Here is a 71,668-nt window from a genome sequence, read left to right on the forward strand (position 1 = left end):
AAGGGACCCACAAGAAGCCATTGTCAGAGAATACATCCAGTGGCAGTCATGATGGCAGTTATGAAAACCAGGAATCCTCAAAGAGATACAGCAGTTGTTCCATGCTGGATTCCTACTAACTATTTGTGGGTCCAGTGCAACTGAACAAGAATTGAGAAACATTTTCAAGCAATAGGGTAATCCCAATAATTTTGTGTGCTTGACAGTGATAAACAGGTCACGTCAAAAATCAATATTAGAGAAAGTTCCAACAAAAATTTAAGACAAGTAGCTGGACATTAAAAAAGAAGCCAAGTGAAGATATGCATATGCATTCTGGTTATGGATTTCATTGAGATAGGTTTTTAGGTTCTGGCAAAGAGGAGACTGGTCATGTTTAGCCCCAAAGAATTCCAAATGTTATCCTTAAATTGTAATAATATTTGCAAAGCCGGAGTACATACATATTGATAAAAAGTTAATGTACGTACCATCACACACACACACACACACACACACACACACACACACACACACACACACACACACACACACACACACACACACACACACACACACACACACACACACACACACACACACACACACACACACACACACACACACACACACACACACACACACACACACACACACACCGGTGTACAAATACACATATTGTATTTCAGTTCAGTGCCTAATAAGTTTTGTCATTATATTCTAACCTGAAATAAAATTTAAGCACTGACACACTTTAATTACGCATGTCCATCAAAAATATTGTTGGTAAAATATCAGGAAGCTGGGGGGAGTTGGTTAGAACTGAGGTTTAGTGATACATCCAACCAAATGGTTGAGATCATCAGGTAACTAGAACAATTGTAACACACACTGAAAACAAGCTCATCCTTTACATGTAATTGTATTTTGATACTGTTATATATGGGATAAGTTGACCTCTTTCAGTTTCACATTCTTTAGAATATACAACGCAGCGACATCAGCTCATAGTGACTACTTGATTTCGCAGCAGTGTTGAGCAACTCTACTTACTTCTTCAGCCATCTTAAGCTATTCTTAACTCTAGCCACCTTAGCTACAGACAAGAGCAATTAAGAACACCACAAGCAGAATGGGATACACATTTAAATGATTAACCGCAACTCAATGCTATGACAATGTTGTAACTGCTACACAATGGTATGACTTGAAACAATAGACAGCAATTAATTAATACAAGTGAGTAATTTTCATCTGTTTCACTACACAACATGTTCGCACTTTGCACATAAAAGGTTTAAGTGTTCTAAATTAATGTAGAATGCGAAAAATCTAGTGAAACTCAAAATATTCTCAGATCACATTGCGAGTACCAAACACAAAGCAGACAACACGACTTCTCTTTATTGCATTCCAACTTGTAGTCGGAACAAAGCCACAAAAGTTCTCATGATAAAAGGCAACAAGGAGACTTAATACGGAAGACCTGTCAGATTTATTAGATTAAAACTCCACAAGTAAACATACCAACATATCAAGGTAATTGGATTACTATTGAAGTATTGATATTATGTGGTTATTGTAGCCACTGAGCAGTTTAATCACAAGTACACACTTTATTACTACTTCATTGGATAACTTGATAGGCTTAAAATATTATTATTACAAGGAAGATTGACTAACTAAGTAAACAACTAGTTAACTACTAACATTTTTCGTATGAGAAACTGTTTGCTTGAGGGGGAGAGCATATGTGGAAAACTAATCGTCCATGGTTAATGGATTCATTGAAAAGTAAGGTCTAGATACTATAGCTGGTATAATATACGTATACTAGCTTGCATGGATGTCTAGACTTGCTGCATAGTGTTCACCTCTATACATACACTGGACAAACATTATAATATATTTCCTGGAGTTTTGCGTATAATGAATTACAAAATTCAACTGTTGTGAACTGCATGGTGAAATGCGATACTCTGTATTTAGTGGCATGTATATGGATGCATAAGAAACTGGAATGTAATTTTAAATAAAGGAAAGTGCTGTGTACCAGTCAGGAAATATTTGTGATAATATATTTCTACGTACATCATTTCTGAAGATTTCTTTCAAGTTTTATTCATACAATATTTTTGTGCAGTATAATAACACCACCATCATATGATGTCCACTGATTTAATGCCCACATCACTGTCGTATTGTGTATAGTATGGCACAGAACTCAGATAGCACATGCTATCCAAGTTCCATTCTACCACCAAATCCCACTGAAACCCAGCGGTGTGGTTGGCTGCAGATGATTGACATTAGTGGGAAAACAAACCCCAAGCACACGCACTAGACTTGTGGGAATTATGCTCTAATTGCAATTATCTCCTGTTATACATCCGTTATTCTCGTGAGAATGCCATCTGCCATCAAATCTCCCAAAATTATGCTAGCATAATTCCCTTATCACCAGCACACACACACACACACACACACACACACACACACACACACACACACACACACACACACACACACACACACACACACACACTGATATTGTGTGATCCATTATATGTAACTGTATATATTATGGCCATAAAAGGAATTAAGAAACATGTGGAGGGTACTAACACAGAGAGTCAGAGACGATGTACATGGCATGACAAGTGAAGTTAATCTCATTGGTGACTGAACAGGAACCACTTGTTGCACTAATGTACATGGAGTAGTAGGGTAATGTCTGAGGGGGTTTACATTGGGCTTGGGCTTGTTAGAATTTAACCACTTTTTTTCAGATATTCAAGGGATCCAGTACCTATATCAAGCCTGTCAATTCTTAAATAAAAGAAATAGTTTGTGATCACAATAATTACTCAGAATTTTTAGTCTATATGTAGCTATTACGTATTAATATTTCAGCTCATTGTGAATTGGTCAAGAGTGCATCAAATCATGTATATGTGCCCCAAGTTTGTGGTGGTTGGGGAATCCGGCTTTATGAAATTCATTCAGAACATCAGTCAAAAGTTAAAATAACCAACCACATTTTAGGTGATTTAGCTTACACAAAACTGTCTAATGTATAACTGACCACATTGTAAATTTATGATAACATTCTTTTGATGAAGAACAGTTAACAATAATCCACCATGCACACTATCCTCACCAGACAAGTAACTATGGTAAGTCACAAAAATAACAACATCATTAATGTCTTAGTTTTAAAATGATTTTAATGTACATATATTAATGTGTCAACACCTGGAGATTAAACATTTCACATCATGATGAAGTTTAAAGTTTCTCTAATACGTGTCATATATACACAACATGATCAGTGGGGAAACATTAAGAATATAATTATTTTGTATTTAACTGTATGATACAGTGTAAACCTTGTTTAATAGAATGATGATAATGTATGTAATGTGTATGTTATAGTGTGGCATTCTTGGTTAGTTAGTTTGGAAATAAGCAATACCAATAATATGAAGATACATCAGTAATGGTTTATGCTACAAGGATGGCCTCCATCCTAAGTTGAATACATTACACACATTGTTGTGAATGAGAACAGCTTTGTGGTAGAGACTAGTTTATCAAACAAATGAAGTATTGTATTTCAGGACTGATATTGTCCTCAGATGTGAGGTGTATTGTGATGGCTGCTCAGAATTCACAATCACTTATGTCACTGACAGCTCAAATAACAGGAAGTAACAATGTCATCTTCAGCTGCATGCACTTGCAAGAATTCAACAGTATGGTATAAAAAGGCTCACTGTGGCCACACAGAGTATCACAGTGACTCATTTGTGCTGCTGAAATAGTGGAGAGAAGATGCTGAAGCTTCTATTGATGATCTTAACTAGTTCACTGCTAACACAAGCAGTACCAGTTCCAGCTACTACTAACTGCAGTGGTAAGAACGAGGTAGATAAATATCTGTAGATAATATTAATGTATTGTTTGCTATTGTAGATTATTCTCACAAACTGGTTGATATTGTCAGTCACATTGGGAAGAATGGTGAAATCAACTTAGACAAGAGCAGTAAAGTAAAGTTTCCTGCTAAAGAATTATTTCCATGTGGACTACCCAACGAATTCACCATGTGCATCAGCTACAGTTCTAGTGGGAAGAATAGAAAGGACAGATGCTTGTTCTACCTTGATAACCCAGCCACAGACAGTGAAGCAACTTTGGCTGTTTGCTTTGAGCCAGATGACAATAAACTGAGGGTGGAGTACCAGTCTGAAACTTTTCAGTTTAATGCTCCAGAGGAAATCTTTGATTTGTTTGAGACTCACAAGATTGTCATCTCAGTCACCCTCAACTCTGTTACTGTCACCATCGACTGTGCTACTACACAAACTCTACCACTATCTCGTACCAACACATTTTCTCCTGTCAGCAACGAAGGATCATATCACTTGGGAGGAGTCACATCTCCAGTATTTGTGGTAAGAATAAGAATTGTATAGCAGCTGTGACCATAGTACTATACTATAAGCAAAAGAGTGTGTTCTCCACGTTACAGTATGATTTGTGTCCTATAGGGAATCATCGACCAATTGGAGATTTCTCCAAGTAGTGAATACCAGAATTGTTGTGAAGAAGAAAATCCAGAGAGTGCTAGGCCTGAATGTGGCAACTCCACAGATGGACTGTTGTGGTACAATCATACTAGCAACATCTTGTACAAGTGTGAGGAGAATGAGTGGACCAGAATAGGAGGTGTCTACCAGGTTTTGTCTGATGACAGTCAATGTAAGATAATTGTGAAATACTTACACTAGTGCATTACATTCTTTTCTAAATACGCAGGTTCTAAGAAGCTGAACTATTTGGAGCTCTCACAAGACCTTGAATCATTTATCAAATCTTCACATGTTAAACAATTTGTCATTGAGGGAGTTGGCTCTTTCTTAGCAGTGGCAACTTACCAGAATAATGGCAGTGCACCCACAAACTCACTCCTCTACATATTCGTTAATGGCAAGTGGGTGTTCTACCAGTACTTTGAGACACACAATGCTGAAGCAGTTGAGTTCCTAATAGCCACACCATCTAATACTCCACTATTAGTTGTAGCTAACAAGGCTGGGACCACATCACCAGTGTACAAATGGGATTTTACCTCTAAACAGTTCACTTTACACCAGAAGATTTCTACACTGAAGGCGAGAGATGTTGAATCATTTGAGATCTCAGGAGTATCATACTTGGCAGTGGCCAATCATGCTAAAACTGTTGGTCTAGGCTTAGATTACAACATTAACAGTGTCATTTACAAATGGGATGGTAGCAACTTTGTGGAGTACCAGCAGATCCCTACTAAAGGAGCAATTGATTTTGAACATTTCAAGATCCAGCAATATGACCTGTTAGCTGTGGCTAATGTACTTGATGGACTAACAACCAGGGTGGACTCTACTATCTACTTCTTTGATTCTAACACTAAACTGTTCCGTACCTTGCAGAGTATTCCAACAATTGGAGCAACTGATTGGGAGCATTTTGAGGTCAACGGAGATCATTATTTGGTTGTTGCTAACACCATAGCATACACAAGGAAAACAACGGCCCCAACACAGTTATCAAGGATATTTAATCCTACAACTAGTAATGTACCAGTTCATTCCACCATCTATAAGCTGGATACTGCACAAGTACAGTTTAAACTATACCAAGAGATTGAAACATTCAAGGCCAGTGACTGGGAGGCATTCAAAGTTGGCTGTAGTCATTATCTCATAGTTTCCAACTCTGGCCCAGATAACAATGATGAAATCACATCAGTGGTTTATCAATATCAGGGATTAGAACAGTTTGTACCAGTACACTCCATCAAACTACATGGATCAGCCTCCTGGGAACTATACAGCGATGGTGATGAACAATTCTTAGCTTGTGCTAGTAACTTGTCAGGAGAAACAAAAGTGATTAAACTAATCTCATAAATACGTTGATAACTAGTATTAAGTAATTGCTTATACGTAAGTAATGTACGCATGTAATAGTCCATTATAGCAGTCATCTAATGTACTGTACAATTGAATGTCTTCCATTTTACATGAATTTAGTTTGATAATCATAATATTATTATTACAGAAACATTCTCGTGCACTACAACGGTAAAACATTGCTCAGTTTCCACAATATAGATATATTTATGTATTGCCAACTATATATTATCTGATAGATAACAAGATCAGTGGAACTCATGCACCCATACAAGTTTTTCATGGTGACTGTCAAAGTATAATTTACTAGCTAGTAGCTATATACATGTTGTAATAGCTAATGTTATTGGGTTACATGTCTCTTGCTCAATACTGTAGAGAGAACTACCATTATTAAATGAGACAGTTGTATAGTCCTTAGTCTCATGTGACCACAGTCAGAGGAGATCATGTGAGCATGTACACAATTAAAATAAAACATGCATCACAAGAATTACTACTTTGTATGAGAATAAATTCTTCAGGTAGTCATGATCAGGTAGCGATGTACCATCAAGGCACTTTTTGGTTGGCTTAGCTACAGAATAATCAGACCACCATTGGCATATCTGCAATGAGGGGTTCAGTAGTTGCAAAACATTTTTCAATTAGTCAGTATATAGAACCGTATATACTGTATGGATGTATATTTGACAGGCTGGCTATACATGCTAGTCTGCTAAAATTTCCAGCTGGCCAAAATGGTTTGTTTCAGGGTATTGAATCAGTGTGGCTAACAAGAGCAATATCAAGAGAGGTGTTCTTTCAACAAATGACTTCAGCCATGATTACTTACTAATTAATGCTTAGTAGCTAATATTAGTTTCTGATACTTCCATGGAAGCAAATGTCACGGATTGAACTTTGACTGTTAATTCCTCAGTATGCTGAAATACATGCAGAACACCTTGAATCTTATTGCATTTTCTAGTAATAATATTGGTATTAATACAGTATATAAGATGAACGTCTTAAATTAATTCCAGCTATAATGACTAGACTCTAAATCTATTGATTTTAGTAATTCATCAAAATTTCATGTTGTACATTTCATGCAGACAAAGTATTCATCAAATTAGAGTGTAGAAAGTGATTGCCAAGCACAACCATATTACTCCAGGTTACCCAGCTGTACATGGGAACCAGTTGGTGTTAACAATGCCAACTGTCCATGTCTCCTATAACAAGTTCAGGTGGAAAGTTAAATACCCACACCTTTACTTTTGAGGAATGGCGGGGTACAGTCCAGCCTCTAAGAGGATTTGCCTGCACGACTAGTAGGAATTACCTTTACTTGCGTATGAAATGTAAAAATGAATTTGTGTAAGAAACGTGATTAGCAAACTATGTATGAGACAGTTAAAAGATGCTTCTGTGAATTTTAAATTTCTCATTGTGTAGTTGAACTGTGAAATTTGATGTGTGGAGTTTAATGAACTTCGCTTGTCTAAGTACAGTATGTGTATCATTGTTGTTGCTTGAAAAGGTTGTATCATCATAAATGTCACATAAGCGCATATATATAGAAGTAGCTAGTAATTCACGTCTTTCGTTAATATTTAAAACTCCATTATATTTTATCAGGCTGATCATAAATCTGTCAACCCTTAGAAATACACGTAATGTTATGTAATTTGTGTTTTGGCACTGTAACTAGAATTCAGTTATCCTAATGTCATAAAGTTTACAAAAGTTAATGGTCTACTAACAAGATGGACCACTACAATAGTATATTCAATGGGCATTATGGGCTAGTACGTGGAAGGTTGAATAATTGCTGTAAACAACAGGTGTTTGCTATGAAGTGGGTATGGTGAAGGCTCTTTAATCATATTCCTTGTGCTATAGTTTATTGTGTAAGCCAGCTTTTAAAAAGTACTTAATATAACAACTTTAAACAGGCTGTAGGACCAGGTGTCCTACGGAACTTCATCGCTTGTGCTGTAAAGCATTAATAAATAATAAATAAAAGCCATGTAAGTTTAAATAGCAAATTCATTGATGTTTATTTGTATTTAAAATATAGTTTGTTAATTTCCCCTATGTTTGTCATAGCACGTAAATTGCTAGGTGTAATTTTATTAATTCTTACCTAGAGATTTACATAAATATGTGAAACTAGCTTTTCATAAACATTTGGCATTAAATGTGTAGCCATGGAGATGATCGTTTGTAAGTTACAACGTTTTGTTGACAGCCATGTGGATAATGCCAAAATTCCAGCAGAGATCACGGTTTAAAGCACCTTTTACAAAGGACCAATTCTTTCAGATATCCTAATTATAGTGACATCACTGTTTGCTTTAAATCAACATAACATTTCATTCACTATCTGGATAGTAAATTTGTAAAATTTGTAACAAATGTCCTATGAATGGTGTTGGTGGTTTCATTCCTAGAACATTCTTGTCAACTATGAGGTAGCTGCTTGTAAAAGGTTATGACATGGCTGGAGTAAGCTAACACAATGTTGTTGTATTCCTTGTAAGGTAATAAATTGCCTAAGTGGTTATTAGTAAGGATAATCTTTTTAGTGGTTGTTTTCATATAATTGACTGTTAGCTTTGACGCACAGGGATACATTTTTCAATGGGATAGGAGATGTATGTTTTAGAATTATGCTATTCTCAGATATTTCGTGGTTTCTACAAGGGGCTGTATGCCTGAAAGAATTCTTTATTATACCACCATAGTTTTTCTTTTGCAAGAATTCTTTTACAGAACTGACATTGGACAGCCTTTCCTAGTCCAAAATCATGTATCGACAGAAAGCCGCTTACTTAATGGGCTACTTGAAATAAACAATCACTGTCACTTGTTTTAAGTATGGTGGTTGGCTTTCCAAAGTTTCATGCACATTGTGTGACAGCCATTTTTATGTACGACATGGACTTTGCATGACAAGATTGGGCATTAAATCAATCACTATATTTTGAATGAATAGTACTGAATAGACATCAATGGGGATGTCCCTATAGTCTGACATCAATGACTTTTGAAATTTTTAAATTCCTCTCATAAAATTAATGAAATTGTGAGTGTTGGTCTCAAATTGAAAAGGTATAGTGGAAACATATCCTTAATTCACATGCTGTACAGCCAGCTAGGTTGCTATTTGTTGTCTGTATCAGTTATAGAGAATTTACGTTACGTAGAGTACCATTATACTACTAGTAATGTATGTGATAATTTCTTGTGAAATTTGTATCATTCAAGTAACTGGTATTCATTCTCTCTGAGCTGTACAATGAAACCTGTATAATAAGATCACCTGTTTAAACTAGCCATTGGGAAATCCCCATCCCCAATTGTCTCATACACTTACTGTCTAATATAGTCATCTGCTTAGTAAGGTCACTGCGTGATAATAAGATCACCTTTCTATTTGGAAATCCCCAAATGTGTCATTTGTGTACATGTTTACCTGCCTAATGTAGTAGATATTGTCAGAATTCTCAGAAATGAATTAGCCCACAGACAAAATTATGTGTAGGCTTACTCAGTATATCCACTCAACCAATCAATCCAATGAAAATATACTAGTCACCATGATCCATGTAATTAGTATGTATAGCAGGTTAGTGTCAAATGTGATTTGGTAATCCAATCATAAAATTCTTTTCAATCAGTGCCTAACCAGTTGTATATTTTACATATCTTAGATCAGCTAATGTCCTGTGATATAAACCTAGTTGCAATGATTTGTGAAAATGCTGCATTGGCAGATTATTTCTTAACTACCTCATTCTGGTCCCCTTTGCGGTCAGTTAATTAACCATACCTGACCTAATTAGGCACGTCACTTTGTACACAATAACGGACACTGCATGATGAGGATTTCAAGTAGATTAGTTTGATGACTCAACTGCAACATTAATAATTAGAAAACAAGCTGTAGGACAAGGTGTCCTACAACCTGGTCCTACAGGCTTTCAGCACTTGTGCTGTAAAGCCTTAACAAAAATAAATAAATAAATTTTATGACATCTAGGTAAGGTTTCACTGTACTGCATTTCTATTGTGCTCACTACAAATGATACATGTACATACACTGGGGTGTGTATACATATGTGTGTGCCCATACAACAGTGCATGGGCTGTGCTTATGTACTGGGTTTGGATGAGCTAATATTCAGATACATGATTACAGTTGGAGGATGGATTATGCACAATTAATTACAGTGTCACACAAAATTTATATGTACTGTTACCCAGAGCTTAAAAAGGTTTCTGAAATATGTAAATTCAGTTGGGACCATGGACTGATGAGTTCAAGAGTCTAAATGTTTGTAAACTCTTACTGTGCAGTGTACATATGCTAATACAATTGAGACCATGGACAGGTGTCCTGATATAGTGAGGTGTCCAGTCTAAGTAATATACTTTGTTTCACCAATTGTTTTGTGGTATTGTTGGTTGCTGCAACTTGGAGCTTAAGTTCCATAGTGTGCAAGGGAAACTTTGACAAATTTGGCAATTTGCTACAAATTTGCCACAGTTTAACCTGCCAATTACTCATAGCATCTGAGATTAGCTAAACATTCACATCAAAGTTTACTTCGCCAAATGCAATTTAGCTGGCTATTTGCCAAAGTTTCCCACTATACGGTATGTATTGTGGTCTAATGATTCCCTGGACAGCCGGTAAACTATTGAGAATGTAGTAGAGAGCACTACTAAATCATACTTCAATATCAATGGCTCCACTAGAGCCCACACATTGCCAGAGTTACTATACAGGCAGCATGTGATTATCATGGTATGTATTGCCTCAGAGATATATAGGGATCTGATCTGTGGGATTTACATTTCTGGCTAGATTTTGTTTTGCTGGAGTTATAATTGCACAATAAGACCATTGACAGGTGTCCTAAATATATATGATTTTTATATGCAGCCGTAAGTGGTTCACAGACACACAAAAAGCATAGCCTCCACCAGCCATGTAAAGCATAGCTATTGCTGCCTAGCAAACCATGCTTATGCACCACTCAGGTAATTGAGTCTTGTGCAGGAAAATCCTCCTGGGACAGGGCTAGTAACTCACAGGAGCACTGTTCAGGTATCATGGAGAACACAATTTAGATCTCTAAAATCAGCTAATATTGTGTATATTCCAAAGTTGAGGTCATCAACAGTAATCCATTAGGTATTTGGAAGATCTTATGTTATCCATTGAGTATGTTCCTACCCATAAATGCTACTGTTGTCATTAAATATCATGTTTCATTTGAGGGGGAAATCAGAGGTCAAAATGTAACCAAAGCATTCTTTTCTCAACCACATTAGAACTTGTAAGGTTTTGGTAGCTGAATCCTTCTTGGAAGAGAACTGTTGACAGGTATAACTCATGTAATGTTTGTTAGCTATATCAGCTGTTTAAACAGGCTTGACCAAATCTGTTAGCCTAAAACTATAATATCAACAGATTGTGTATCTAATGAGTTACTCGGCAAACATCTATGTATCACTGTAACAACCAGACTTTGATAAATACTTTTTTCATTGGCTTGTAGCTTTACAACCTTATTTCACTGTGGTTAAAATGGCATTGATTGCTGAGCTGTAAGTAAAAATGATAGCAAATAAAGTTACAACATTATGTTCACAGCTTTGCATGAATACTATGATGTATTTAATGGTTAATTATCTACACAAATACTAACTCTCTCAGGTATGGTAATTATAAGGAAGTACAGAAGGTTAAACAAACTTTGCTTTAGGGGAAGAATTATTACCTTGGTTATTCAGTACTAAACAAACTCTTGTAGCTGTTACAGTATACTCATTTTTCTTTTTGTGTCAGATATTCATAGCAATGAGGTCCTGAAATGTATCACTCACCAATCCAGTAATGCTCTATGTTTTTATACTTCTGAAACTCTTTGAACTGCTATATATGGTTATAGAATTGTCACAAGGGAAATGTAGCAGTATCGCAGGCTCATCCTATTGTGCTATTAGCATCTGTGTAGAAATAAAAATTATCTACGCCACAGTTTAAACTGGGGCTGACATACGGCACTACTTCTGGGGTATCAGTGATACCTGTTCTCAAAACAATGGACATGCACAACTAACCTGTAATATTAGGACACTTTGATAATCAGGACACTATTTAGTTGGTAGCAAGGTGTCCACATTAAGTAGGTTTCACAGTATCTTTTAGTGTGTAATACTAGACGGTGACAGTTAACTAGTTTTTCACCTTGTAAACATGATCGGTACTAATTCACCCTCTTAAGTTATGATTTGATAATAGATTGAATGGCATTTTCCCTGTAGCAACAACGAAGGTAGCATATAAATAAATGTCTGAGTTTGTATTTTGATGTTTTCATAATCTTCACACAAAGTCTTTTGTACATTTTCTTACAACCATCAATGTGTCCATGGCGTATTTTGTATTTATCAGATTAGTGAAATATTTCATGACAAATACATATCCGCTAGGAATTACAAACTAATACAGTGGAATGGAGCAACATTATTAGTTTAGTATTTATGCCAACTAGTTTTGTAAAATGTAACAAGTATATATTTTTGAGGTGCAATTGTTCTTTGTTTGTTTTTCAAAGAAAACATTGCCTAGGTTACCAGTTTGAAGTAAACATCTGAAACCACTACCATACATGATACATATGCATTTTGGATTTTGCTGAGATGGGTCTTCAGGTTCTGGACAAAGAGTTGGTGGGTCACGTTTGGCCCCAACAATTCCAAGGGAACTTTTTTTTGTAAATTTTTTTTGCAAAGAAATAAACTGCTATGAGTGAATGTACCATCACACACCAGTGTACACATACACACATTGCATTGTATTCCAGTTCAGTGTCTAATAAAATTTTTCCTTCATGCTAAAAATAAAATTTTAATACACAGTTTAAAATAAATCAATAAACTCTTTAAAGTTATAAAACTATTTTTACTCTGACAATACTTTCAAGTATTACTTTACAATCATCATCCAGTGGGTTACCAGTCAGTATAATAGTTTGTAAGGCGGGGCCTTGAGACAGTTTACTTGTGTCCAAGTTGGTTACAAGGTTGTGTCCGAAATCTAGCGTTTCCATCAAAGGCATTGTTAGTAACACATCTGGTAACTGGGTGAACTGGTTTGAGCCAAGGTTTAGAGATACACAGTTGACCAACTGATTCAGACTGTCGGGTAACAAAGTCAACTTGTTATGGGATAAATCTAATGCTAAAAATGTAACAGAACAAGTTAACAACACACACTGAAAACAACCTCATCCTTTACATGTGATTGTAGAAAACTTGGTGCTCAATTTGTTAGGGAGTTTCTTGATACTGTTGTGGGATAAGTTGACCTCTTTTAGTTCAACATTCTTTAGGATAAAGAAGATAGCTTCTGGGATTGACATCAGCTCACAGTGACTCAGATCAAGTATCAGTGACTGTTTGGCTTCCTCACAACGTTGAGCAACTCTGCTTACTTCTTCAGCCATCTTAACTCTAGCAACAACAATTAGCAGCCTTAGTTACAGACATGAGCAATTAAGAAGATGCACACGCAGAATGGGATGTGTACATTTAAACTATTAACCACAACTTAAATACTATGACAATGTAGTAACCGCTACACGGTGCTATGACTACACAGCACTAATACAATAGACAGCAATTAAATAATCTTTATCCATTCCACCACATACCATGACCACATCTTGCACATACAAGGTTTAAGTGTTCTAAAGTGGCAATCACTTCTAATATTGAATTGTTTTGTGGAATAAGATATTGTGAAAAAGCCAGTAAAATACAAAACATCCTCAGGTAACATCGTGACCATGGTTAACAGTACAATGTAATACAGAAACAGACAACACGACTACTCTTAATCACATTCCAACTTGTAAGCGGAACAAACAAAGTCACAGAAATTCTAATGATCAAAGGCAACAAAGACACTTAATTCCGGAGACCTGTCAAACTTACTAGATGAGAACTCCACAAATAAACATACCAACATATCAAGGTAATCGGATTACTATTGATATTATGCAGTCATTGCAGCCACTGAGCAGTTTAATCACAAGTGTACACTTTATTACTACTTGATTGGATACCTTGATAGGCTTAAAATATTATTATTACGAGGATGATCGACTTCGTAAACAACTACCAACATATTTCATATGGGAACTATTTGCTTGAGGGGGAGAGCGTATGGATTCATCGAAAAGCATTTGTGGTCGTAATGCTCTTAGTTGGTATGCTTGGATGTCTACACAGATTTTCTGAAATATGTATTAGATAATCTTTGTGGTCACTTCTATATAAAATCACTATCAGTTTCATGTTCACATCACTGTCTCATTGTTTAGGGACATGGTTAGTACCACACGCATTATTGGTGTGCCAGTTAATTCTTCATATATAGCTAGCTCTGCGCTTGAGATAGTCTAGAGTTACCAATAATTTTTTAAAAGTAAGATTAACTATTGCACTGCTCCATTCCATCACAGAATCCAGATGTCCAGTATGGTCTAGTATAGATAAGTGATATTTGCAGAAAAAATAAATCCTCCTCCTTATCCACACAATATACCATATAGCCATATGTGGTCATACAAGCAGACAAGAAGCATGTGGAGAGTCAGAGGCGATGGACATGACTTGACAGAGGTGACCTCACCATCAACACAACTAGTTTACATATGTAGGAAGAGGTGAGCCAGAACAGGGATCACTTGTTACAATGATGTTCTAGTAGTAAGGTAATGTCTGAGGGGGTTAGTTTAATATGTATGGCTTGGGGCTTAGACTTGTTAGAATTTTGTTAACTGCTTTTAATTTGTGAAGGGTCCAGGATTTACAGTAAAAACTACAAGGAAAATTTACTACAGTATAACTACAGATTGTGATTACGCAATATATCACTATGGGTAATTCTTATGGTGGACGGAGAATGTTGACGAAATTCATCAAAGTGAAACTAGCCAACTGCATGGTAGACAAAAGCTTACACAAAACTCTTTAATATATAATTGACCACATTGTGAATATGTTATACTGACATTCTTGTGATGAAAGTGGTTAACAATAACCCACAACACTATATCCTCTTGGCATATGCCAGACAAGGAACTATGGTTAGCTCACTAAAATAACAACATTATTATCTAATATCTTAGCTGTAAAATGATTTTAATGTAGTCTGATGTGTCTGTACAGCACCTGGAGATTAAACATTTCACAAGAATTTTAAACTAAAAATCCCTCTCTGTCTACAGCATGATCAAAGCCAGGGTAGAACACTACGGATATGATTATAATTAAATACAGTGTGTGTGTGTGTGTGTGTGTGTGTGTGTGTGTGTGTGTGTGTGTGTGTGTGTGTGTGTGTGTGTGTGTGTACGTGTGTGTGAGTGTGTATGTTTGGTAGAGCATGTCAATATATACTCTGTACGGTATGTAACGTATATGGTATGGCACCGTTGGTTTGCAAAACATTCACAATACCATTAAAAAGATACATCAGTAATGGTTCATGTTTAACAAGGATGGCCTCCATACTAAGTTGAATACATTACACACATTGTTATGAATCACAAAAGTTTTGCGGTAGGGACTAGTTTATCAAACAAATGAAGCATAGTATTTCAGGCCTAGCTGCTAATACATGTGGAATATGATGGAGAACTCAGCTATTACAATCACTTATGTCACTGACACCTCACAACAGGAAGTAATGACTGCACTTGTAAGAATTCATCAGAAAGCTATAAAAAGGCAAACCGTGGCAGCCAAGTCTATTACTCATCTGTTTACTGAGCAGCAAAGAAACAGTGGAGAGAATTTCAAAGATGTTGAAGTTTCTGTTGATGATCTTAGCTAGTTCACTGCTAACACAAGCAGTACCAGTTCCAGCTACTACTAACTGCAGTGGTAAGAGTGAGGTAGTGAAATAGCTGTAGATGTTATTAATGTGTTGTTTGCTATTGTAGACTACTCTCACAAACTGGTTGATATTGTCAGTCACATTGGGGAGAATGGGGAAATCAACTTGGAGAGGCACAGCAATGTCAAGTTTCCTGCTAAAGAATTATTCCCATGTGGACTACCCAACGAATTTACCATAGCCATCAGTTACAATTCTACTGGGAAGAAGAGAAAGGACAGATGCTTGTTCTACCTTGATAACCCAGCCACAGACAGCCAAGCAGCTTTGGCTGTTTGCTTTGAGCCAGATGACAATAAACTAAGGGTGGAGTACCAGTCTCAAACTTTTCAGTTTGATGCTCCAGAGGAAATCTTTGATTCGATCAAGACTCACAAGATTGTCATCACAGCCACCCTCAACTCTGTTACTGTCACTATCGACTGTGCTACTACACAAACTCTACCACTAACTCGAACCAATACATCTCCTATCGGCAAAGAAGGCACATTTCACTTGGGAGGAATCACATCTCCAGTATTTGTGGTAAGACGAATAATAACTGTGTAGTAGTAGCTACAACTGTATAGATGCATGGAATCTAGAGCTAACTTAATCAGTAAAAAAATGTTCTCCATATTACAACTGAACTCTGCAATCTTCCAGGGTACCATTGATCAGTTGGAGATTACTCCCAGTAGTGACAACAGTTATTGTGGAGAAGTGAAGCCTCACTGTGACAACGCCACTGAGGGACTGTTGTGGTACAATCATACTAGCAACATCTTGTACAAGTGTGAGGAGAATGAGTGGACCAGAATAGGAGATGTGTTTCCAACTACTGAAGATAATCAATGTAAGATAATTGTGAAATAGTTTATAGGATGGTACATTACATCCTTTCCTTCACAGGTGCTAAGAAGCTGAACTATTTGGAGCTCTCACAAGACCTCGAATCATTTATCAAATCTTCCCATATTAAACAATTTGTCATTGAAGGAGTTGGCTCTTTCTTAGCACTAGCGATTTACCAGGATGATGGCAGTACACCCACAAACTCACTCCTCTACATAAAAGACAATGGCAAGTGGGTGTTCTACCAGTACTTTGAGACACACAATGCCCAAGCAATTGAATTCCTAATAGCCACACCATCTAATACTCCACTATTAGTTGTAGCTAACAAGGCTGGGACCACATCACCAGTGTACAAATGGGATTTTACTTCTAAACAGTTCACATTACACCAGAAGATTTCTACACAAAAGGCGAGAGATGTTGAATCCTTTGAGATCTCAGGAGTATCATACTTGGCAGTGGCCAATCATGCTAAAACCGTCAGTCTAAAGTTAGATTACAACATCAACAGTGTTATCTACAAATGGGATGGTAGCAACTTTGTGGAGTACCAGCAGATCCCTACTAAAGGAGCAATTGATTTTGAACATTTCAAGATCCAGCAATATGACCTGTTAGCTGTGGCTAATGTATTTGATGGACTAACAACCAGGGTGGACTCTACTATCTACTTCTTTGATTCTAACACTGAACTATTCCGTTCTTTGCAGAGTATTCCAACAATTGGAGCAACAGATTGGGAGTATTTTGAGGTCAACGGAGATCACTATTTGGTAGTGGCTAACACCATAGCATACACAAAGCAAACAACGGCCCCAACACAGTTGTCAGGGATATTAAACCCTACTAGCAACGCACCAGTTCATTCCACAATTTACAAGCTGGATACTGCACAAGTACAGTTTAAACCATACCAAGAGATCGAAACATTTAAAGCCAGTGACTGGGAGACATTCAAAGTTGGCTGTAATCATTATCTCATAGTTTCCAACTCTGGTCCAGACGACAATGACAAAATCACATCAGTGGTGTATCAATATCAGGGATTAGAACAGTTTGTCCCAGTACACTCCATTAAATTACATGGAGCAGCCTCCTGGGAACTATACAGCGATGGTGATGAACAATTCTTAGCTTGCGCTAGCAACTTGTCAGGAGAAACAAAAGTCATTAAACTAATGTCATAAATACGTTGATAATGTCTTTTTTTTTAATTCAGCAAATTAATTAACTAATGTACACTTATTTAGCAATACATCTAAATAAGTATCTATTATAGCAGTCATCTAATGAACTGTACAATTGAATGTCTTTTTACATGAAATCAATTTGATTACTAAAATAAGAAATAAGAAATTATAGTACTATTTACTATAACATGTACACATGCTGAGCCGTCACAAAACATTTAATCACTTAAGGATAGAATTATATAATTTTTGAAATTGGTTCATTCTTGACCCACTAAAAATGTTTCAAAATATTTTTGTTCAGACAGATGTCTGACACAATATTTATGGGCACACAGAAGTTTCACCATAGATTACCTATGGGAAAACCATAAAAGTGCACAGCTTTTTAATGCTGTTTTTCCAAACTTGTAATGGGGCCAAACTGGACACATCTGATCACCTTTATCTGGTTGGCTGATATTCTTGAGAGAAACAATCATGTTTCTTGTTTTCTCAGGGTTCTGCACATACTATATAGTCTTGTGGGATACAAAATATTGTGTATACTGATACACAATTGTTGCGCACTATACATAAGTCAGTATGAAGCCTGACAAATGTAACACTTATACACTACTGCTGAAGTCTCTAATGCAGCATTGTCTTAAACATCAGTAAACTTATAGTGCATAAGCACTGCATCACACAACAATCGATTTTATTGGTATACTACACATCATACCACTGCACTAGGATAGTATAACTTGCCAAGAAACTTTCATACAGCTGTTTGGTCTGCTATAGTTGGACAATCAAATACCGTTGTGAGGGGAATGTGAAACTTCTCAAAATACAATGATAACAAGATCAGTCCATAGAACTCCAAGCTAACCATGGTGACCACTGAAGTATTGTTTCATTAGTAGCAACATAACTGGATAATATGACATCATCATAGTGTGGAACTTCTACTGCTTCTATTGGTTTTGTAAGAAAGAAAACCTACATGTATGACTTTCCAAGTGGCTTGGAACAGTTTTTATAAGGCTTCAACAGTGTTATGTAAGCTACTGTATCACATCAGCAGTGAGGTAATCATTATTGTGGTTGACTACCAGTTCCTGTCATGTGCAAATGAATAAAATTATGCCACATTTTCACATATCATCACAGCATTTAACAAGATAGGCATGCTATTATTACAAGCCTTGTCAACTGCTTGCCGGCTATTCAAGCAGTAGTAATAAGCTGCATTTGTGAAGAAGCCGGTTTTCCTTCCCTGTGGCAATTAAAAAAAGAAGAAGCTGTTTCAAATGTTTGTGTGACATGGGTAAAATCAATGTGTGAAATAAAGACCTGATAAGAAAAGTAGCTCTGCACAATGGTACATAATAGTGTCTAACAGCAAATCCAGCCCCATCGAGTTAAGCAAGGAAGAGTTTGCTCAGAAGGGCTTAACTTGGATCTCACATGCATTCCTACTAAAGTGTTCCTGTTTGTTGTAAAATGCTCATAGATCTCTCTTAGTACTTATGATAATTTGCTTGTTTCAGGCTTTAACATGGTGAAGCCACACAGAAATTGTTTTGAGTCACCTTCAAATGGCTACTGTCCTTAGCTGGAATACACAGAAAAATCAACCTTGAGACTGCTAGATCACTGTTGGTAGGCTCTTGACTTTTGCAATGGTTACAAGTTTTCTTTTGTTAAGAAATAGAAGTGAAGAATGTCACACAGGTTCATACCATTAATACTGGTGGCTGCATATAATGACTCAAGTATTTAAAATAATATTCAACCTGTGTGGATGTGGTGTTTTAATAAGGTCAATATCATACTCATACCCTTTCAAATTATGTGATATCAGACATGATTAGGTAGTGATGTCAAATCTCATCATCACCTGATGTCACACTATTGTACCATTGTACAACAATTGTCATAGAGCAATCCTGAAATGTTGTAACATCACAAGATTGAACTTTAGAACTTAACCACTATGCATTCTATGCAATGTAAATAGTGGTATGACTCCTACAGTCATGTAGGATGTGATGATCACACTGCTGAGTATGATGATCATACTGGATGACTAAAGGAGTCACAATACTGTCAATTTATAGTGCATTGGGTACTGTATTAAAAATATACTGAGCCTACCAACAAAAAAATGTTATTGATTAGTGTTTAGTGATTCATCAAAACTTTGGTGAACATTTCATGTGCCGATATGGGATTATTCCAATTTCCAAATATTCACTGAAATTTCCTTTTCCATAAAAAATATATCAATCCTATGGTAGAAACTACTACAAAATGTCATCACAGTGACCATGTGATGTAAACACTAACTACAACAGTACACAATCATGAAACAAACAATGGCTTCATAGTTGAGTGATGTTAGTGGTTTCAATTCTTAGTATAAGTTGCACATGAATAGCTTACAAGTGTTATCCATGTTGAGGTTTCTCTTATGTTTTATTTCTATGAAGTGGTCAACAAGTTAGCTTTAAATGCATGTACAAGTACATCACAGATCATTTTGCAGAACTATGCAAGGATGACAGGTTTTATGCTGGGAAGTGTATAGTTCCACTTAATCTATAACTGCAGCATGAGGTATCCTTCCGTCATCAGGGTTAATGAACTGATCGGTACCTTCATCGTCCGGGTCTGACCAGAATGACCACCTTCAAAGTGTGTTTGATAAATTACTGGCTTGTAGTAAATCACTATTGATTTGCCCATTTATGTTCTGGTTTACAGATATGCCTTCACCAGGCATGGGGCCAAGTACATAAGTAAAGTACAAGTACTTCTGAATTTTCCAAGTACAAGTACAAGTACTCCAGCAGCAATCAAGAGAGTACTTAAGAAAAGTACAAGTACATTTTACTGTAGTAAAATATATATTGTATTCAGTGTATTGTAGTATGTAAGTGTGCCTAGGGGTATGGTACTTTCAGGTTATTGTCAACCATTCTCTCTCTTAAACCCTTAAAATAAATAGCAGCATTGCTTTTGTTTGCTGGAATGCTATGACATCATTAATCATGGCTGCACAATACATAGTAAGGTTGAGGAAGGCACTAAAATAATTGCAAGAAGTTGCTTCATACAATTCTGTCATACACCCATTGTGTACATACTACGTATAATGTTTGCAGAACTTACAAGTACTTTAAGTACTCAAGTACATACCAAATCCTGCATATGCTAATAAGGTTTAATTCTAACACACTTATATCATTAGTGGAGGTCCTCCTATCATAAAAGAGGCTGCAAAAGCATGGTTGTACCCTTGCTAGACATCATCAACTTGTATGCAGAACACAGAACAGGGACGTACACAGGAATTTTGAAAAGGGGCTTCCTCCAAAGCTAAGTGACTGTTATATTAGAGTAGTTTATATATATTGCCTGACTGCATTACTAGATTATCTTGATCTTTTCACCAAAATTATTGTTCAGAGCAATGCTACAAGTGTTTGTCCAATCCGGCAAGTGTTTGTCCAATCCGGCATTTTATATTGCTGTGACAGCATTTCGACTTTCGTCTCCATGCTCAAATCTATAGTTTGAGTCAAGTCATGACTGATACCGGTGAGAAGACGCAAGAAATGCTACTGAACGGACTGTTAAGGACGGTTACAGCTCTTCAACAAGAGGGTCGCCGACCTGAAGGCTGACAAGGGAGAACAAGATGGAGATTATCAATCCCAGAAGAGGACTTGTGATGGCAATGCCCTCAATGACCAGCCAATCGCTCGTGATGGTGAGCAGGACGACGGCTGTTCATAGGGGAGCAATAGCGACCTGGAACTGTATCCGGCTGGACCTTCTGATAGGCCAAAGAGGACGAAGCCTGCTTCGAAACTACCTTCAATTCCAAGATGGAATATGCTACCCGGAAGGCAAAGGCGGCCAAATATGGCCAGCCTGACTCAAGATGGACCAAATTTCACAGCTAGACCCGGTGGTGGAGGGTATACTCTCCTCAGAGGCCCTCAAGCAGGACAAGGTGGCCTATAGGTCACAGGAAATGTGGTTGGAGGCCGTTGGACCTCTAGCAGCCACCCTGGAAAGAGCTGCCTGACTCTCCCTGAGGTAATCCCAATGATCCAAGCCTATCTGTATCTAATGGGGGATGCCTCACAGCATCAGTCTTCCCTATGAAGACAAACTCTGCTGCAATACTTAAACCTCCAGTTGAAGAAACTGATGAATGAACAAGACTTTAAGGACACCCAACCCTACTTGTTTAGTGAAGATATTGGTCAGAAGGCCAAGAGTAAACTGGAGTCAGCAGCAGTCTTCTGGAAAGCTGTTTACCAACCAACTCCCAAGGGGAAGGCGGGTTTTCACAGAGGCTACCCTCACAAACAACCCCGGGGCTACGGGGGCAGCTGACAGAACAAAATACAGGAAGAGGCCAAACAGCACAGTGTCAGCAGAGCCAAAGAAATGACTAGTAACTGTTAACAGCATGTTAGTACCTTTAACAAAAATTTTAATAAATGTTGTCAACCCTCACATTAACACCACAGGGTTCACAGGCACACCACATAAAGGTGTTGATAGGGCAGATGGACTTGTATATAAGCAGTCCTGGCTTGGCTGGGAGACTTGCCCACTATGTTCCAAACTGCATAACACAAAACCGATGGGTTTTAAGCGCGATAACAGGGTACAAACTAGAGCTTGTCCAGCCCCCATACCAGCTGAGGACCAGCCAGGAGATCCAGTGCTTACAAGAGGAGCATGAGGAGATATCCCAGGAGGTCAGGGAACTACTTCAGGCCAAAGGAGGGCATACAATAGAAATCCAGCCCTCCCAACTCGGCTTTGTATCCCAATCTTCTTGGTAGAGAAGAAAGGGGGTGGACAGAGGCCAGTGATAAACCTCAAAGGCCTCAACAACTTTGTGAAGACAGAGCACTTCAAGATGGAGGGCCTCCGCATTCTCCCAGACCTAGTCCAGGCGATGGACTGGACGATGAAACTGGATCTGAAGGATGCATACCTTCAAATCCCAAAAAAGGAGCACCAATACCTCCTCCAATTCCGATGGGAACACAAGATCTACCAATTTGTGTGTCTCCCATTTGGACTGACATCAGCTCCCCAGGTATGCACAAAAATAATGAAACCAGTTGTGGGGATGCTACGGCAGATGGGAATTCGTCTGATTATACACCTAGACAATATCTTAATTATGCACTAATCCAGGGAACAGCTCATACTGCTCATTCCTGCAGTGTGCCAAATTTTCCAGGCCCTTGGCCTGATGGTCAACATGGAGACATCTCAGCTTGCTTCCCAACAGGAGATGGAGTTCCTGGGATTCCTAGTGAACTCAGTTTCTCTACATTTGGCCTTCCCTCCCGAAAAGATGAGGAAAATACAGCAGGATACTTGAGCCCTCATACACCAGCAGTTAGTCTCGATAAGAGACCTGGCCAGATATGTGGGAAGGTCTCAGCCTCAACAAGAGCCATCTGGCAAGTGCCCCTGCACTACAGGGCCGTACAAAATATGATAAATTCTGTGACTGGGGAAGACCAACCCCTGGTGAACAGGGTGTCCAGGTTCAATGTCAAACTCCAGCTCACCCTGGAAGCTGAGAGGGACCTGCAATGGTGGATATCCCTGGACAGGAGTTCCCTGATGGTGTCACCCCTTCTACCTTGCAGGCCAATCATGACCATCGAGTCTGATGCCTCCAACACAGGCTGGAGAGCATGCCAAGGGGAAACCCAGACAGGGGGACAGTGGTCAAAGGCAGAATTCCTGAACCACATCAGTCATCTGGAGCTCAATGCAGCATTCCTGGCAATTCAGTGTTTCGCGAAGAAGTCCAACATAGTCATAAAACTGAAGTTGGACAACATATGCAATGAAATTTATATCCCATCCAAAAACAGCTTATAGCTGTAAAAAAAGTGCGCGTCCAAGTAAAGCAGAGTTAACTGCGACAAAAAGTAATGATATCATAATGCGGCCATGTGCGAGGTGTGCAAGTTGTAATATTAGCTAATCAGATAATACAATGTTATTGTTAAAGTGTTAATGAGAACTATGTGATGCTGCTAGTTTTGAAGTGTGTGAGCATCTTCATAAATGCCACATAAATTTAATTCTCAATAAAGCAATGTGTATAGATTCTCTGATAGTAATAAATAGTTTGAGTTTGGCCACCTTTCCTTTGTTCGTAGCATTGCTGTATACAGGAAAGGCGGCCAAACTCAAACTATTTATTACTATCAGAGAATCTATACACATTGCTTTATTGAGAATTAAATTTATGTGGCATTTATGAAGATGCTCACACACTTCAAAACTAGCAGCATCACATAGTTCTCATTAACACTTTAACAATAACATTGTATTATCTGATTAGCTAATATTACAACTTGCACACCTCGCACATGGCCGCATTATGATATCATTACTTTTTGTCGCAGTTAACTCTGCTTTACTTGGACGCGCACTTTTTTTACAGCTATAAGCTGTTTTTGGATGGGATTTCAATACTTTTTGTTAGAATAAGCAATGCACTGTTGATAACAGTAGGTGAGTCAGTAGTTTCCATGGTTTTGACAGAAACCCCAGATTACAGTGACAGAATATTAAAATATAACTGTAATTTTAGTGGCCAGGGCCGCCCACATTGGGGGTAACTGGGGTATTTTTTTCCCCTACCACAGCCTGAAAGGGGCCACTTGAATACCTGTTTAAAGAAAGATCGATATACTCTAATAGAGCAGTCAGGATCTAGACCCTTCCTTGCCCCTGGGCCCCTCTTTAACTCTTTTCCCTGGGCCCTCTAATTTCTCTGGACGGCCCTGTTAGTGGCATGCAACTGCAGTCAACTAACACCCATTTTAACTAGTAAACCCTTAACAACACTTTGCCTTTCATCTTGTACTGCATTGAAACGATCAAGATACTCTATTAGAGCAGTCACAAAACAGCTGTAACACAGCCATAGGCTGCGGAAAGGGGGGGGGGGGCTTAGCCCCCCCTCAGAATGATATCACACCGAAATTATCTTTCTTGGAGTGGGGCTGAAAACCGTGATAAAGATCGAGATACTCTAATAGAGCAGTCACTCTAATAAAGTATTCAGTGTGTAGCGAGCTATGTAAGGATTTTTATGTAGTTTATCAGCTAGAAATGGTAGCTGGTGAGGTGGAAGCTCTTGTCAGTTGGTTGCGACCCTTTTTTTTTTTTTTTTTTTTTTGGTCTCACCTTACTAAACTATAGAAATAAGTCTGGGTCAGCCCAGCCCCCCTCATATCAACTACTTGCTCCACCGCTGAACACAGCAATCAATATTTAGCATAGTTACAACTTCTGCTTAGCATCGGATTGTATAGTTTAAATTACTAGCTACTTACAGACTTTACAATATAAAAATATGGCACTTGTAGAAATGTGACTGTTTTATTAGAGTATCTCGATCTACTTCAAGCATTGACTAATTCAAGTGAAGAAGCTACGCCCCTGCCAAGAGATCTTGTGAAATGAAATGAGAATAGTAAAGAAAAGGCAAGTATGTACAGAGACAATAGAGGGGCGCGTAATTATGTCCTGTTGTAAATAAACGCCTTTAAAATTTATATTACTACTAAATAAACGCGCCAGAATAGGCTTGTGTGGCTGTTGTCTCCCAGGTTGTCTCATTATTTGTCTTTTCGTGTTGAAGGGATTTAGTCGCAATTGGTGAGTTTAACTATACATGTATTTGTGTTGTAAAACTTAATTGTAAAAAGGCGATTAGCACATATCATGATAAACATGTATTTGTCACAGTAGAGTCTCTCACGAAGTCACGATTATTATGAGACATTGGACCAGGGTAAAAAATTTACTGCTATATTTAGAGGTTGTAGCGTTTGTATATCTTAGTATCTTAATAAATAATCCCCCATGATCACTAATCACTAATAGTACAGTGAAAACTGGTCATTATTCAGGCCGTAGGGACAAAATTTTCTAACCTTGCCTTTTAAAGAGGTGGCTGCATTATGCGGCCTTAAAAAAAGGTAAGAAGCATGCTGTTCTAACTGGCTATAGAGATGGATTTAGTGTATGACAGCGTATGAGACAGTGAGTGCTGGCAGCAAGGGGGCAGCCAATCTGTTAGAGCACCAAAAGCACTGCTTCAGACATAGGCAGTTGACTGTCAGCCCCAAGTGTAAAAAGTTTCACTGTTGGTCCTTATAAGCTCCTGATGAAGAAAGTGATGAAGTCATTATCCATAGGATATATTTTTCAGAGTATCCATTTCAGTTCTACAATATAGTAGCCAAGCATAAGATGAACATAACACAGCATTCCAGTAGTTTAGTGGTGACCACAACACTGCCTGAGTTAAACTGTGGTGAGATTTGAGACTACCAGAAGCCCTGGAATGTCTTCAACACATGAAATACCAAATATCTAATGCCTGGCTTTCATCCACAGTGGACCTGTCTTGGTGGCCACTTGTACAGAAGGGAAGCAGCTAGTTGCCACACCCCTTAATTATCAATTTGTAAAATCGTTAGCAAAATTGTGTGTGCGAGCAAGTGCGATGTGGCAGTGCCGTGTATATGGTTGCTGCCTAGCAGTGACACATCACGAGTATTGAAGTCACAATGCGTTACTGTATCATCCATCTAAATACAATCTCTGAATGTGTCATTTTGTGTAGAGAGCAATCTTTCACAAGAAGTGACCTGCAGGTTTCAGTGTATATTGTTAACCATTAATATTGTTCACAATATTGTGAACTATATGTACAGTGAAACCTCACTTAGTGGCCACCTCTTTAATAAGACCACCTCATTATATTGGCCACCTCTAGTAGGTCCCAAATATAGCTAAGCATTACTTATGACCTCATTAATAAGGCCACCTTGTTATTCAGGCCAAATTTTTTGGTCCCACAGCCTGCCATATTAATGAGGTTTCATTGTACTTATGTGAATTTTTATTTTTCGTAACTTTTCTTCAGGTTTACTGATGGGCACTATGAAGCATTGTTGACTGGTACGTGTATAATGTGGTGACTTGAAATGCTAAAACAGTACGTAGCGTGTCTTGTATGTACATGTAATGTGTTGTAATGTGTCCACACATCCACACATCTTAGAAATAAATGTAATTGTATTCTCTATAAATAGTCAGTTCCATTGTGCCACTGGGTCATAAGTTGGTTGAGTATGGATCATCCAGGGCACTTGAGTCACATTTTGTCCTGGCCAAGTGGATTTCATCCACTGACAGAATATACAGGATCAGATCACGTGTATAAATTACGGTGGAACTTGTTTATTGCCACCTTCACTCATTCAGCAGGTAACAGTGTATAAATTCTCAATTGGAATTGGCTTTTCAAGAGTGGTTGTCTTTCTATACTAGTGGCCATTAAGATAGGTTGTACTGATAGAGTGTACATACTAGAGATGCAACAATATCCTCCACTTAGTGTCGTTTGATAGTGATGCAATGGAGACTATGTATTATTGCATTTAAATACTATACTATTATATTGCAACTCTAGCACGTATTTATAACAGGAATGTTTGTTAACCGTTTAGACATACTGGAGCCACACCCACTCATCTGGATTCTACAAATGGAGTCATACCAACTTGTTGTCATCATACTCACTCGTTACTCCCATTGTGTTTGGATGAATATACATGCCGTCATGTGAGACTTGCTACCATGGCGGGCCACTGGAAAACATTTGCATAGCAGTTATATTACAGTCATTATTGTACAATTCTTACATTATTGTTGTGAAAAGTGTTTGGTATTCATGTGTCTCCTCTGTATGTTGTAATTACATGTGTAATTTTGTGTGGGGGTGCTATAAAATGCAATAATGCATGGTGACAATTGTATTAGGCGATTTTGCACACTTCCTTTTAAGCTAGCTACATGTGCTAATTACTCACAGCTTGTGTCAACAACTGGTAACCGCAGTTGTACTCTTGTGTCATTCTTTAAGCCGCGCCCTTAGAGGACAAATTATGTGGGGGCGACTAATTTCAAAACGAAGGATGGTATGCAGCACCATAGATTAGCTATATCTATGGACTATAATCTATGGCAGCACACTTCTTGGTGGCTATATGTACTGATTAACTACATAGAGCGCCAGTTCATCAATACCCAGAGACCGCAGTTGTGCTCTGCGTCATTCTTTAAATTCCGAGTAAAATTCTTAGAGAGCAAATGACGTGGGGGCGACTAAATTCAAATTTCAAACTAGCCATTCTCGAAAACAAATGTTTCAATCTGAACGAAACTTTCAGAACAGTTTAAAGACACATTGCCCTACATGCCAAGCGAGTATTGCGGAAAACAACAATCTGGGATTTGTATTTGGCCTCTAGGTCGACTGAGGACGACTGAAACTTCGTTTGGTGCTGAAATCACGACTGTAGGGTAATCATGTATGGTGAAATCGATGATGTGAATCTTGAGGTGATTGAGTGAATACTGAAGCGATAACAGGGCGATCAATGTTCGGAATGCACAAAGGAACGCAAGGCATACACCTGCGGTTGCGTCTAACCGCATGCGATAAAAAAAAAAAAAAAAAAAATGAAACGTCCCCTTTCATGTCGGCAATCTCGATCACGAAACAATCGGCATGGATTTGCTTCACTGCTTGTGTGGTAGTTACTAGTGACACGATGAGTTCAACTCCAGAGTTTCAGAGGGATAGCGTAAGTGACGGGTGGATTACAGGAAGGCCAAATTTGAGAACGTTCGTTCTTGTAAAATCCTCACGTAGTGGTCGCGTCATTTATTGTCTGCGGCGCGCGTTTCTGCTTTACTGGCCGCGCGACTCACTACCGTGAGTCTTGATCTAGTGGCAGAACACCCAGTATGGCAAAAATCTACCCATTATGCTAGCATTATGTTTCATGCTTCAAAGCACCTATTGTGAGCATCTGCTTACGTAAACGATCATCACCCATCTTTGCCACATGACCCAACCAGCACAGATGATGCTGCACCAGTAACACTCCAACCCCATCAGTCATTCCAAATTCCACAGCCAACTACTCAGAAGAGATGCCCTCCCTCCACTGTTGATACCGAGAAACCCCTAACATCCCCCTTACACAACGGTTGTGAAACACCTCAATTCTTCTTGTCTGATCTGCCTTCACAGCCCAAGTTTCACTTCCATATAACAAAGTGGCCACCAAAGTAGAAAGATACACACACTTACGAACACTAATTGACAATGACTTGTTGGCAAGGATCGACTGTTGGAGACATCCAAACATCCAGCTAACCACCCAGACAATTCAGCATGCTGGTTATGCTCCCATCAGATCAGGACTTCATAATGAGTCAGGGAGTTCCAGAACTGATTGCATGGCCCATCTCAGGGAATCCTTTGAATCATGAGGAATCTCTTCACAAGCTTCAGACCTCCTCATGTCCTCCTGGAGGTCAAAAATGCAATCAAACTACAACCCATTATTCGCCAAATGGACAGAATGGTATCATCAATGGGATAGGGACCCCTTTGTTGGACCTGTAGAGGACATTATCAATTTTCTAGCCAACTTGTTTGAGAAGGGATACCAATACCGTTCCCTCAATGCCTATCAATCAGCAATTTCATCTGTACATGCTGAGGTGGATGGTCAACCAGTGGGGCAGCACCCCCTGATTACAAGATTACTCAAGGGAGCATTTAATGAGAGACCTCCCCTACCCAGATATTCTACTTTCTGGGATATTGGAGTGGTATTAAGGTACCTGAAACTATTGGGTACTAATGAGGCACTTACGCTTTGCTCACTTGCTCTCAAAGCAACAATACTTCTGGCCCTGACTAGGTCTTCAAGGTCAGTAGGCTTAAGGAAGTTAGATATCAGAAGCCAGTCCCTCACTGCTGAGGGCATGCTCTTTGAACCCCAGCACTTGTTGAAACAAAGTAGACCATCCAAACCTCTAGCAGATTTCTTTTATCCTAGGTTTCCAGACGAACCACTCATTTGCCTAGTTGTCACAATTCAGGCATATGAGAAGAGGACTCAAGAATTTTGTGTCCCTGCATCAAACAAAGACACGAGGAAAACAGCTCTCCTTCTTTCCTGGGTTGGAAAGCATGACCCAGTTTCCAGCAGTACAATTGCTAGATGGCTGAATGCTTGTTTATAAGAAGCTGGTATAGATACGGGAATACTCAAGGCCCATTCAGTGAGAGGAGCAGTAGCTTCCAAGGCAGCTTGTTCTGGGGTGACAATCTCAGACATCCTACAGGCAGCAGATAGGTTCTCCGAGAGTACCTTCCGGAAGTTCTACCACTGACTACCAGCCAATGACGAGAGCCAGTCCACATACGGACAAGCTATTCTGTCATCAGAGGGGGCTTCAAACTTACATATTGATGGAGCCTCCGAAATTTAATTTCCGAATGGCTCAGGGCACATAATGCCTGCATGCTATTAGGAATTACATGAGGAAGGTGAAGTTGAAATAACAATATGTCCCCCTCTATGTACCCTCCCTAAATATATCTGTGCATAGATTTACTGTTTATTCTTTTCCAGCACACATGCACCACTTTTAGGGTGAATAGTTAAGAGTTTGGATCAACCATGCCTAGACCGATAACTACAAAGAGCTGGATTGGACAAACACGTGGCAGTTTATATACTCTGGATTCCGGAAATGACTTAATTTTAATTATTTTGTCATGTGAACACTTTGAATTGCTGTAATAGTGTGTAATTATGCTCATTACATATTGATATTCAACTTCACCTCCCTCATGTAACTAGACAGATGCAAACAGCATCGTGGGGCGAGCCTGATGACTTTGAAGTATTAATGGCAGTGCAAACTACTATAGACCTTACGAGTTGTATGAATAGTTCATATTGCTCATGGATTTTACCTGTATCAGTACAAGCTTAATGCTTTTATTGATAAATCAACTGTAGGATCTAAGGAGATCTAAAAGAAACCATAATAAGCTATTTGGGAATTCAGGAAGTTGGACATTCTTTAGCTATTACACTTAGTTTGTTATAGTATAGCTAGTTGCATGTAGATTTTTTGGTACTCGGTACAAATAAGAATGAAATAACTTGGTAGAAATCAATGTGTTAATTAGCTATAAAGGTGAAATAAATATGATAATTACAATTATAACAATGTAGTTCTCTGGATCATCCCGATTGCTGACATTGTCATCCAGGTCTTCATCATAATCCAAGACATCCAATGTGTCTGCATCATCTGTGAACGCCGATTGCCAGTGTCTAGTACTGCTCCTTAGCTGGTGTTCATTACGTCAAAAGAGCCATGGCGAGGCTTCACCCATGCTTGCCATGATAAATAGTCGCCAGAAAACATGCACCAGGTAGTTGATGACACAAGCAACCTGACCACTTACAGCAAGTTCGGGTGATACTGGGCCTGGATCCATGTTGTTGTCCCCAGAATACAATTTTGGCAAATGTTTATCCGTTGTGCATCTTTTACAAACGTTCATAGCATTAACGGATATGGAAGGGAAACGTTCCATACAGACTACACAGCATGAAAATTCTAAATTGAGTAGGCCCTCGTGAAACTCACACATCTTTCTTATGACGGCAGGATCATTAAATGATGGAATTTCCCGATTAAATTGCGTAGGGATTTGTGGGGAGGGCAGTGCATTTCTAGTTCTTTCAATTCTCCTCTGCTCCGCTGTCATCCCTGCTCTTTGCCGTCTCATATACTCCCTGTCTCTACACCTTCTTCTTTCCACATCTTCAGGGGTTTCTCTATCTCTTCTGCGCCTGTACTGTTCTCTCCTGCGTCGAAGGCGTTCATCTGCATCCATTGCACGTGGCTGGGCAGTAACGAGGGCAGTAATCTACGCCGGTAAATGCCGTGATATGGTCCATTACACATCGCCAAATATGGGAAAGCAGTAATCTAGGCCGGTAAATCCCGTGATATGGTCCATTACACATCGCCAAATATGGGAAAGCATTAATCTAGGCCGGTAAATCCCGTGATATGGTCCATTACACATTGCCAAATATGGGAAAGCATTAATCTAGGCCGGTAAGTCCCGTTATATGGTCCATTACACACCGCCAAATATGGGAAAGCAGTAATCTACGCCGGTAATTCTCGTGATGTGGTCCATTACACATCGCCAAATATGGGAAGGCAGTAATCTACGCCGTTGATTTATCTGAATCATTACGCTGGAGTAAGTGTAAGGTATCCGCTTTATATCGTAATTTATTGTCATATTACGGGTCCATTACACATTGACTTTGTTTCTTATCGTAATTTTTTGTAAACGGGTCCATTACACCGTTGACTCGCTAGTGTGGGGCTCGCTCAGGCTCGCCCCAATTAATAATAGCATGCAGGCATTACATGCCCCAAGCCATTTGGAAATTAGGGATCATAAAAAGTAGCGAAGCAAGCCTGAGGAGGTCACCTACATCTGAAGATATACTACTGGATATTTAATCCCTTACTTAGTCATGGGTAGACTGAATTAGGTTCATTAGTATTATCTTTCAAGTATAGGTGACATTCCTTGTTTTACTACTTTTTTCTATGATCCCTAATTTATTTGTTTATTTTTTGTAACATGATTATTACTGATGAACACTCATGTACCACATCAACAGAATGAATGTTGCCAGACTTATTGTTTTAGTCTGAACGTGTGTCCCAACGATCAATTATCAAAAGTACAAAGTGACCATTACGCTTCATTTTCAGCTATGCTCAGCCTGTTACACAGAGTTATAAATGAAGAAAAGTATAAGAAAGAAATGCCTCTGCAATCAATCCAATCACTACAGAAAATTATGGACCAAACGTATAGGGAAGCCATTGTGCACTACTGCCAATTGACGCCTTAATCCATTAGCAAAGAGTAACGGGACACAAAGAGGAAGTTAAGTCCATGATGTGTGCACTGTACATACCGTGGTTTGCTGAAAGGGCTGAAACAACATCAAACAGTGCACCAACCATTATCGAGTCATGCTTGTCTGAAGGCATTATTAAGTCAGTCAGTCAGTCAGTCAGTCAGTCAGTCAGTCAGTCAGTCAGTCAGTCAGTCAGTCAGTCAGTCAGTCAGTCAGTCAGTCAGTCAGTCAGTCAGTCAGTCAGTCAGTCAGTCAGTCAGTCAAGCAGTCTAAATAAAAGAAAATTTAAAAATTCATAGTAACTTATTGGAAGTGTTTCAGGTTATATTGATATATTGATGGCACTTTTGGGCTTAGTTATGTAGGTATTGTGAAGCTAGTTTCTGGCCAATATATACATATGTATATTGCGGGAAAGTACAAACCTCATGATCTCTAATTCTTGCTAATACACAATTACTGTATGATCTATGATGTTGTTAACCACATACACATTGAATCATAACAAATATAGGGTTGTGGTTTCAGTCCAATAAATTATTTTACCCAATGAGGTTGATTTAAATGATTGAGATTGAATTACCTATATTGATAATATTTTACCTTAGTAGGTGCTACAGGTTAGAGAGCCACTTTCACACCTCACTTCAAAGGAAAAAAGAAATACCATCTCTACCACAAGGATTACAACTCAGGTTTGAATACAACGCTTCAAAAAAAGTGGGAACAGTTATCCTACTAACAGTGACACAATAATATTGCTAAGTCGCCACTTAGTCATACACCCTTGTGGTGCTTGTCACAGTTGTGATAGCAACTCTCCGTCTATTGTCACAAACGTATACCACAATGTAGTTTTACTACTTGCCATTGTATAATATTCAGGTGAGAGTTAGACAACACTAAACTTGAAAAAGACTTTGTATATATTTGTCTTGTTTTCATTACACACTGGAATGTTTACACTTCTCCACAATGTCCTTAAGTATTATACTAGAACTTATATTTTAAAATCATCTCTTGGAGGTGACAATTAATAATAGCCTGAAGTTATCACTCTTAGCATGTGAACCATACAGCATCTAGGTTAATCATAATTTCTCAGTTAGTGCATCTTTGTAGAGAAGAAAACCACATTTACGCTACTATGTTTTGAGCATATTTTCTTAGAAAATCAAAGTTACGTGTTTCGCCACCATGCACAAATACATAACACATAGACCAACAACAATATCAAGGGAATCTCATATATACACTCCGACTCTGATGTCAGAGGAAGTTTACTGTTGATAAACCAGAGGTGAAGCCGAGGTGTATGTCAACAGACAATGGCTCCACAAATAAACAGTCAGCTTCATTACCAATATACATGAATGTTTTCTGTGGATAAGAACTCTTACAAGCACTCCATGGTAACCAGGTAGATCAATAATAAATGATACATGTGCTTAATTAACTATTACACTTTTTGTAATATTTACAGAAACTTGAGAACATGGTTAACTACTAGTGATGACTACTAGCTCAGAGTCACTTCTTTATTATGAACAAGTATTTATCATGGGCTCTTGCTACTAGGTATAATATAGAACATCTTCAGCTGATACGCAGAATAAAAGAGTTGTAAAACGTTTACTTTGCTACCAACATCAAAGTTATTTTTTGTAAGCATCATTGCATTCTATGATCACATTACTATTAATAGCAGAATTCTTATTTCAATTAGTGCCCAATATGGTTTGCAAACATTTGTTAGCTACAAATTTTGATGTGTAAAATTATTAAGTGGTTTAAACACCGGATACCACTCCTACTGGCCACACCCAAAGCATCCACCTTTTTGACCCGCCACAAACTGATTTGGCGGTTTAATGGACACGCCCACTTTATACTACGGCGCACCTTTACAACACCATTCGCATCCTATCATTACCGTTTGAAGGATTATTAACATGTTACACTCACATTTACACCATTCGCTATTGTTTGTAGGCTGGTAGCGTGTCGTAGACTCCACCGCTTGTCTCACGTGCGCAAGGATCAAAACAATCAAAATGGCTACGTAAGCGAGTGTGTTGTTATGGATGGTTTGAATTCGCCTTTCTCCGCCTGTCTCTCGTCCATTCATGGCAAGAGTAAGAAGAAGGGACTACGGAAGAGTAGTTCAGCAGAAAGTTTAACGGAAAGTTTATCATTAAAACGAGACAATGACCAGAACTCTGTGTTGTTAATGAGCAACTCGCAATGGTTAGCGTTTATCGAGTCTGTGCCGTTTTCGCTGGTGCCTCGCTCCAGGAGTATGTCAGATAGCAGTCTACAAAAACTAGGAGCTGGTTCTACCGCAGAAAATAAAGACGAACAAGGCTCATCACAAAAGTAAGATTTAAATCTTGTAGTACACGCACACACTGCAACAACACAATGTTTGTCTGGTATCCATTAACGGTTTACAGCTAGTTATTATCACCTTTCATGTTTGGTATTGTTATTTATTGACAGCAATCCCTCTACAATGGCTCAGCCCAGTGCTACTCGTGGTCTACACCAAGATGCCATACTGGAAGAGCTCAACGATTGTGATAGAAACCTTGGACCCATTGCATCACCAGTTTCATCATCTGCTTACTTTACGTCATCCTCAAGAAATTCATCAACTGTTTCTTTACCCTATACTCATTCACGTAACTCGAGCACAACTAGCTCAGGGTATGGTGTTTTGAGAGAGGAAGATTTGAGTTTCATGACTGAACTGCCTTGCACTACACAACCTGTAAATTGCTCAGCTGCTGAGACAATGCCACACGACACTTTAACATCAAACAGTAATCGTAACTCACTGGAAATCACCATGTGTGACCCAACTGTGGTAGCAATGTCAGCCATTAGTACTACCACTGGAACATTAACTCCTGCACAACAGAAGAAACTAACTCCTGTCAATGTGTGTGTAGTGTAGTGTGTATAGTGTAGTGTAGTTGTGTATGTTAGTTTGTGTATGTTAGTTGTGTAAGTTATGTAGTGTGTGTTTATTGCTTATTCTTTCTAGGCTAGTGGTAGTCATTCTAAAGACACTTCAGGTTTGTCTTTAGTGACAATGAAAAGCAGTGAATGGATTAAGAAACAGATGGATATATTCAAGGATTCCATGGTACAGGTTAAAGTTAGGTGAGTAAGCAAGCACTTCATTTACACATCATTGATGTTATTAAATACTGTCCATTTGGCAGTTCAAAAAATAAACACGTGGTCCATTTTAATGTCAAATGTGGTGACATTATTGTGTGGAAATTTGCCACAAAGAAGAGAGACATTGGATTCGGTGGGTAGTGGTAGTTGAAACAGCAGTTTTTATCAAGTTGTATTTGTAGGTGTATTATTTGAGGCTACAGCTGTGGAGATAGAGCAATCTCAACCACCAAATGAACAGACTGATAAAATGATTCCAATATTACCAATACTACGAGTGCCTGCTAACACTCATCCTATTCAGGGATCTCATGTGGCTGTTGCTGACGGCCTCTATGTTATTGCTTGGGATAACTCTTATTCCAGGTCTGTATGTTGTTGTGAAGAGTGTTAGTAATTGAGCTAATGTTTGATGTCACTATGGTAGCATTGCTAGCAGGTGTGTACCCATTCACTACCAGAGTGGACTACTGGACTAAACCTTTAGTTTGTTTTTTCTTGTATGGCCACAGAAACAAAGTTAGCGCAATTCACCATGATATATAAAACTGGACATTATTCATAAACCACAGTGTAGTTCATCATCAAAGATGTGTTAGCATTTACACAAGCTCCGTGCTGTGTATTTTTCCATCTTCTCCAGTAGTCTTGGCACACATTGCCTGACCTTGGCATAAAGTTAGCAAAGAAATGATTGCCTAGTCTGTAACAGCCTGCAGTTTCATTTGCCAGTTGTTCAGTTTATATTGCAATGAGTGAGCACTAGCAATGCTGCAGCTTTACTTCCTGTGGATAGTGTGTACATTGGAAAGCATTTCTCTAGCTGACTGTTAACAATTAAGAGTTCAAAATAGTAATGACAAACTCTTGCTGCTAACTAGACTGCTAAAACCAGACTACAGTTAGCTATATGTGCTCTGATAGGGAAGACGAGAAATTGAATGCTTTGAGTGTGTGGTAAAATAAGTGATGGTCGTGTAGCTAATCACTTTTGGTGGTTGAAAAAGTGTTTGGGCAAAGTTTATGCGAGTCCAGCAATCCAGTCCATTGAATGGGTACATGCTTGTTAGCAGCTGTTTCTTTGGGGTCAACTGTTTTTCTGTTCCTCTTATAGTAATATTGACACTCAGACCTTTTAGTGCTATAAACTTTGCCCCTTATGTGTGTCCTGATTTTCCAGGTCAGTTTATGTACTAAGGGATACTTTGGAACCTTAACTAAGTGTCTGGATTATGTAGGTATCCTCCACATTAGTATGAACATTCTGGTATTATTTATTTATCATCTAGTTTGTCTCAAAAAGACAGGGTTATCCTGTGTTGAGGAATACTTTGGGACCTCAAAAGTGTAGGGGTGTCCTCAAGTGTAGTTCCAGTATACTCCCACCATGTGTGTAGGTAGCAGGTTTTGAACATTGTATATGTGTTGAAGGGTTGTAAAGTGTGGAGTGTGATTAGAGTGCTATTATACTGCCAGCACATTTACTTGCTTAAACAAATTTGACTCTTACTAGCTCAATTTTTGGACAATGTGCATAGCAAATGTAAGTGCACTGGAACCTAATAGTGGACACTTGAAGACACACTTAGTTAACATTCAAAAGTATGCCTGACCTGGAAAATCAGGACACCTTGATAATCAGGATATTACTATTGGTTGGTCCCAATGTGGCCATATTACACAGGGCCCAGTGTATCAGGTTTGTCAGTTCAACTGTGCCTTCTTGATTGTTCTGGTCCCAAGTGTGAAAGGTAATACATTGTATGGTATGGTTTCTTTTCCAGTGCGTATCCTAGCAATGTTAGCTGATATATTCTAAACAGTCAACAAAAGATAAAACTACCCTGTGTGTAATTAATGTTCTTTTTGAAATGCTGCTTCTCTCTAATCTAGGCTATTAGTTACTACCGTTAAATATTCACTCCCATGCACTGCCTTTAAGGTCTACTGAAATGGTAAAATACACTTTGGCCATTATCAATCCTTGTGGATAGGTTGGTTCATGTAATTTAATCAGATTTTGTTTTGTTTAGTAGATATAATACATTTTAGTGTATTGTGGTAAGTCAACTATATTATGTCATAACGCATCAGACAGAAACTTCAGTACATATGAGGTGGCATTACAGTGACAGAACTGTCTATGTACAGCTAGATTCGATTTAGATTCATGTCATAACTACTGTAACACCTTAAAATATGGTAAGAACTTGTACTGCAACCAGTTACAGGCCTACGAGTGAATTTACACTGGTCTTGTGGTGAAGAACGCTTGTTAGAGAGGGACTGTAAATCAACAGTACAGTGGTCAAAGTACTAAGTTTATTTCTTGGATGTTTTGAAGATGTTTAAGGGTCCAATACAGCGGATGGAGGTAGAGAAATGTGAGGAAAAACGATTGGATGGCGCCACTGGCAAGATAGGGACGAGATATTATCCTTACCAGGTGGAGAGGCAACTCAGGAAAGTGTAACATAGATACCATTTTTTGTTTCATGCTACTGCTAACCCAGCTTTGTAAACAAACTGAACTAATTTTACTTCAGTGAAGCATAATGAAGCCAGTGAGCTTCGATAGTGTAAAGCACTACAGGCTGAGCTACAGGCAACTACAGAACAACTGCGCTATTGTTTTCCAGCAGAACGTTCAAGTAATCTTGGAACACCATGAAGTTGAAAAGGAAAGCTTGATATTGCCACCTGCACATTAAACTTTCACTGTTTATTTACCTTTTACCATTGTAAAGTGTGTAATAATACTTCCGGTTCTTTGTCTTGACTTTGTGGCTTAATATCTTAGTATAACAACACAATTGAATTATTAAAAGGTGTTTTTGTGCATTGTATGATACAAACAATCTATTTATTCAATAAAAAATGGTAAGTGAATTTTCCATTTCAGTGGACCTTTAAGTGATTTTTGTCCGAATCGCTAGCAATACCTAACAACTGACTTAGAATAAATACTTCATTGAAGCCATTTCTATAGTAAATTACAATCTGGATTGCAGAATTGTACCTTAGGTATTAAAAATATAATCATTGTTTGTATTGACGGTGCTGTGTTTAGGTAAAATAATTGTCATTAAAGCACTTGGGTGGGTGAAGATCAAACAAATAAGTGTGCTATTATTTCCATACAGCACTGTTGATCACATGCGTAACATTTCCAATCACCAGAAGTAGCCAAAACGATGCTATCTGTTTTATGACCAAACTTGTATACTATATAGACACTTACCGATTGTCTGATGGCTAAAAACCAATGCGGTTTAAGTCTACAAAATGAATGCTCTAAACAAAGACAACCAGAAAGCACTTTAAACCAGTTAAAGCACCGCCATGCTTGTGCAATATGGGAGAAATAGCACTCTGGTGTGGTCTCAAGCCAAATACCGCACTCAGCTTTGCCTCGTGCTGTATTAGTCTCTCACCCACACCCTTGTGCTATCTTTCCCATATTGCACTTGTCCCTATTAGACTGAAAGTTTAAAGCTTAGAAATGCTTTCTTATAAGTTACTTTAGTTTGTGCTTGATACATTAATTGAATGCTTGTAATCTGGAATACCTTTCAGCCAAACACAAACTGATGTGGTATTTCTAAAAACCAGGCACATTCATTTTGTAATTGATTAATTATTTTGTAATTCTCTAATTATGTGCACTTCTAAGGAATATTCAAACAAGCTGCTTTAAACAAAAGTATCTTCTTAGCTGTTTTATAGTTTGTCTATTGTGAAATTCTCTCTACCAAGTCTCAAGGCTGCTACATTCATAGGTAAGAACAGCACGTCCCTTCTAGTTGAAAAGATATGCTTTTTCTAGTAGCATATGAGGCCTACTATGATGTTGTTAAATGCCGGAGAAGCCTAATGAAAAGCTGCTCATGAAGTTTGTAGAGAGTTGCTAGATGGTTCCTATTTTAAACTGGGAAATGAAATCACCTTCGAGTTGAAGCAGAAGTTTAGTACAGGCTTTACTCAGCCTTTATGCATTTGATACATGCGCTCAACATGCATGCAGTACATGTATGCATACACAGACAGCTTTTATGAAAATGATTTCAGTATTCATGTATGCTGTGGCAGGCTGTAGGCATGCACACCTGTTTTACGCAATGTCAACTCGTAAACAACCAACTTGGGAATGTGTCATTGTGTGCCCAATTAAGGTGAGGGGGTATCCATGAATTTTTGAGTAATATCCTAAAATGGACAAATTATGAACACTGTATGCTAGTAGTGAAACTATTGGTCTTTTTTTGTCTAAACACTTGTGAAATGGGATAAATATGAATATGTATTTCTTCTTGCAGGATATTTGCTAAAGATCTGTTTTATTGCATATACACTGAGCCGGCTGACAGTACTACTTCACAATTCAACAATGTTTGTCAATGAACTACTATAAATACTGGACAACCTGTATACTGTACATAATTATACATATTGTGTTTGGAACGCATGACATGCTTTTATCATTTGTTTATATGTTCTAATTGTTCTCTCAAGACCATCTATGCTCAAGACTGAGAGCTTGTCAGTATTAGTACTAATTGTACGCGCTTTGCAGTAATAATTAGAATTTAAGCACAGTGCTTCAAGGTTTGCTTGATTTTCGTGGAGACACCTTACAGGATACAAGAACACAGGTCTGTTCCAGATGGGGAACATATTCACAAAATCGCTAGTAATTGATTTCTCCATTCAATGGCTGATGTTTCTAATTGCAGCCTACCTGCGTACAGAGAAATTCTACGATTTGACCGGTTCCCCGACGTTCATCATACTCGCCTTACGGTCGCTGTTGACTGCCAGCCGCTTCTTCCCCAGACAAGTCATACAAACATGTTTAGTGTCTACGTGGGCGGTTCGTCTCGGCTTGTTCCTGTTTGTACGAGTAATGCAGGCGGGCAAGGACAGCAGGTTCAACAAGGTCAGGGGAAATCCCAAGTTATTCTTCATATACTGGACAATTCAAGGTATAAGATGGTAAAATATGATTAGGTGTTGCTAGCAAACAATGTGTGATATTTACAGGATTGTGGGTTTTTGCAACTCTACTGCCTACGCTAATATTAAATGCTAAGCAAGATGACAGGCCTATTGGATACAGGGATTACGTCGGCTGGGGACTCTGGCTAGCAGGCGTGCTGATAGAGAGTATTGCCGATTTCCAGAAGTACAACTTCCGTCAGGATCCTTCTAACAAAGATAAGTGGATATCAACTGGCTTGTGGAGTATTGTCAGATTTCCGAACTACCTTGGAGAGATTTTGCTCTGGACTGGACTGTATTTATCTGCTTCTTCAACTTTTAAGGGAGTCTGGGAGCACACTGCTGTGATATCTCCCATCTTTGTTGCTCTATTGTTGACACAGTTGTCTGGGATACCGATCTTGGAGAGACAGAATCTGAAGAGGTGGAAGGATAATGCAGAGTTTATGCGTTACTTTAAAAACACTTATCGTCTTATCCCATACATATATTAAATTATTAACCTCCTATCCATAGAAGTGATTGATTTTAACATTGCAGATAATTATTTATGTTAAACGATTATTTTGTGTGGATGAACTTCATTGCCTATCGTAGACTATAATTTAATTGGTCAGAAAATGGCTAACCTACTGGTCTTGATTTAAGGGCCTTTCCTATCTGGTTGATTATTGCCAAGAGTAAATGTATGGTGAGGTAGTAAGGTCATTGTTACTGCATAGCTATACTGCTAGTCTGATTGGTCATGGGATATTATAGATGGACCCTGGGTATTTATATCACTTGGTCTGTCAACAAGTTCATCCTTGATACTGTAGATCAGTAGAAACCAAACTTGTAATGTTTTGATTAGTTATATTAAATATCATTGTCAGTGGATCCACAGTGACTACTATACCCAGCTGTTTCCCAGGAGGTTATAACTGATTGAATATCACATTATAATGTACTGATCCATACATGAGATATAGACTGTACATGTTGAATTAAAATATTCAAGATCTCTCATTGGCTCCCCCAGACCTCTACGTTTGGACTCAGTACTGCATGCTGTTGGAAAGTCCCTCTAGCTTACTTTATGAACTCTTACTGGTACTGATTGAGGTAGCAGCCACACCCATACCTGGTGGTAACCAGGGTCGTACAGGGGGCATATTAATATAGGGCCACCCTACAGTATTATGATCTCTTGGTACCAGGTCTCCAACAGCTGGGTAAACTGGAGAAATCCATTTGAATAAAGTTTTTAGCTCAAGGGAACAACAGCAGCAACTCAACATGGAACCTTGGAATTATATTCCAGGCAAGTACCATTTGGTGTATGCACACACTTGGAACTTAGAAGGAAGCCATCTATTATGCTTTGAAATTCTTCAGATCATGTTTGCTATGCTCATCGAACTTTTAACCTTGCAACAAACGACACCATGCAGTGTCTTAATCTGCTGAACAGCTTTGATCAGCAATGAGGTGTTAGTCAATCCATCAATGATCAGGTACGTAGCTATCACAGAAATGATGTCAAAATTTGGTGAACTGGTCATGTTGCTATGACTGGCCACAGTGTGGGTATATAGTGAGATTTCCAAGTACTTGTCATACACAATAAATAAATTGCCTTCCTAAACCTTCCCCTTGATACTTTATCTAGTTAGCTACTGTTGCACATACAACAGAAATAATTATGGTTGTGTACACAAGTATTGTTCATCTTTTTTACATAATCTGTTTCATGTACTCAGATAGCTGGTTCTGATCTTGGAACATGTGAAATTTACCCTGATAATAACTGGTATTGTCGTAGTCATTGTGTGACAAGTAATACCGTCAGTACCTCTTGTGTGTATGACTGTTGTGATGGTAATATCATTACATGTGAGAACTATACAACATCAGACTTTTATCAGAAATGCTGCACTCCACCATAATTATTGCAATAATTTGACTATGCCACCACATGCAACCACATTCATGCATGCAAACCCTGTACAAATACCTATAAAGACAACTGTAATTAGTACATGGGAATTATTTTAGCAAATAACAAGCTAGCTACTGTATTTTGAAGTAGCATAACGCTGTTCATTAATTCTGTATGCACATGTTATACACCTGGACTTACCACACATACAGTTTTGCTAGCATAACATTTATGATGATACAGTAGTTTATGATGATGATGATTGGTGCGAGTGGCTACTAATTGGTATTGGAATGCCTAAATAACCAATACTGATCGATACCAAAATGCACAATATTGGCTCCAATTTGATACTGATCCAATTATCGGTGGACTGAACACTACTTTTTTGTAAAATAAATTGTTTGTTAAGGGTAAATTTAACTATGACTTAACATAGCATATCATACACAAAAATGTTATAAAAATGAAGTTACACAAATTAGTCCTTGTATAGTGTAGCTAGTTCTGAGATTTTCTCCACCTGAAGTTTGTTAGAAATGATTTGTTGTTCTGTTTACTCTTTACTGACTTCATCATCACTGCAACACATCCAGCTATCACCAAGAGTACATAATAATAATAATGTACTCTTGCTACCACTAACACTACAATTAGTTACTGCACACACTGCAATTACAGTGTGAAATGAACATCATCAGAAGTGTCCTTGTTGGTCCCAACTGGAAACAATAAGCAAAATATAATATTATACTCATCATTAGTAAGGTGACTAATGTACATGATGATGGACTGGTCAAATGTAATCTATAAGCATAGACAATGAAATAAAGCCAAAAGTAGTTGTTTCTGTACATGGTCAGAATAAAAAAAAACCTCTTATCCAGGAACCTAGCTCACACAACTATCTGTAATGTCCCAAATGTAAAATTTTCTAATTCCCCTTGTACAATAACATGCATATGTTTGTTTACTTTTTTTGAATACGTATTTTCATGCAATAATATATTTCATTACTGGTGAACCAGCACATTCCACAACAAAGGAAGAATGGAGCCAGATACATTATAAAATTAGCTATTCTTATACCGAACGTGCACCCCAACTACCAAGTGTTGAAAAGCAACATGGCCGTTTTGCTTAATTTCAACTATGTTCTACCTGTTATGCATTGCAAATAAAGAACAGAATACTCTGTAATCAGTCTACTCACCGCAGAAATTATAGATGATTTTTGTAATACAATATAAGCCATGCACTTGTGAATTTACGCAGTAGTAGAGAAAGAAACGGAACACAAAGGAGGACAATGATAAGTCCATGATGCATGCATTGTAGCTGCTGTGCTTGGTGAAAAAGTGTTCATTGGGCCAAAGAATTGAAGAAATCAAGACCATAGACTTAGACATGGTCAAGTTATGCTGCATGCATGGAAAATGTTACTGGTATCATAGAAATAGTTAGTAGTGACTTACACTTGCACTAGTGGACATTAATTTTAATCCCTATTTCAGTCATGGATATGGTTATACCAGTACTTAATTTTGAGCATAATTGGTTAGTGAAAGCATCAAGCACTATGTCAGCATAATAGGAGTAAATGTGGAATATGGATGCCAGAAATATTGTGAATAATAAAAACACTATAATATAGTTTTACTGCATTATATATCAGAAAACACACAGATTTAACTGACTGTTTGCAATATGCAGAGATAGGATCAAGATACTTCAATAAAGCAGTCATTTTCTCTAATATTATAACAGACAACAAATACGCTCTAATAAAACAGTCAGAATTTCAGCACGACCTTGCTTTGAAAAACTTGATTATTGAGCAGTGATTAATAAGCATAATTAGACCAAACCTACTGACAGGCTGTATGACTGAAGTAGGAATTTAATATCCACTAGTAACTATACAACTGTTGATGACATTCCTCGTTTCATTACTTTTTATTTATATGATCCCTACACTGAATTTTCATTGTTTGTATTATTGTACACACATTTAGATCAGGACATCTCACTTATAAGGAGACATTTGATAATCAGGACACTTGTCCATAGTCCCATTTGTATTAGTGTACAAACTAGCAGACTCCTGAAATCAGGATACCTCACTAATTATTTTTATCATGATCCTATAATACCAGGGTATAGAGTCCAATTGTTATACCTTCTTCTTGTATTCTCCAGGCTGATCCAAGCTGATCAGTAGCAGTATAGTTGTACACACCAGAGTCAGATGGGTTGGTGTATGTCAGCAAAAGAGTGTCAGTCCCTGCTTTAGCATAATACACCATTGTTAGTACTTATTGTTGATATACTATTGGAGATACATAGATCATGTGACTGAATTTGACAAAACAAGTGCTTCCACACTCATCCAATGTAGGAGTACACCAAATTTTGACCTGGTATTCTACAATGCTGTGGAAGAATTGTGTGGAAATTTTAGGTCAATACCTTACTGAGTAGTCACATTACAGTTGGTTAAAGTCAGAAAATTGGATGTGTGTGGAAGCCTTGTTTGTCAATTCAGTCACATATGTTGCTTTTTCCCTACATACACTACTTGGTCTATAGTCCACATGTAGGTTGGTGTTAGTCTGCTCTCGATGTTACAGTGAAGTTCAAACCTCAGTCCTGTTGCCATCTGGCTCATAATTAATCACTGACATTGAGCCAGCATTGACACCAGTTAGAGGAGGACCAATTCACATCATGCTACTGAAGTAGTAGATACAATATTATGACTCATACTTACGATAGACAAATAGATGAAAGCAAAAATAGACTGAGTGTTATTGTCATCCTTGAAACTTGACATGCAATGGTATTGTGTAGTCTGAACTCTTTGGAGCACAAGTTGTTCATTTCTTGACCTGGTTAGCTGGACATTTGAGCCAGCTCCCATGCCAGTGGGATGGGGTTTAGTTAGAGCCATTGAACCAGGTGAAATGAATCATATAATCAAAGAGACTTGTTCTCAGCTGATCTGTACAATAACACAATATGTGACTGAATTTGACAAAACCCGGCTTCGACGCACAAAACTTCGTTAGGAGATATGGCGATTTTAAGTAATCATTGTGTAATAACTTCCCAGTGCCTACAGCTGTGCAAACAAAATTTGCACCAAGTATGCATCTATTTACTAGCTATCACTGAGTGGGTGTATACATTTCCGATACCCAAAATTAGCCCTGTTTTGGGCAGCTTTTCTCGAGTGAGTAATAATATCACAGGTGATAGTAATAGGGTGGGAGGGTGGGGGTGGATAGTAATAGGGTGGGAGGGTGGGGGTGGATGGTGGTCTTAATATACGGGTATAAAATATACGGGTATAAAATGGAGTAAGAAGACGATTGGAATCCAGAGGCCAAGTTTGGGTTCTCCATGGCCCTCAAATCACTCCAAATTGACCGAGAACACTATTGGTGAGCTCTCTGTGAAGTCCCAGCTCACTACACACCATTATCACAAAGCCATGGCCATTCAATGGCGCCAATCTCCCACTCGTGGCTTTGACAGGGTCGGAAGAAAGCTGCCACAGAAACCAGACTTGCCAGTCCTTAAGGAAGTACAGTGTGGAATGTGATAGTGTATTAGGCCAGCAATCCATTTCTGGTAAAAACGTAAGTTTGATTTTGTGTGTGTGGAAGCCTTGTTATGTGAAATCCGGTCACATATGGTGTTATTGTACAGATCAACTATACTGATGTTATACTGATGTAGTGGAAGTTATACTGATGTAGTGGAATCTCTCTTAACTAAACTCTCCAAATTAAGGACATGTGCCAAATACACGGCTTAATTATCAGTTTCTTGTCTCTACCTGCATTGCTGTTTTTCCTACCTCATCAATGCTTTTAGCCAGTCAGCACCTTTAAAAGTTAATACCTAGGTAGAGCAGTCTGAGAAAATTGCATGTAGAGCCAAGTTTGTGCAACAAAATGCTAGTCACTGCTGCAAAGATATGTATTTCAGCCTTTCAGAGGATATTTACAGTGTAGAAATGTAGTGGGTGGTTCTCTCCAGACATGAACTGAACTAAATTAGTTATTAATTTTATATATTTTTGTATTTCACTCCTTGGCAGTTCTTGTCATGCCACACAGGTATAACACAGTTTTGTGGTTGCATGTGAATGAGGATCATATATTATTTGCCTTTCAGCATGTACATTAATTTTCTCATTGATGGTATCAACTATAATATTGAATAAGTGAAAACTTCTCAATGCCGTACAAAATCAACAGTATACTGCTTGTCTCAATGTTAAATCGATATATATTAATCCTGGTCATATTTGTTTCTGCTAAGGTATCTGCATCATACATAGCTTGTGGGGAGATACCATTTCTGAATATTAATCTACAAATTCTTATTGCTTGGGTATATAAGTTTGAGTATGCCCATATCAAGTGTGGAGTCCACATACTGTTAGTGACATCTCTGCCTTAAAGGCTGTACAACATAATTATTGCTAGGTGGACATGTGCAAGTCAATGGGATCCAACATCAGGAGGTAGACTAGATTACCCGATGATTGTCTTGATATACTGCACTGGCCAAGTCTTGTTCATCTGATTATCATAACTACCTGTGTCAATGCTAGTAAGCTATACTTATGAAAAAATCTCTAAACTTTCTGTTGTAATACATCCTGTACTGAAGCCAATATTGTACCTCAACAGTACGGTCTATCAACTGTCACTAATATGAAATAATAATATTATATTGATTGATGTGCTTAAAGTGAAGTCTGTAACTTCTTTTAACATGCTCGATTGTCATCTTGTTTGTATGTGAGAATTCTAGTTATTGTGTTTGCTTGTTTGCTAGTCTTTTTGTACCATTGTTATGTTTGCTTTGTACTCCATGCATTATCTTTTGTCCTTGTAGTTTGTAGTTGTTTTGTTCTTTTTGTATGTTGAGTGAAGCACACTTGTGCCTTTTTGGTGCTACAGTACCCTGTCATTTTGACAAATACAGTAAAACTGCTGTTACAAACTGTTAAAATGTAATTATGCAAGATGATACCATCTAAATGTGACACTGTTATATACATTAATTGCACTATAACTACATAATGTAATGGTATTTCAGCTGGTTATCTATTTGATGCTCAGGTATTTTTTCACATCATTGCTGTGATCCTCATTGTTACTGTTAGTTGGTATAGGGTCTGTAATTGTGTCATACTGACATTGTGCAGTATTCAGTTGTGATGGTTTGATGTAGCCAGTTGTATCAACATCATTTTCAGTTGAATATGCATGCTCATAAGTAGCGTCTTCACTGCTTTCTGGTAGATCATAATTTTGTAAGACTGAATCACTCTAAAGAACCAGTTCACACATTGTGCATGCTCAGTGATATTACTAGTACACTTACAACAGTCAAGACATATTTTGTTGGTTCATTCTTAAGAAAGTGTTCCATTATACTTTCTAGTTCAGTAAATGATAGACGAGCATTAGAGTCAACTGTCCAGCCTATCACAAGGTTGTACTGTGCATGTTGTATTAATCAAATAACAAACTCACATTTTAGTAGTACAGCGTACATGTCTGGTGAACAAGTTAGTGGTTGTTCTAATCTCACTCCTTTATAAATGGCTCCCAATAGTTCATGAGCTTTTATACCAGGATAAGGTCTAGCACCAAATGTAAGTATCTCCCATACTGTTACACCTGAAAATACATACATTTTAATATTATATATTATACTGTAACATGAATTGACAAAAAAAACTTATATTGCTGTATCTGCATCAACATTTGTAACTAGAATTTACAAAACCAATCTAAATCGCACATCAGGCAAAATCAAACTAACACCACCAGTGGATAGCTACACTATCTTACGATTAGTTTTGACCCCAGCATTATTCAAAATACTCAGGGCGACTTTTACAAGACGTCTTTTCTGGATGGTGTGGTGAGCTTGAACGATGGTTTCTGGCCTTGTGAAGGACTTGGCTTTGCAAGAATCAGTGGTGAACTGCTGGATGACCTGATATGGTTGGCCAAATGTTTTCTCTGTTGATTTTGCTGTATATCAGCCACTAAGAAGCCAGCACTGTTCTGTAATCTTGTTCAGTTGTGGTGTGCCACTATTTCAAAGTCTATTTCTTGCCACTCCACCACCCTCACCCTCCAATCCTTTGTGAGTACTCATGATACTACTTTGCTCGCCCAACTGCTCAGATTCTCTATCTTATTTGCTGGGAAACTGTACAAGCAGCTGCAAGCACTGGAAATGGCCTAAAAGGTAATAGCTAGATTGCTTGTATAAATTTCATACGCACGCTTATTGTTTTTGGTTGACTTGTAATCTTTAAAAATCGTTAATCTGAAAACTTGTAATGTGTGGTTTGGATTGTTTTCCAAATCCAGTCACATTTGTACATTTAGTCAGAGTTGTTGACACAGCAATGCCTTACAGGAATTTCAGAGTTGTCCACTTTATTATTGTACACAACGCAGGGAGCTGGCAAGGGGAGGGGCACAAACAGGCAAGGCCAAAAAGGTGAAATTCAACAGTGAGACATTACTAAGAGGTGATTACGTGTTGCTTCAAAACTGCAAGAGAATTTGGACCTCCCCTTTGCAGATGGTTGTGAAATCTTTAAAGCTTTTTAAAAAGCTATGAACGTCTTGAACATCAGCAACACAATAATTATTTTTAGAGGCACTTAGTATGCACAAAGGTGCTGGGTAACCATTTCTCAGCTAGTAACCTAGTTTGACTTTGGTTCGCTTTGATTTTGTAATAAATGCTAGTAAAATGCACACATTTTCATGAGTTATAGGCCTTTAGTATTTGATTTAATCAAAGGAAGTATGGCTCCTCCACAAGGTGAAGGGGGGAGGGCATATGCCCTAAATGCCCCATCCTGGATCCGCTATTGCAACTTACCATAGGACCACACATCTGACTTGTGAGTGTAAATTCTGTTAATAAGAGACTCTGGAGCTAACCATCTTACTGGCACTTTTCCTTTTGCTGATTTAAAAGTTGTTTCTCCAATGTCAAGAATCTTTGTAAGACCAAAGTCAGTTATTTTAACATGTTGTGGTCCTTGAACTGTAGATACAATTTATATTAACATACACTGTATTATAAACAACACTGCACCTAACACATTTCTGGTAGCTAAATCACGATGAACCATCCTAATGCTCTCTAGATATTTTATACCCTGTAGAAATAATATGTAACTATGCACAGTATGAATCATTACATGTCCACTGTTAAACAGATTTACTGTAGGTGGTGCTTAAACCATAATTATGTGAATGTGATCGATTTATGTGTCAATTTGTGATATCAATTGTATAACTTGTTCATAGGTTACACAATTATTAAGCAATCTTTGCTAACCTACAAGGAATTGTTTGAACGGTTTCTATGCAATAATTAAACTTCTGTTGCCATGACAAAATTATCAATGCTGACACCTGTCCAGCAGGTGGAACATTATATAGGACATTTTAAAAATACAAATTGCAATTTTCGGCCTGCTATCTGCCAGACTATAAACAATGTAAAGTGTTAGTTTACTTTGTACTCAGGGCCGCCCAGAGAAATTAAGGGGCCCAGGGCAAAGAGTTAAAGTGGGGCCCTTCACCAAGTTGTAAGGTGAAGACCAAAAAAAAAAAAAAAAAAAAAAGGTCGCAACCTGCTGGCAATGACAATAACTACCCATCACCAACCATATCTCCTTATCTATAAGCTTGCTACACTGCTCCTCTGAAGAATACTGTGACTGCTTTATTAGAGTATTTAGATCTGACTGCTCTATTAGAGTATATCGATCTTTTAAACAGGTATTCAGGGGGCCCTTCATGGGGCCTCCCGGGGCCCCTTTCAGGCTGGGGCCCGGGGCAAAATTCCCCAGTTGCCCCCCCCTGTGGGCGGCCCTGTTTGTACTAGTTAGCGTACCGATGCCACTTGTGTTGCAAAGGTCAGCAGTGCTTCAGCATTTATCTCTGATTTGAAATTCTTCAAGTGATCTTTCAGTGATCCAAATGGCACAAACTCAGACACAAGCATCATTCTTGTTCCAAGACACACACAGAACAGTCGTACTACATACTCATTATCAATGGAGGCCATAGTAACACCTTCCTACAATTTAATGTGTGAGTTGACCAAAGTGACACTTCAAAATAAAACCTTACCTGGAGCAGTTCTTTTTGACTTGCTGGAGAAGTTTCTTTCAATACTTTAATGGCTACTGTGTATTTATTAATGTCTCCTTCAGGTTGCCAGTATCCCTGTGTGTACAAACCTTCAGCTTTATATCATCATATTCTTAGTGTATATATGTGGGCGGGTGTGTGTGGAATCTGCATTTTTTTTATTTATTTATTTATTTATTATTATTAATTAGCAAAGCCCACCAGGGGCAACACGCATTACAAATCACAAATTGTTTAGCTTATCTATAATGTTCTTAAAAGTGTCAAGGTTAATTGTGTCAATGTTGTCAATTTTCAAGTTATTCCAATCAATAATTGTTCTTGGCAGAAAAGAATACCATCCAAAAACAGCTTATAGCTGTAAAAAAAATGCGCGTCCAAGTAAAGCAGAGTTAACTGCGACAAAAAGTAATGATATCATAATGCGGCCATGTGCGAGGTGTGCAAGTTGTAAAATTAATATTAGCTAATCAGATAATACAATGTTATTGTTAACGTGTTAATGAGAACTATGTGATGCTGCTAGTTTTTAAGTGTGTGAGCATCTTCATAAATGCCACATAAATTTAATTCTCAATAAAGCAATGTGTATAGATTCTCTGATAGTAATAAATAGTTTGAGTTTGGCCACCTTTCCTTTGTTCGTAGCATTGCTGTATACAGGAAAGGCGGCCAAACTCAAACTATTTATTACTATCAGAGAATCTATACACATTGCTTTATTGAGAATTAAATTTATGTGGCATTTATGAAGATGCTTACACACTTAAAAACTAGCATCATCACATAGTTCTCATTAACACGTTAACAATAACATTGTATTATCTGATTAGCTAATATTAATTTTACAACTTGCACACCTCGCACATGGCCGCATTATTACTTTTTGTCGCAGTTAACTCTGCTTTACTTGGACGTGCACTTTTTTTACAGCTATAAGCTGTTTTTGGATGGTATTTCAATACTTTTTGTTAGAATAAGCAATGCACTGTTGATAACAGTAGGTGAGTTTCCATGGTTTTGACAGAAACCGCAGATTACAGTGACAGAATATTAAAATATATCTGTAATTTTAGTGGCCAGGGCCTCCCACATTGGGGGTAACTGGGGTATTTTGCCCCCTACCACAGCCCGAAAGGGGCCACTTGAATACCTGTTTAAAGAAAGATCGATATACTCTAATAGAGCAGTCAGGATCTAGACCCTTCCTTGCCCCTGGGCCCCTCTTTAACTCTTTTCCCTGGGCCCTCTAATTTCTCTGGACGGCCCTGTTAGTGGCATGCAACTGCAGTCAACTAACACCCATTTTAACTAGTAAACCCTTAACGACACTTTGCCTTTCATCTTGTACTGCATTGAAACGATCAAGATACTCTATTAGAGCAGTCACAAAACAGCTGTAACACAGCAATCAATATTTAGCATAGTTACAACTTCTGCTTAGCATCGGATTGTATAGTTTAAATTACTAGCTACTTACAGACTTTACAATATAAAAATATGGCACTTGTAGAAATGTGACTGTTCTATTAGAGTATCTCAATCTACTTCAAGCATTGACTAATTCAAGTGAAGAAGCTACGCCCCTGCCAAGAGATCTTGTGAAATGAAAGGAGAATAGTAAAGAAAAGGCAAGTATGTACAGAGACAATAGAGGGGCGCGTAATTATGTCCTGTTGTAAATAAACGCCTTTAAAATTTATATTACTACTAAATAAACGCACCAGAATAGGCTTGTGTGGCTGTTGTCTCCAAGGTTGTCTCATTACTTGTCTTTTCGTGTTGAAGTGATTTAGTCGCAATTGGTGAGTTTAACTATACATGTATTTGTGTTGTAAAACTTAATTGTAAAAAGGCGATTAGCACATATCATGATACTAGTTACATGTATTTGTCACAGTAGAGTCTCTCACGAAGTCACGATTATTACGAGACATTGGACCAGGGTAAAAAATTTACTGCTATATTTAGAGGTTGTAGCGTTTGTATATCTTAGTATCTTAATAAATAATCCCCCATGATCACTAATCACTAATAGTACAGTGAAAACTGGTCATTATTCAGGCTGTAGGGACAAAATTTTCTAACCTTGCCTTATAAAGAGGTGGCTGCATTATGCGGCCTTAAAAAAAGGTAAGAAGCATGCTGTTCTAACTGGCTATAGAGATGGATTTAGTGTATGACAGCGTGTGAGACAGTGAGTGCTGGCAGCAAGGGGGCAGCCAATCTGTTAGAGCACCAAAAGCACTGCTTCAGACATAGGCAGTTGACTGTCAGCCCCAAGTGTAAAAAGTTTCACTATTGGTCTTTATAAGCTCCTGATGAAGAAAGTGATGAAGTCATTATCCATAGGATATATTTTTCAGAGTATCCATTTCAGTTCTACAATATAGTAGCCAAGCATAAGATGAACATAACACAGCATTCCAGTAGTTTAGTGGTGACCACAACACTGCCTGAGTTAAACTGTGGTGAGCTTTGAGACTACCAGAAGCCCTGGAATGTCTTCAACACATGAAATACCAAATATCTAATGCCTGGCTTTCATCCACAGTGGACCTGTCTTGGTGGCCACTTGTACAGAAGGGAAACAGCTGCCACACAGTCTTGCGAGCGAAACAGCTAGTTGCCACACCCCTTAATTATCAATTTGTAAAATCTTTAGCAAAATTGTGTGTGCGAGCAAGTGCGATGTGGCAGTGCCGTGTATATGGTTGCTGCCTAGCAGTGACACATCACGAGTATTGAAGTCACAATGCATTACTGTATCATCCATCTAAATACAATCTCTGAATGTGTCATTTTGTGTAGAGAGCAATCTTCCACAAGAAGTGACCTGCAGGTTTCAGTGTATATTGTTAACCATTAATATTGTTCACAATATTGTGAACTATATGTACAGTGAAACCTCACTTAGTGGCCACCTCTTTAATAAGACACCTCATTATATTGGCCACTTCTAGTAGGTCCCAAATATAGCTAAGCATTACTTATGACCTCATTAATAAGGCCACCTTGTTATTCAGGCCAAATTTTTTGGTCCCACAGCCTGCCATATTAATGAGGTTTCATTGTACTTATGTGAATTTTTATTTTTCGTAACTTTTCTTCAGGTTTACTGATGGGCACTATGAAGCATTGTTGACTGGTACGTGTATAATGTGGTGACTTGAAATGCTAAAACAGTACGTAGCATGTCTTGTATATACATGTAATGTGTTGTAATGTGTCCACACATCCACACATCTTAGAAATAAATATAATTGTATTCTCTATAAATAGTCAGTTCCATTGTGCCACTGGGTCATAAGTTGGTTGAGTATGGATCATCCAGGGCACTTGAGTCACATTTTGTCCTGGCCAAGTGGATCTCATCCACTGACAGAATATACAGGATCAGATCACGTGTATAAATTACGGTGGAACTTGTTTATCGCCACCTTCACTCATTCAGCAGGTAACAGTGTATAAATTCTCAATTGGAATTGGCTTTTCAAGAGTAGTTGTCTTTCTATACTAGTGGCCATTAAGATAGGTTGTACTGATAGAGTGTACATACTAGAGATGCAACAATTTTCTCCACTTAGTGTCGTTTGATAGTGATGCAATGGAGACTATGTATTATTGCATTTAAATACTATACTATTATATTGCAACTCTAGCACGTATTTATAACAGGAATGTTTGTTAACTGTTTAGACATACTGGAGCCGCACCCACTCATCTGGATTCTACAAATGGAGTCATACCAACTTGTTGTCATCATACTTACTCGTTACTCCCATTGTGTTTGGATGAATCAGTATACATGCCATCATGTGAGACTTGCTACCATGGCGGGCCACTGGAAAACATTTGCATAGCAGTTATATTACAATCATTATTGTACAATTCTTACATTATTGTTGTGAAAAGCGTTTGGTATTTATGTGTCTCCTCTGTATGTTGTAATTACATGTGTAATTTTGTGTGGGGGTGCTATAAAATGCAATAATGCATGGTGACAATTGTATTAGGCGATTTTGCACACTTCCTTTTAAGCTAGGTACATGTGCTAATTACTCACAGCTTGTGTCAACAACTGGTAACCGCAGTTGTACTCTTGTGTCATTCTTTAAGCCGCGCCCTTAGAGGACAAATTACGTGGGGGCGACTAATTTCAAAACGAAGGATGGTATGCAGCACCATAGATTATATCTATGGACTATAATCTATGGCAGCACACTTCTTGGTGGCTATATGTACTGATTAACTACATAGAGCGCCAGTTCATCAATACCCAGAGACCGCAGTTGTGCTCTGCGTCATTCTTTAAATTCCGAGTAAAATTCTTAGAGAGCAAATGACGTGGGGGCGACTAATTTCAAACTAGCCATTCTCGAAAACAAATGTTTCAATCTGAACGAAACTTTCAGAACAGTTTAAAGACACATTGCCCTACATGCCAAGCGAGTATTGCGGAAAACAACAATCTGGGATTTGTATTTGGCCTCTAGGTCGACTGAGGACGACTGAAACTTCGTTTGGTGCTGAAATCACGACTGTAGGGTAATTATGTATGGTGAAATCGATGATGTGAATCTTGAGGTGATTGAGTGAATACTGAAGCGATAACAGGGCAATCAATGTTCGGAATGCACAAAGGAACGCAAGGCATATACCTGCGGTTGCGTCTAACCGCATGCGATAAAAAAAAAAAAAATGAAACTTCCCCTTTGATGTCGGCAACCTCGATCACGAAACAATCGGCATGGATTTGCTTCACTGCTTGTGTGGTAGTTACTAGTGACACAATGAGTTCAACTCCAGAGTTTCAGAGGGATAGCGTAAGTGACCGGTGGATTACAGGAAGGCCGAATTTGACAACGTTCGTTCTTGTAAAATCCTCACGTAGTGGTCGCGTCATTTATTGTCTGCGGCGCGCGTTTCTGCTTTACTGGCCGCGCGACTCACTACCGTGAGTCTTGACTTATATAAATCAATTCTGGATTGCAGCTGTGCAAATTTGAGGGGATTATTGGCACGAGTATATGATACAGGGGTTGGTTGGGGTAAACAATGATTTGGTAGCACCAGTAAGTTTCTTACAATCTTGAATAATAATATAAGTCTAGCATTCCTTCTACTTTTTAAACTTGGCCATTGAAGGTAATTAAGCATATCTATAATACTGTGTTGTTGACTGGATCTGTGCCATGGTTTATTAAGAACAAATCTTGCAGCTCGGTGTTGGATCATTTCTAATTTGCTAACTGTTGTTTGGTGATAAGGATCCCAGATGGCTGAGCAGTATTCAATAGAAGGTAACAGTAATTGTTTGTACAAGTGTTCTTTGATTTGTATTGGGGCATTATATAAATTCCTTTTCAGAAATCCAAGAAGACGGTTTGCCTTTCCACAAATATAGTTAACATGAGGTTCCCATGATAGTGTATGATGGAGGCGGATACCAAGATAGGTGTGCTCTGATACAATATTCATTGGAATATTAGACATTTTATATGTAAAAGTGCTTTTACTGTGGTGGGTTGTAAATTGTAAAATATTGCATTTGGGAATGTTAAATTCCATCAGCCAGTTGCTAGCCCATTGTGTTAAGGAATCTAAGTCATTTTGCAGTATTCTGTGATCGTTGGGCGTAGCTATAGTTTTAAAGAGTAGAATGTCGTCAGCAAATAATCTAATTTCACTCTTGATGTTTGTTACAATATCGTTAATGTAAATTAGGAACAACACAGGACCAAGTACGGAACCTTGTGGAACACCAGATGTAACTTGACATGTAGAAGATCTAGAGCCTTCTACTACAACCTGTTGGGTATGACCATGAAGGAAGGACTCTAGCCACTGTAAGACAGTTCCTCTTATACCATAGTAATTTAAATTGTAGAGAAGTCTAGAATGAGCTACTCTGTCAAACTCTTTAGAAAAGTCTAATATAGCAGCATCAACTTGCAGGTTCCTGTCAATATCTTTTGCAATGTCATTCACAGTAATGAGTAGTTGAGTCTCACAGGAATGTTTTGATCTAAATCCAAACTGGTTGTCTGAAAGAATATTGTGGTCCTCCAAATGCTTCATAATTTGACTCACGATGATATGCTCCATTGTTTTACAAACTACTGAGGTGAGTGAGATAGGACGGTAGTTGCCTGGGTGAGCTTTGGAACCTTTTTTAAATATTGGGGTGACATAGGCATGCTTCCATTGTAATGGGACTTCACCAGATTCTAGTGATTGTTTGAAAATATGAGTTAGAATGGGAGATAATTCGGCAGCTGTGGCCTTCAGTACATACGGATGCAAGGAGTCAGGTCCTGGGGATTTGGATGTGTCACAGGTACTTAACAAGTTGTAGACTCCTTGTTCGGTAATCTCAAATGTAGGTAAAGATGGAAATAAGGATGGATCTTTGTCAGGAATGTTACTATTATCTTCGGATGTAAAGACAGACTGAAAGTGTTGATTGAGGGTGTCTGCTTTTTCCACAGGATTGGTTATGATATGACCATTTATAGGATTTATTAATGTACTAATACCATTGTTTTCTTGTTTTCGTGACTTGATGTAGTGCCATAAAGACTTTTTGTTACTGTCTGGTGATGAAGTTAGGTTTGTCAGGTAGGATTTGTGTTGGTACTTTAGTTTATGATCTACCTCTTTTTGTAATGATTTATATTCATTCCAGTCACTATCTCGACAATAACGCTTTGCTCTTCTATAAACTCTTTGCTTTTTACGTATGAGTCGTTTTAAAGCGGAAGACAGCCAGGGAAGGTGAATTCTTGTACTTAATTTCTTGGTAGGAGTATGAGTGTTTATTATTTCTTGTAAATTTTGTAAGAAGAAGGACCAATTTTCATCTAAGCTTTGGGGTGATGCTTGATTTATTTCAAAGTAATCATGTGACAAGTCTGATAATTCCTCTCTTATTTTTTCTCAGTCAGCTAGCTTGTAAAGGTAAACAGTTCTGGGATGTTGTTTAATTACATGTTTAGGAATCTTGATGGATACTAAAACAGCGTCGTGGTCACTCAAGCCTGGAAGTGGTTCACATGATATCACAGAATTAGGATTAGTAGTAAAGCATAAGTCTAAAACATTTTGAGCTCTTGTAGGGAAGGTGACTAACTGAGACAGTTGGTAGTTGTGTGATAAGTCAATAAGTTTTTCACGAAAGTGACATGATACATAGGAATTTATTAGTGTACTGTTTTCCCAGTCAATACCTGGACAATTAAAGTCACCTCCAAGAATGATTTGAGTGTGAGGATACTTTTGCTTAATCGTGTCTATGGAAGACTGCAAGTTGTCAACTATTGTATCACTTGAGTGAGGAGGACAGTAAAAGGAGCCAACGATAAAGTCATTGTTCTTGTCAAGATGAACGTGAGCCCACACTATTTCAATAGTTGAATTTTCATTAATTTGTGTACATGGTATAGAGCTCTTTATGGAAATAAACACACCACCACCAGAAGTGTTTCTGTCTTTTCTGTATGTTTGATAATTATTTGGGAAAACCTCAGAGTTTAGAATAGATTCATTCAAATGTGATTCTGTCCCTATAATGATGTCAATTGCATAGGTAACCAGAAAAACTTCAAGTTGGGTTCGTTTGTTAGTAACACTACAGAAATTTACAATAGAAAGTTTCAAATCACTTAATACATTATTTGAGTTTGGGTTATTAGTAGAGTTATTAAATACCTGTGAATTTGAGTCAGGATTTGAGTTAGTTATAGTGGAAACAGGGAGTCAGGATGACTCCATGCTTGTGGCAGAGGTATTATTAAGTGGCTGTGCTGATACAGTTACATACTCTAATTTGTTACCATCTGTACTCACTTTGCAGTGAAGCTTGTTGTTGAGGTATAAGGAATCATTTCTTATTTTGATGTATCTCCGTTCGGTACCATTGTCAATTAGGGATCTCCTTTCCTTCAATAATAAACGTTCCTTTTGATGCTCCTGGGGAGTTAGATCAGGTTTTATGTAGATTGGAGCTTCAAGCTTAGACTTAGAACTTAGGATGTCAATTGCTGTGTTTGAACGAAGGAATTTCACCAGAAGGGGTCTGGGACGCTCACTCTTTTGGTCATACTTGCCGAGACGATACAAATCTTTTATATCACTAGGTTCAATGTCAATATCAGTTGCAGACAGAGCCTCCATCACGTTTTCCATGTCCTTTTTCATTCGGAGTTGTCTGTTGGTATTTTGGGGATTTTCTGCTACACCATATACAATGATGTTGAATTTCCTATCAATGTTGGTGGCATTTTGATAGACAGTGTTTGAAACTTTGTCAACAACTGGAGCACGAACAATTTGAGTAGAAGTCTGCTGTGGTTGATTAACAAGGTCTAGTTTGCGTTTAAGATCATTTAGAGAAGTTTGAAGTGTAGTAATGGTCGACATTAAGCTGTCTATTTCTGCCTTCTGCGCTTGGATCTCACAGTATAGACAAAAAAACGTGTGTTCTTCGCATATGGCCAGGTCTATTGTTGTGCTTTATATGGATTTCCCCTCAAATAAACTCCTGGTCTGACACTTTTATGGTATTATGTTTTAGTTACAGAATGCTTCACTGATGTAGCTGTGTATATCTGATTTCATATGAATAAATATTTCAATGATGGCATACAAGTTGACTTGGTATATAATTATACTAGTTAGCTACAGTATATATCTGTACATGTACTCCTAATTTCTATTGATGGAATTCAACTATGTATATAACAGCTATACAGCTGCTATAACATACTTTATAAACAGTTCCAAATGCTCCACTTCCTAGTTCCTCTCTCATATCTAATTCAGTTTCTGGTACAGTACTTAGTTGTGCTTGATTGGCAGCTAATTTTGGAGGTTGTAATATCTAAAAGTAAAACAGTAATAATACCTGCTTAAATGTGCATAGTCAAAGTTCGTTTGTGTATATACTCATTTATGGAATACACGCAGTTTCATAGCCACTGTACATTTTGTACTAAACAGGTGGATGGTAAATTTATTGTAATGAATATAAATGCTAGTCATAAGTTTGTGCTCAAGAAAGAGAAAATCATAATACATGATGATTTGTTATATATTTTTAGCCTAGCTGACAAGACATCAAAAACAAATATTGCAGTGGTGAATCAGGGTGGAGGGGTGCACAGGGAGCAAGTGTACCCTTTCCCAGTTCCTACAACACACACTAGAGCCATTCGCAATACTTACTAGTTCAATAATGTTCAACTCAGTGGTGGCCTCAAAGATGAGGGGGATTAAGGCCAGTAAGGGAATGTGTCTATTCCCCCCTCCATCCATTTACATCCTTAAACCAAAGAAATATTTAAATACTCTAATATAACAGTCAGTATTCTAATAGGATAATCATTGCATGTTCATTAACAAATAGTAGGAGGCTAAGCATGACTATGGCCTAGTGCTAGTTTATATTGACTACTGGCTGTCCTTTGGATACCATAACTATATGACACAAATGTCACACTGTAAACTACTCATGGAATCCACTAACTTATCCCTACACTGGACTCTCATGTTTAATGAAGACCAGTCAGATAGCATAATTTATTGCTCCGATTTAAATACTTGTGCACAAAAATTACTCTGTACAAAATTTTCAGTATTAATAAATACTTATATAACTTCTGAGATGGGGGAACTGTGCCTCCAGATCATCAGCTCATATACTGTATAGCTGAAATTTTGTGAGGGATGAAATTTTTGCCATTTCATGGGTTTGTGAAAATACAATTGTGAAATGTTTGAGGTTACATATGTCATATAACTATAATAAATGACCATCTGTCTGTCTTTTCAATAGTAGGTTGTCTGTTAAGGTAATACATTGCTTTATATTTGTTGTAAATGATGGACAGTATAAAGTGTCCACATTGCTGCAATAGTAACATCTGAGGTGGGAATGAGCAACAAGTAATTGAGTTTATCTTTTTGACACATAGAGGAATCTTTTTTTGCTACAATCAACCTATCTTTTCCACCATTTCTGAACAATATTATAGTTGGACTTGTCTAAATTTCTGGTGTTACTGTTGAATGCTACAAAAATATTGTATACTGAAAAGTTTCATTTCGGGTGAAATTTACTGAGAAAATCTTAGCAAATTAATTGTAAAGTTCTGATTGATTAAATCTGCCACATATTTATCTCTGCATATATTGCATAATGTGTGAAAGGAAACCTGTTTGCAGACTGAGCCACAAATTATGTAAGGTAAGTGCGCCTAATTCCGGACAGTTCCTAACTCCGGACACTTCCAATGTTTGGCGTCATATCTCCAAAACTGTCTGCAGCATTTACTTGAACTTTTAGGTGGTTAATGCTTCATATACAATGATACTGTTATCCTAAAATCAGCTTAAAAGTCCTGGTAGTTTGTCTAAACGAGGTGATTATTTATTGCCGTGTGTGGCAAAAATTATCAAAAAGTCTTCGATAATCGCTGCTTATTCTCAAACTCAAAGAGCTATCTGGCTGATTTTCATACAGTACAGAGGGACAACTATGAATTACCACTGTACCAAGTTTCGTTTGTAAACAATCAGCCAAACACTTTCTATGGACAATTTTGTAAGAGCCAGTCTCATTGAAGCTGTATAAATATTTGCGTAAATACACTAGATTTTTTAATTTTTAATTTTAATTATTTTATATATTTTTTTATAATACAGTTACAATACAAATTACTCTACAACTAAACTACAAGCACAATTAATTACAACAGGGGTTTGGGGAAAGGAAAATCAGAGTCCTCACACTGCAAAGCCCAGTACCGTAAAATCATACGGGCATTGTTCGTCCATAAAGAAACTGAAAGTTGTTGTAACAAATGTTTACGAGTCTGTTTGGTTGATGCACCACTTCTGGTTGTGGTGCGTTCAGCGATGGTACGAAGGGTCTGAAGCGCAAATGGTGACCAAAAACCAAAAGTTTCTACAACAAGTGGGACAAAGTCACACCCTGCCTCCTCTACAGCATCTTGATGTCTCTGGTCCTTGGCTAACTCACCTGCTGCAGCAGCTACCCCAGCACAAGAAGAAGAAAAAAGAAATGTGAGAAGGCTGGGTAGTGCTACGAACAGACACATCAAAATAAGCTGGACGACCATGCTGAAAGTCAGGGTGGTACACATCACCTGGGCGAGAATTATCTTCATAAGAAACACGTTGTTCCTTCAAAACTCCTGAGTGACTCTGGGACAAAGCATGACAAACAATGTCAACTAGAGCATCATGGCGACGAATTCTCATAGGACCATGAGAACATTCTAGAAGATGGTCACCAAATTGGTCAATGGAAGTAAGACACACACATAATGGGGAAAGTGGAAATAGAGGGATTCCGAGCCACAAACGAAGGCCAACAACAAACTCAGGACCAGGAATAGCCAGAGCAAGGGAGACTTGAGGAATAGCTTTGAGCCATCCACTGCTAGTACCAGATGAGTGAGAGAGAGCAGTAAGTCGAGCACGGTTTCGGATGTTGAAAGAAGCAAATAGTTGGTCATACTGATTTTGATCTAACAGAGCCTGTAAGTCCTGCTGGGTAGCAGAGGGAATAAAGATATCAGATGTAAACCTTTCAAAGGTAGCAACAGTATGTTCTTCATTTGGAAACACTAGATCATGAAAGTCCTGGGATAGAAGATGAGAAGCCAGGAGACGAACACTATTACATGAACCCAAAAAGGCCGCAGCAGCGGAAGAAAAGGATGAGCGCAAGCCCAGACCCCCCAAGCGAAATGGTAAAGTGGCTTGGCACCAAGAATCATTAGGAAGACTACATTGTATTATGCGACTTAGGCAAGATTTAAGATTAGAATCAAACTGTTCTAAAAAGGAGTGCAATATACAGAATGGCACTGTGCGCAAAAGATGAATGATCTTGCAGCTTCCAAGGCAGCTGCGTAGTAAATGAAGCTCGACTTGAGGGTCTTCTAAAATTGCAATGCTGTCTTGAGCAGCTGTAACCTTGGCTAAACGAGAGAACAAGAACTGATCGAAAAAGTTGTCAGTTCCCCAAATAGGAGATCCCAAAAGCTCCAAACCTTCACCAGCTTGGTTGATACTGGTGGGAAATTCAGAGAAAGAGTCTCCAGAAGGCCAGAATAGTTCGCACTTGGACAGATTTAAATGGAGACCAAATCGGGGACCATGAATTGAGAAAGAATCTAAAAGCTTCAGTAAGGAAGATTTCGAACCAATAAATATCCCATCATCTAAATACCACAGATGTAATTTGACTAAATCATGAAGCTTGACAAAATCAATAAACTGTAACATAACTAAAGAAAAAAGCAAAGGGCCCAAAGGATCACCTTGTTGTACACCAGATGAGGCCATGATACGTCTAGAACCAAAACGAAGCTCAGCAGGTTGTGAGTAGCACCACTTAACCCAAGCAGAAATCTCTGGGAAATCTTCAGCAACTCGTTCGAAAAAAGCAGTACGACTACATTCATTGAAAGCGTTCTTCATGTCTATTTTTAACAGAGCTAAGGAAGAGTCAGAAGCATGTTGGTAAATAAAATGACGAGTAACGTGGATAGCAGTCTCCAACCCCCCAGGAATTCCAACCCCCACTTGACCGTAGGGGATAAAAACACTAGGGGGAGAAGGACGAACAGCAAGACAACATAATCGACTTGCTAGACGCCTAATTACTTCACCCACAGCAATTGGGCGGACCCCTCCACCTTTCTTTAGCAAAACAGTCAAAGGAGCTCCACACAACCAAGGAGAAAGACAAGAAGGAGCTTTTCCAGAAAGCAAATGGTTCATCAGACAGGTTAGAGAAAGAAGACAATCACGAGCGGCAGGAGCAGTGGACCCAGCAATCACATCCAACAAATGTTGAGCACGGAGTTTGGAAGCTCCAGGGCTGGTGCCCTTTGGAAATGCTCGCAAGCAAGACAAAACCATTGAGTCATCAACTATCAATGCAGGCTTAGAAGGCAACACACTTACATCTGGACATGGCGAAGAAGGGTGACGATGGAGCAAATCTTCATATGCAGAATCATCATCATGACTAACAACACCCTGAGATGAAAGGGTCTGAAGAGCATTACTATATCTTCCCTCCCTAGCCCAAAACAAAGCACGAGCCTTACAATACAAACCATGAGAAACCCCTCCACGAGGCTTAGAAATTTGGAGATCATCTAGCAAAGAATTCCAAAGGCTATGAATTCTCTCAGACTGATTCCAAATATGTAAACGGTCGAGTAAAACAGAAGGCATGACAAAGCGGTGACGTTGACTATTAATAGCTGGAATGCGTAGAACAGCTTTTGCAAACATAGTCAAGCGAACAAAACCCCAAACAGATGAGCAAGCTTTACGAAGTTCAACACTTAAGACCCTGGCTAAAAGAGGGCGGACACTACGAGGAACATGGGCAATAGTATTAACAGGACAAACCATAACATGGTCCATCATAAAGGTAAGTATCTCAGATTCCATAGCCACAGGACCTTGAAAAGAGCCACATGCAACAGAGTTTAAACCAATTTGTAATGGATCAGATGAAGTGGAGGAAGGTTCATCAATGATAGGGGGAGTGGAGGCACATGGGATGGACAACTGAGATAAGGGAATGCTTGACACAGTATTAGCATTTACAAGTGGTGCACCACAATGTTTTCCTGTACTCAGAAGACGTCTACATCCAGAATTACGAAAACGTAAGTGAGAAGCCCAACGGCAGGAAGGTTGTGAGCAAATCAAACGATTACAAGAGTAAAAAAAGTCAGCAGGTGGAAAGGTAGACCTTGAAATATGAACAGAATTAATGTGCTGCTAGAGATGTGAACAGGAGGAGAAATGCTTATTGCACAAAGGACAGTCATTTAGATCTGAAATAGGTGACGGGGTGTGACTGGGGCTGGCTTCAAGGGAAGATAACAAAAGATCTGGATCATCAGCTGCAACGGCTGTAGTAACTGGAGATGATGAAGTATTAAAATTTAATGAGGATTTGCTGACTAAGTTATCAACTGATGACTCACTAACTGAAGATGATGAAGTATTAACTGAGGACTTGCTGACTGTAGATGGTGAAGTACTAACTGAGGACTTGCTGACTGTAGATGGTGAAGTACTAACTGAGGACTTGCTGACTGTAGATGGTGAAGTACTAACTGAGGACTTGCTGACTGTAGATGGTGAAGTATTAACTGAGGACTTGCTGACTGTGGATAGTGAAGTATTAACTGAGGACTTGCTGACGGTAGATGGTGAAGTACTAACTGAGGACTTGCTGATGGTAGATGGTGAAGTACTAACTGAGGACTTGCTGACTGTAGATGGTGAAGTACTAACTGAGGACTTGCTGACTGTAGATGGTGAAATAACAATTGAGGATTTGCTGACTAAAGATGGTGGAGCACTAACTAAGGACTTGTTGACTGGCACTGGTGAAGTGTTAATTGAAACATTGCTGACAGAAGCAACTGACTCAGTACAAGCAACCACAGGAGTCAAAACCTTGCCAGTATCCAAAGTATCCACTAAGCAAGACGATGTACTAAGACTAGCTAAAGCAACACTAGGCTGTAAAACAGATGACGCAGACAAATCTGTTACCCCGTATGTCTTTAGCCTTGCGTAGCCAGACCCTATTTCTCTGCACGGCGCTTATCGATTGGAAATTATAAGCGCCTGCTCCGAAAGCAGGCGCTTATAATTTCCAATCGATAAGCACTGTGCAGAGAAATAGGGTCTGGCTATGCGAGACTAGTATGTCTTGGCTGTTGAAGAATCAAAAAGTGACGAAACAAACTTAATACACTAGATTTGGAATACCCATAACTTGGCAACGAAAGGTACTATGACTCTCAAAATCGAGTATGAGGTGGGCAATAGATGCAAGTTTAACGTGGCGGTGTTTAAAATTCGAAATCAACTTCGAAAGTGCTGTATCAGGCGTGATAAAAAGTGTCCGGAGTTAGGAGCATGCGCGAAATTTACACATAGTTGAATTTTGGAGCGCAGCTCCTTGACGGATGGAGATATTTTGATGAAACTTGTAGGACTGATGCACCATAGGATAGGCTTTATCACCATATTTTAAGGATTGAGTAATTCGCTTGCATGGCGGAGATAGCACACCGAAAGCAAGCGCTGTCCGGAGTTAGGCGCACTTACCTTACAGCTAATGGCCACCCTGTACTGCCAACCAGCTACAGAGCTATGGTAGAGCTGAATCAAGACACACGGTAGTGTGTCGTGCGGCCCAAGAAGTCGGTGCGCCACACTGTGAGTATATTTACAGGAAGAAAGAAAATGTCATTTTCACACCTTTGTAGCTCCATGATCCCTTATCCGATTGGAACTAGTTTCACTACAGAGCTGCCCGCCAGGTAGACCATGCCACATATCAAATTTGAAGGAAATCTCCCTAGCCATTTCTGAGATATGAATGGCCAAAGTTTCGTTTTAATTTCTTCATTTTTTTCTTCACCATAGGGGGGGCACGGGGGCTTCGATTTCTTTTCACACACTTTGCAAAAATTGCTATAAAACGCAAACTTGTAACTCCATTGTATCGATATTTGGCACAAGTAAAAAGCATATAAAGGTACATTCGCGTACCAAGTTTGCTATGAATCTGTTAAATATCCAAGGAGTTAAGAGCGTTTATTCACATAAAAAAGATGAAACTTTTGTCACAGCTACAGGGTAAACTGAGTAGAGGAATAACTTGAAAATTCGTGTGTACATAGGCTGATCATCGTAGGAGTGCCTTTTGGTGGTTACGTACAGCTACAAAGTTATAAAGCAAAAACTGAGCAAGTGTAAAATTGCGGAATCGAGATACTCTAATAGAGCAGTCACTGGGGGGCAAAAAAAAAAGTGCATAAAAAAGTCAAAAAAATGAACTGATCATGACCCAATGGCGGATCCAGGATGGGGCACTTGGGGCAAATGCCCCCCCCCTACACTGCATGCCCTTTCCTTTTAGGAAGAATAGCTAGTTTTAGACTACAACAAGTTTGATACTAAAATTTGATTGGCTGAAAACGTGGTCTCTAAATCTCGTAGAGTCACGCTCATGTCCAATAGAGACCACGCTCTGAGGCGATACGAAACACGATAATTACGCGCCTGTAACATTGGCAATGCATGGGCGTTTAAATGGCTAGTAACAGCCGTACTGAATTAGAGGGAGGTGTAATGGGCTTGTTTGTACTAATCAACACTACATTACTTGCTTACAAGCAGCTGTCGAGGCACAACAACAGCAACAATGAGTTGTAGTCCAGTCGCCAAGTCCAGTACTCCGATACATAGCACGCGCCTGTAACATTGGCAACGCATGGGCGTTTAAATGGGTAGCAACAGCCACGCTGAGGTCCCGCTATGTAGGGAGGTGTAGAGGGCTTGTTTCTAGTAATTAGCCATGCATTTCTCGTTTACAAGCAGCTGTCAACTCAAGGTACAATAACGAGTTGTAGTCTAAATAAGTTAGACGTCAAGAACCACTGGGTTCTACGGGATTTAGAAAACCCTCAGGCCCTTAGTAGCGCCCTCGCTTCGCTCGGGCGCTACAGCCCAGGGCCTTCAAGTTTTCTAAATCCCGTAGAACCCTGGTTCTTGACGTCTAACTATTATATAGTTATCACTTTGATAATTCCAGTTAGGACAATAGTAGTTTATTACTCAAGAAATGAATACTTTTTGGTAGACATATACCTCTCTTTACTACAAAAACTGCCACCAGCACCTTTGTGCGTATTAAGCGCCTCTAGAAATAATTATCGTCTGACAGATGCTTTAGCTTTTGTAGTGCCTTTTAAGACTTCACAACCTTCTGCAATGGCCTAATGGCACAATTCAACAGTGAAACACTGCTGAGAGGTGATTATTTGCTGCTATGTGTATATCAACTACAACAGATTGCAGCTAGTAGTTGATTCCCCTTTTAATGGTGTGAATCTGAACTTTTCTGTGCCCCTCCCCTTGCCAGCTCCTGGATCCGCCCTTGTGACCAGAGTTCAAACCAAGGACCTCCATACCTAATGCCTACATCCTTAACCACTGAACCACTGCTATCTCGGCTGATCACTTCACTTAATTTTTACCTTATAAATGAAAATTCTAGCTTAATAAGTAAAAATTCTAGCTTAATAAGTAAAACTGATCTACCAATAGAAAATCTAGATTGTTCTAAAACATTCTATGTGTGTTCTATTAGATGATTTCAGAGAAAGCAAAAACGTGCGCTCTATTAGAACATTAACACCATACTATTGTTGCAACACTTTGAGGCTCAATCTAGTAGTTATTTCATCAAATCACAGCCATTTTCGTATCGATCAGTGGTATATTTGTAGTATTAACTTAGTTTCACCCCCAGGCGGTCTGCGAGCAGACTAGTATAACTGACTTGCACCAATCATCATCATCATCATCATCATCATAATCATCATAATAAGTGCTATATGCTAGCAAAACTTGTGATACAACAGCCTGGAAATCATATCCCAGTAAAAAGGTGCAGGATTTGGTTTTTGAAAACACTAAAAGAAGTGAAATTCACTCAAAAACAGCCAAGCTGTAAAAAAAGAGTGTGGCCCTCAAAAGCCTGGGGGAAAAAAGTTGTGAAATCAAAGGTGGTGGCCAAGAAATGGCTGCAATGATGTTAATGCTAAAAATTTTTAATAATGGCTGTGCATTGTTAAAATTTATTAGCATTAACATCATTAATTGCAGCCATTTCTTGGTTGCCACCTTTGATTTCACAACTTTTTTCACCCAGGCTTTTGAGAGCTACACTCTTTTTTTACAACTTAGCTGTTTTTGAGTGAATCTTAATATTACAATTTATTTTAATCACTTGCTCTATAACAATAATTTATACACTTATACATCTAGAAAAAAAACTTACGTCGCTTGCTTGAATGTTAGCAAAGTGCGATACACCACTGGAAACCTGTATATTGTGGTCATTTTTAAAACTTTGCACTATCACTAAAGAAATAATACCTTAAAACTTGCTGATAGATAACACCTTCTCCAGAAGAATGTAATCACTATTACTATTATAACAATTATCAGTACTAGTCCACCTAATACTCCTCCTATCACTGCACCCACTGGAGTTTCATCTTCACTCCTGTATTATTATAGTGATGTAAAACTGATATATGTAACTATTCAATTACTTACGCAATTGGAGCAATAGATACTTCTGGAATACATGTTTGATTTTCTTGTACTGCCATAAAGCCAGGATCACAGCAACCAAGTAGTGCCACATCATCATCATCTTCTGGTGGAATGATGGTATATCCTGGAGGATTATTACATGATGTACAATTGGTGGACTCTGGACCAACACATTCTGCACAATAAGGATGACATTGATCACATGTTAAATTAAGCAAATTCTCATATTTGTTATCAGGACATCTTCCTAAAGCCCTACACTCAAATCTGTCACCATCACCCAAAAAGTTCTTCAAATTCTGACAAGCAATACATTCTTGTTGACTCCCACCAATACATCCATCACACTCTTCATGACATAACAGACAACGTTTGGCACTGACATATTCTCCATCTTCACAACTACCAACACAAATGGAACGACTGTGACTGTCTTCTCTTGATGCAACTAAACATTGTGAACACTGATGGGCCTCAGGTCCACTACAAGATTGACAGTGTTCATGACAAGGATCACAAAACCTTGTTGGGAATGGAAATGGTTCAACAGGATCAAATGGAAGATTTAAAAATGTTCTGTCAATACAGCCATCATCTGGTAGACACCTAACTTGACCTAAACTATAATTTCTCAACACATGATAACAACGATTACATCCACCATCTTCTAAACGATCACTAGGTCCAGTACATCCAGTTTGTGGTACACACACACTGTTACAAGGAAGACAGAAGTTAGTGTCATTAGGATAAGTACCCAATGGACACTGTGAAACACAAGTGATAGTGTTGTTGGCAGTGGGAAGAGCAAAGTTCTTACATCGACCAAAACAGTCACTAGGTTCCTGTAATATATGACACAAGCCAATGCAACATTATTGTGTAATGAACTTACTGGACCAGAACAAGAATCATTACACTCTTCATGACATACTTCACATGTCATCGTAGAGTTGTCACCATACAAGAATCTTGTAAAAAGCAAAATATGATTAATATATACAGCTTTTACAAGATGTTCACTTACAGGGCTAGAAATTGTAGTCTAGTAGACTTACAAGAGTCAACACAGATACCTTCAGGTCCATTCCTGTACAGGTAAACTTTACACACTACACAGTCAGTATCAGCTGGACCCCAACACCGATATGTCTCATTACACTGGCTGTGACATGACATTCCTGCAGCAACTACAGTGAACAACAATTAATAGTATAGAAATGAATATGTAATAGTTGTATCATGGGCCTGAGTGATTTGCCTGATGCCTGATATGTACACCCAAGAGTGAGGGTCGCAGGCCCAAGGGCGTCTATATTACGTAAATCATGAGGACATGTGATACAACTGATTTATATCATGCCAATTGTAGGCTAGTAGCCTGTGGTGGGACACGAGAAGAAAATCTGGAAGTACTGGAAAATTATTATCTCCTTGAGTGCTAATATGTACGTCTCCCTTGAGATCTCCCTTCACTATGTATACAGCAAATCAGTCTTCTGGATTGTGATATTCTTGTTCATCACAAAGGATTTCACTCAGATATGGAGTCAGATATCTTTATGCACTGCCGTGGTGACCACAAACTACTCTTTTTCAACATAGTGATTTCGTGTTAAACACACCATAATTATTAATTAGGCGTATGTGCTTAACAGATAGTATTATTTTTACAAAAGTTTTCTCTGAAAATTATAAGTGCATGTGCTTAACAACCCAACTCTACGGTAACTTGCAAAGTTTGATTATGGGTCAGCAGCAACTAATGTTGTACTTACATATGTTAACATGAATGGCAAGTCCTACAGGTGTCATGGAAAAATTCAATTAACGAAATTGTTTAAGTTTTTTGGGATAATTCATATATGTGGTTAAAGCACTGTGGCGAGTAGCTGAATGCAGTATAAAAATGGGACTGAATTTGACAAAACGTGGCTTTGGCATACAAAGCTTCATTAGTAGATATGACAATCATTGTGTAGTAACTTTATAGTGCCTAAACAAATTTGGCCTAAGTATTAATTTTATCTATTTATTAGATATCACTGTATGGGTGTGAGTGGACCAAAACTTCAATTTGTGGCTTCACAGGGTCTGATTAAAGCTGCTGCAGAAACCAGACTCACCAGTTCTGAAGAAAAGATAGAGTGGAATATGAGAGTGTTAGGCTAGCAATCCATTTCTGAAATAAGCATTTGATATTTTGTGCGTGGGGTTACAAATATACAGTGGAACCTCTCTATTACGGACATTTTGGGACCTAAATTTTTTGGCCATTTTTTGCTGTAATATAGAGGTTTTCCTCTTTCAGAG

General features: G+C 38.4%; 7 protein-coding genes and 1 long non-coding RNA gene across 10 annotated transcripts; 6 read left to right on the forward strand and 2 right to left on the reverse strand.

Annotated features, from left to right (window-relative positions):
• Positions 1–3,781: 3,781 nt before the first annotated feature.
• Positions 3,782–6,090, forward strand: LOC136240531 (thrombospondin-type laminin G domain and EAR repeat-containing protein-like). Its single transcript, XM_066031523.1, has 4 exons — positions 3,782–3,895; positions 3,955–4,436; positions 4,533–4,743; positions 4,801–6,090. The coding sequence occupies exons 1-4, from the start codon at positions 3,814–3,816 to the stop codon at positions 5,934–5,936; spliced, it is 1,911 nt and encodes a 636-aa protein (XP_065887595.1). The 5' UTR covers positions 3,782–3,813; the 3' UTR covers positions 5,937–6,090.
• A 6,647-nt stretch (positions 6,091–12,737) lies between these two features.
• Positions 12,738–35,316, reverse strand: LOC136241904 (leucine-rich repeat-containing protein 20-like). Of its 3 annotated transcripts, none has more exons than XM_066033292.1 (3): positions 35,298–35,316; positions 13,240–13,454; positions 12,738–13,182 (listed from the first exon to the last, which is right to left on the reverse strand). In XM_066033292.1, exons 2-3 carry the CDS (start codon positions 13,445–13,447, stop codon positions 12,890–12,892), a joined length of 501 nt encoding a protein of 166 aa, XP_065889364.1. In that variant the 5' UTR covers positions 13,448–13,454; positions 35,298–35,316; the 3' UTR covers positions 12,738–12,889. The 3 variants fall into 3 exon arrangements, with proteins under 3 accessions (XP_065889364.1, XP_065889361.1, XP_065889362.1); XM_066033289.1 differs by lacking the exon at positions 35,298–35,316 and adding an exon at positions 34,796–34,897; XM_066033290.1 differs by lacking the exon at positions 35,298–35,316 and adding an exon at positions 13,938–14,389.
• Positions 15,704–17,985, forward strand: LOC136241900 (thrombospondin-type laminin G domain and EAR repeat-containing protein-like). Its single transcript, XM_066033286.1, has 4 exons — positions 15,704–15,890; positions 15,950–16,428; positions 16,549–16,738; positions 16,795–17,985. Exons 1-4 carry the CDS (start codon positions 15,809–15,811, stop codon positions 17,925–17,927), a joined length of 1,884 nt encoding a protein of 627 aa, XP_065889358.1. The 5' UTR covers positions 15,704–15,808; the 3' UTR covers positions 17,928–17,985.
• Positions 22,137–23,846, forward strand: LOC136241286 (uncharacterized). Its single transcript, XM_066032483.1, has 3 exons — positions 22,137–22,272; positions 22,784–23,043; positions 23,145–23,846. The coding sequence occupies exons 1-3, from the start codon at positions 22,137–22,139 to the stop codon at positions 23,844–23,846; spliced, it is 1,098 nt and encodes a 365-aa protein (XP_065888555.1).
• On the forward strand, positions 26,428–27,806 carry LOC136240850 (uncharacterized). Its single transcript, XR_010694007.1, has 2 exons — positions 26,428–26,988; positions 27,503–27,806. It is a non-coding gene; the product is annotated as an uncharacterized lncRNA (long non-coding RNA).
• On the forward strand, positions 34,846–40,527 carry LOC136241902 (uncharacterized). The gene is made up of 6 exons (XM_066033287.1): positions 34,846–35,206; positions 35,330–35,771; positions 35,877–35,995; positions 36,058–36,149; positions 36,199–36,382; positions 40,333–40,527. The coding sequence occupies exons 1-6, from the start codon at positions 34,911–34,913 to the stop codon at positions 40,415–40,417; spliced, it is 1,218 nt and encodes a 405-aa protein (XP_065889359.1). The 5' UTR covers positions 34,846–34,910; the 3' UTR covers positions 40,418–40,527.
• Positions 40,528–40,576: 49 nt separating this feature from the next.
• LOC136241903 (uncharacterized) lies at positions 40,577–41,593 on the forward strand. The gene is made up of 2 exons (XM_066033288.1): positions 40,577–40,998; positions 41,057–41,593. Exons 1-2 carry the CDS (start codon positions 40,680–40,682, stop codon positions 41,506–41,508), a joined length of 771 nt encoding a protein of 256 aa, XP_065889360.1. The 5' UTR covers positions 40,577–40,679; the 3' UTR covers positions 41,509–41,593.
• Positions 41,594–48,044: 6,451 nt separating this feature from the next.
• On the reverse strand, positions 48,045–70,301 carry LOC136241287 (epidermal growth factor receptor-like). The gene is made up of 12 exons (XM_066032485.1): positions 70,251–70,301; positions 69,356–70,203; positions 69,173–69,302; positions 69,075–69,119; positions 59,919–60,032; positions 51,131–51,226; positions 50,892–51,077; positions 50,085–50,148; positions 49,866–50,033; positions 48,491–48,637; positions 48,339–48,439; positions 48,045–48,283 (listed from the first exon to the last, which is right to left on the reverse strand). The coding sequence occupies exons 1-12, from the start codon at positions 70,299–70,301 to the stop codon at positions 48,059–48,061; spliced, it is 2,175 nt and encodes a 724-aa protein (XP_065888557.1). The 3' UTR covers positions 48,045–48,058.
• Positions 70,302–71,668: the final 1,367 nt, after the last annotated feature.

The sequence above is a fragment of the Dysidea avara genome, chromosome 12 (genome assembly GCF_963678975.1).
Source record: "Dysidea avara chromosome 12, odDysAvar1.4, whole genome shotgun sequence".
NCBI classification, from domain to species: Eukaryota; Metazoa; Porifera; class Demospongiae; order Dictyoceratida; family Dysideidae; genus Dysidea; species Dysidea avara.

Coding starts and splice junctions, on each gene's coding strand:
- LOC136241903 (XM_066033288.1), top strand. CDS start 40,680: ATGGGGAACATATTCACAAAATCGCTAGTAATTGATTTCTCCATTCAA. Junction 40,999..41,056: donor CATATACTGGACAATTCAAG/GTATAAGATGGT, acceptor TGATATTTACAG/GATTGTGGGTTTTTGCAACT.
- LOC136240531 (XM_066031523.1), top strand. CDS start 3,814: ATGCTGAAGCTTCTATTGATGATCTTAACTAGTTCACTGCTAACACAA. Junction 3,896..3,954: donor AGCTACTACTAACTGCAGTG/GTAAGAACGAGG, acceptor TTGCTATTGTAG/ATTATTCTCACAAACTGGTT. Junction 4,437..4,532: donor TCACATCTCCAGTATTTGTG/GTAAGAATAAGA, acceptor TGTGTCCTATAG/GGAATCATCGACCAATTGGA.
- LOC136241287 (XM_066032485.1), bottom strand. CDS start 70,301: ATGACATGTGAAGTATGTCATGAAGAGTGTAATGATTCTTGTTCTGGT. Junction 69,303..69,355: donor GTATCTATTGCTCCAATTGC/GTAAGTAATTGA, acceptor ATAATAATACAG/GAGTGAAGATGAAACTCCAG. Junction 50,149..50,891: donor TTGCAACACAAGTGGCATCG/GTACGCTAACTA, acceptor TTATTTCTACAG/GGTATAAAATATCTAGAGAG.
- LOC136241286 (XM_066032483.1), top strand. CDS start 22,137: ATGAATGAACAAGACTTTAAGGACACCCAACCCTACTTGTTTAGTGAA. Junction 22,273..22,783: donor AACTCCCAAGGGGAAGGCGG/GTTTTCACAGAG, acceptor TCTTCTTGGTAG/AGAAGAAAGGGGGTGGACAG. Junction 23,044..23,144: donor GACTGACATCAGCTCCCCAG/GTATGCACAAAA, acceptor GCACTAATCCAG/GGAACAGCTCATACTGCTCA.
- LOC136241900 (XM_066033286.1), top strand. CDS start 15,809: ATGTTGAAGTTTCTGTTGATGATCTTAGCTAGTTCACTGCTAACACAA. Junction 15,891..15,949: donor AGCTACTACTAACTGCAGTG/GTAAGAGTGAGG, acceptor TTGCTATTGTAG/ACTACTCTCACAAACTGGTT. Junction 16,739..16,794: donor AACTACTGAAGATAATCAAT/GTAAGATAATTG, acceptor TTTCCTTCACAG/GTGCTAAGAAGCTGAACTAT.
- LOC136241902 (XM_066033287.1), top strand. CDS start 34,911: ATGGATGGTTTGAATTCGCCTTTCTCCGCCTGTCTCTCGTCCATTCAT. Junction 35,772..35,876: donor AGAAACTAACTCCTGTCAAT/GTGTGTGTAGTG, acceptor TATTCTTTCTAG/GCTAGTGGTAGTCATTCTAA. Junction 36,383..40,332: donor TGGGATAACTCTTATTCCAG/GTCTGTATGTTG, acceptor TTCTTCTTGCAG/GATATTTGCTAAAGATCTGT.
- LOC136241904 (XM_066033292.1), bottom strand. CDS start 13,447: ATGGCTGAAGAAGTAAGCAGAGTTGCTCAACGTTGTGAGGAAGCCAAA. Junction 13,183..13,239: donor CAAGTTTTCTACAATCACAT/GTAAAGGATGAG, acceptor TTACATTTTTAG/CATTAGATTTATCCCATAAC.